This window comes from Oncorhynchus clarkii, chromosome 25 (assembly GCF_045791955.1).
Source record: "Oncorhynchus clarkii lewisi isolate Uvic-CL-2024 chromosome 25, UVic_Ocla_1.0, whole genome shotgun sequence".
Lineage (NCBI taxonomy): Eukaryota > Metazoa > Chordata > Actinopteri > Salmoniformes > Salmonidae > Oncorhynchus > Oncorhynchus clarkii.
Window position 1 is genome coordinate 26,240,033 of NC_092171.1, and position 72,089 is coordinate 26,312,121.

The 72,089-nt window shown below is 42.1% G+C and overlaps 3 protein-coding genes and 1 pseudogene across 3 annotated transcripts; all 4 read right to left on the reverse strand.

Annotated features, from left to right (window-relative positions):
- Nucleotides 1–4,058: 4,058 nt before the first annotated feature.
- LOC139383607 (uncharacterized) lies at nt 4,059–18,317 on the reverse strand. The gene is made up of 2 exons (XM_071128165.1): nt 17,378–18,317; nt 4,059–5,020 (listed from the first exon to the last, which is right to left on the reverse strand). The coding sequence occupies exons 1-2, from the start codon at nt 18,315–18,317 to the stop codon at nt 4,059–4,061; spliced, it is 1,902 nt and encodes a 633-aa protein (XP_070984266.1).
- Nucleotides 18,318–24,915: 6,598 nt separating this feature from the next.
- Nucleotides 24,916–26,083, reverse strand: LOC139384104 (B1 bradykinin receptor-like). Its single transcript, XM_071128750.1, has one exon. The coding sequence runs from the start codon at nt 26,081–26,083 to the stop codon at nt 24,989–24,991; it is 1,095 nt and encodes a 364-aa protein (XP_070984851.1). The 3' UTR covers nt 24,916–24,988.
- Nucleotides 26,084–27,816: 1,733 nt separating this feature from the next.
- On the reverse strand, nt 27,817–36,452 carry LOC139383609 (B2 bradykinin receptor-like; annotated as a pseudogene).
- A 2,191-nt stretch (nt 36,453–38,643) lies between these two features.
- LOC139383730 (B2 bradykinin receptor-like) lies at nt 38,644–41,267 on the reverse strand. Its single transcript, XM_071128289.1, has 2 exons — nt 41,160–41,267; nt 38,644–40,051 (listed from the first exon to the last, which is right to left on the reverse strand). The coding sequence occupies exon 2, from the start codon at nt 40,042–40,044 to the stop codon at nt 39,007–39,009; it is 1,038 nt and encodes a 345-aa protein (XP_070984390.1). The 5' UTR covers nt 40,045–40,051; nt 41,160–41,267; the 3' UTR covers nt 38,644–39,006.
- Between the last annotated feature and the right edge of the window lie 30,822 nt (nt 41,268–72,089).

Below are 72,089 nucleotides of genomic sequence, written 5' to 3' on the forward strand. Positions count from 1 at the left end.
AAATAAAAGTAATGGAGCTAAGCAGAGGAAAGGAAAACCTGCTTCAGTCTGCTTTTCACAAGACACTAGGAGATGAATCCACCTTTCAGCAGGACGGTAATCTAAAACACAAGGCCAAATCTACACTGGAGTTGCATACCAAGAAGACAGTGAATGTTAGTGGCCGAGTTACAGTTTTGACTTAAATCTGCTTGAAAATCTATGGTATGACCTGAAAATGGTTGTCTAGCAATAATCAACAACCAATTTGACAGAGCTTGAAGAATTTTGAAAATAATAATGTGCAAATGTTGCACACTCAAGGTGTGGAAAGCTCTTAGAGACTTGGCCAGAAAGACTTACAGCTGCAATCGCTGCCAAAGATGATTGGCTCAGATTGAATACTTAACTAATGAAGAGTGTTATTTTTCATGAATCTTTTTACAAAATGTTAGAATTTTTCTTCCACCAACATGAGTATTTTGTGTAGATCGTTGAGCAAAAAATGGACAATTCCACCCAGCTAATCAGTCCCCTTCTCACCCATCCATCTATTGTGTATCCCTTTATATCCCCCCCAATGGGCATGAAAACAGAGAAAGTATGTGTCAGGTTTTAGCTGAGATTGTTCTTTACAGAGTCAAGTACAGTGCCTTCGGAAAGTATTCAGACCTTTTGACTTTTTTCCTCATTTATGTTACAGCCTTATTCTAAAATTTATGAGGAAAAACCATTTAGTCAATCTACACACCATTCCCCATAATGACAAAGCAAAAACAGATTTTTCAAAATTTTGGTTCATTTATTAAAAATAAAAACCTGAAATATCACATTTACATAAGTATACAAACCCTTTACTCAGTACTTTGTTGTAGCACCTATGGCGGTGATTACAGCCTCGAGTCTTCTTGGGTATGATGCTGCAAGCTTGGCACACCTGTATTTGTAGAGTTTGTCCCATTCTTCTCTCAGGTTAGATGGGGAGAGTTGCTTCACAGTCTCTCCAGAGATGTTCGATCGGGTTCAAGTCCGGGCTCTGGCTGTGTTGTCTTGGCTGTGTGCTTAGAGTCGTTGTCCCGTTGGAAGGTAAACCTTCGCCCACAGTCTGAGGTCCTTTATTGCTCTGGAGCAGGTTTTAATCAAAGATCACTCTGTACTTTGCTGAGAGTCTTTAGGTGCCTTTTGGCAAACTCCAAGAGGAGTGGCTTCCATCTGGCTGCACTATCATAAAGGCCTGATTGGTGGAGTGCTGAACACAGAAACATCATCCTCTGCCAAACTTTACAGTAGGCTACTCCGAAGGCAGGAAACACAGACAGAAACAGACTGACAATTTTATTCAAATGTTTTTCCCCACCAAAATACTTCAAAGTAGTCTGCGGGATAGCTAAAGAATGGGAGGAAGAGGTGCAGTAAAAGTGCTGGGAACACAGGAAGGATGAATGATTAAGAGAGGTGAGAGGGAGTGTTCCTCTGAGCCTGAGCCTGGAGCAATGAGTAGCCTAGTGCTGAGGGACCTGCCTGTCACGCTGTCTGGCAGGCATGGAGAGGAAAGATACAAGCTGAACCCACATAAACCTGATTTTTATCAAATGAACAACAAATTATGTATTTTGGACAAATGTGGATGTGCAGAAAAGAGGCAGATAAGGATAGTGCAGTTTTTCTGCCCAAGGTAAATGCTTTTATTTTCATAATAAATAATAAATAGGTACTGAAAGCACTTGTAATATTTACAAAATAATAAACAGGACAAAGAGCAACATAGGTCAATGCTCTGACAGGCTAACAAATGCCTATAATTCCTGATAACAATTTGCATGCACAAGCATAGTATAGCCATGACCCCATGACTGGTCAATCACAACAGGGAATGAGGGGGTTTAAACACATTTTACCAACAATGCATTTCACCATGGAACATTCCATTCCTACACAAATGACCAATTAACTTCAAAATCAGCATTCTGACAATATAAATATATGTAGGCAGTAAATATAGGCTACATATTACCAATAGCAAACACTTCAGTCAAGCTCATAAACCATGCCTTAAGTTACACATTTTAATTTAATTTAGTTACTCAATTATCCTCCCCCGGGACAATCAATAGGTTGGCATGAACCACAACACAGTCATAACATGGCTCTCTCTTGTAGTGTATCTCACTTTGACTGACAAAATCTCCATCCAGGAGCAACCCCAATACAATTATGAGGATAAACAAAGTATGTATTTACATTTCTTTAGCTTAACTCTTAATCACGATCACCTTAATCACGATCATACTGTTAATCAACAAATGCATGAAGGAAAGGTAAAATAGCATGGATAAGTACGGCTTGAGCTGTAGACAAAATGTTTGGCGACAAAACGAGAAAAAAAGGAATTGGTGTGCACGACCAATGAATTATGGGTGTGTGTGTGTGTATTGGGAAAGTACATACAACTGTAGTCTACCAGACACTTTTATATACAAACCTATGAGATAACTTACACAAACAAAAAAGAACAGGAACTGCTTCTGCAATGACAAAGGACACTGTTAATAGGCTAAGTCAGCCAACCAATGCTAAAAGCAGTTCTGGCAGGTGGTAGACCTCTTCTTGGTGCACTTTCATTTCCCAACCCAATTTAAGAGGGCAAAGACAACTCCAAGGGCAACAACACAAATAGAGCTCTTACTATGATTTAATACAACTCAAGGAAAGTGAAGATAGCTAATGATTGCAGCTAATTAACTAAGTGATGGAAATTACCAAACAAATCCTTGTAAATATTCTGTTAATGTTCCATGTTTAATGTTCCATACCAAGTTCTTATTTAGAGCAAAACTAAGTTATCACTCTTATTTAAATGTTTATTAGTAGGAAATTATTTTAGTTTGGGCCTCTAGTTACTTCTCAAATAGAAACCAATGCACACTGTACAGAAGCCTGCCAATACAACTACACTATGGGTATTTTTATGTGTTTGTATTACAGAAACTTGAGAGAGAGGGGGAGTGACTGTTTTAGTCTGGCTCCAGTGTGTAGTGGCTGCACATATAGAACAGAAGAGGGTGCCAAATACATTGAAACAAAAATGAGATCCCACTGCTTTCTGATTGTGATTGACAAATATGGACTCATGCTTTGTCAAGAAGACACATACTGTGTTGCGGTTTCGATCATTGTGCCAGGAAATCATTACTAAGACATGATTTTCTGATAGCAATCACATTACCCTTGAACTAGTAATTTCATCCCTCCCCGTGACACTATAGAAGGATGAATTTAGTTCTTTACTTTCAGGTTTGTCTTGCCGTTTATTTACAGACTAGTGTTTCAGAGGTAACCAACTATACCAGGGGTCTTCAACCTTTTCTTGCCCAGGGACACCCTTTCAGGCAATTATATATCAACATTTTAAAATGAATAGATTTGGTAGACAGTTTTTTATTATTTTGATCTCCTCACATTATAAATTGGAAGAGGACGTGTAAACTCTAACATAGCCTATTAGATAGAAAAGTAACTCCAAAATACATTTTCGCTAATAGCAGCTGTTAGCCATGTGTACTTGCTGAGACTGGTACTAGCGGGTGCTTTTTCAAAGCCTATGTCAAATCCTTCAGTAAGTGTAATTAGCTTAAATTTGTGTAATTTGTTCAATATTAGGAGTTGTAAAATACAGCGGACAACATTAGAAAGATGTTCTCCTCTTTTCTACTGTAATTAAAAATGTATTTATTCTGTTGTTGCTAGCGATATTCATGTATATATTTCTATTTTCGCGCACCTGCTGCAGTACCTCAGGGGTCCGCAGATCCCCGGTTGAATACACCTGAAATATACCAATAGCACACAAAAATAGACCTTGACCACTTTACTACATCAGCATTGTTATTTGATAAAAATCGAATCAAATGAAAGTTTAACCGTCCACCTTCATGCAGTCCCAGTATTTGTGCTATATCATGTTAGAAATGTAACAATGACTGAACAGCAGCATGTAAACTGAGGTATCTGAGACCATCAACTGGGCAGTAATGGCATTGTCTCTCTCCAATGTTCTGGTTTGAGGTTACATTACTACATTACACCACCTCCTGACCATTCCCCTTTCTCTTCCGCTGGAGGTAGTGTACCACCTGTGTGACATTTGCCTTGCCCAGCCTGGTGATGAAACAGTAGAGGAAGGGGTCAGCCACGCTGTTGAGTGCTGATATCGCCATACTGACCTTATAGGGCAGGAAGAGCCAGGAGGGGCTCCCACAGTGCTCCAGCAGCCCCCGCAAGAGCATCATAATGTGGATGGGTCCAAAGCAGAGCCCCAGGGTGAGCAGCACCATCACCAGGAGTTGGGACACATGTCTCCTCTCCTGCTCCTCCGTGGCCTGGTTGGCACGTACTGCCAAACAGATCCCCCGACTGCAGAACGACACCAGCAGGACAGGAAACAGGAAACCCAGGACGAAACGAGCCACACTGACCTGTAGCAGACTGTCCCTCATGGGGAACACGTCTAAACACATGGCTCTCTGCTCATCTGAGTTGTACGAGTCGGTCCAGATGATGGTGGAGGTATTGAAGGAGACCACCAGCACCCAGATAGCCACATTGATCATCACGGCCGTGTCGAGCCTCCTCAGGATGGGGTACTTTAGCGGGTGGACCACAGCCAGGTAACGGTTCAGAGCAATACAGCAAAGCAGCCCATCGCTGGTGTAGAAGTTAGTAAAGAGGATTATGACGGAGAGAATGCATATTGCATCCCCGTGAAACCAGACACCATGCCACATAAAGTCCACCCAAAGAGACAGTCCCACAGTGAATAGGAGGTCAGACAGGGCCAGGTTAAACAGATAGATGCCCAGGGTGTTCCTCTTTCTGATGTGCTGCCAGGAAACATAGAGGAAAAAGGAGTTGGAGGGAATCCCGATGATAATGATGACCAGGTACATAAAGAGAAAGGGCCACCTCTCTTTGGGGTAGTCAGCTGGATTACACAGTTTGTCTGGGTCATATGTGGTGCTCAGGCTGAAATTCTCCAACCCAACTGTGGAGTTTATGGCCCCTCACCTTTCGGGAAACAAAGCAATACAACACAACATGACTCAATTTCTGAAGTATAGCAAAGATAATTTCAAGACTGCATCATTTAAACATGAAACATCCACTTATTAGTAAACATCCACTTATTGGATATCTTGCTAAAGTAACCCACAGTAAGTACCATATCAAGTACAGTCAGATACAAACTATTGGTACCCTTGATAAAGATGAGCAAAAAAGACTGTCTAAAGGTGGAATGGAGCCATTTTTATCTCAATACCAAATAATGTCTGGGTAAAAATGAAGTACCTTACTGTAATTATTTGAAATTAAAATGATCAACAAGAAACAAAAATGGCATCTTTACATAAAGATGAATTTCTCAAGCAAGAATTTTGCTAGGACCGTCCGAGAATGGTCTTAGCGGGGTGGGGAAAACTGAAAACTATCTGTTATTGGCAGAGATGTTTGGAACTCTTTCTTATTGGTCTGTTAACTAATTTCAGGCAGTCTTTTCCAATCTCATAATGTAGAAATATGTCTATAAAACACAGGAAGTGGCACAGCGGTTTAAGGCACTGCATCTCAGTGTCAGAGACGTCCCTACAGACCCTGGTTTGATTCCAGGTTGTATTACAACCGGCTGGGATTGGGAGTCCCATAGGGAGGCGCATAATTGGCCCAGCGTTGTCCGGGTTTGGGTTTGGCAAGGGTAGGCTGTCGTTGTAAGTAAGAATTTGTTCTTAACTGACTTGCCTAGTTAAATAAAGGATCAATTAAACAATCTTGACTGCGCTGAGCATTTTAAAATAAATAATATGAATACTGAGCTGTATTGAATGCTCAATTATACTTTTTTTTTTTAAAAAGGTTTGGCGTTTGGATCTTTGATGTTATGGGCTATTTTGCTTCCACTGGTCCTGGGGCTCTTGTTAAGGTCAACGGCGTCATGAACTTGGCTCAGTACTATAGCATTTTAGTCAAAAATCTGGTTGCCTCTGCCAGGAAGTTGAAACTTGGCCACATGTGGATCTTGCATCAAGACAATAACCCCAAGCACATATCAAAAGCTACAAAGAAAGGGTTAATTGACCACAAAATCAACATTTTGCAATGGCCATGTCAGAACTTGAACCCCATTGAAAACCTTTGGCTTGAATTACAAAGTGCAGTCCATAAGCACAGATGAAGGATATCAAGGATCTGGAAATATTCTGTATGGAGGAATGATCTAACATCTCTCCCAATGTTTTCTCCAATCTCCTAAAACATTTTTGAAAAAGTCTCAATACTGTTATCCTCGCAAGGTGAGGTATTGAAAGGGATTGAAAATGGGGGTGGTAATAATTTTGACCACTGTAGTTTTTTGAAAAATATATCTTACTTGTTAAACAAAATGTATTTTTCTGAGAAAATGTATTAGTATAATTGTCAATATTTTTCGAGCATACAACATAGCTTTAATTTTATAGTCTTTTTTGCTAATATTTTTCAAGGGTGACACTAATTTTCGACCTGACTCTATGACCGTACAGTAACACGTAAAAAGCAGTACTCACAGTTGACCGTATACAGGAGAACACTCAGTAGACTTTTTAGTTATTGATTATAGAAATCAAATTATTAGTTTGTTTCTCCCAAACGATAACCTTCTGGACAGACTCGGTACACACATGTAATGTCATTCATAGGCTTGGTCAACAAGCTCCAAAAAACAGGAAGAAAGAAACCACTGCTACATGAGACCTTTTCTTTACTACAATGAAGATGTGACAACCAATAACATGACAAATAAAGAGCGAGGGCTAGTGGACTACACTGTAGCTTTAGTTACAATCACCACTTGAGACATTAACATCAACTGTCTGTGTGCCTACAGTATTGGTTTTATAATTTAGACGGGTTATTATTTTAGCTTGTGTTGACTTTACTGTTTGGGTGTCATAAAGGAGTATGAATAAGCCATATTGAGAAAATCCTCATTATATTGATCTAATTGGACTTTTATATGAAAGTCAAACAACAGATAATGATCTATAGTGTGTACATATAGATACAGGGACTTATTCCACACAGGCTGAATTCAAAATGGATTAGATAGATTTTTTTTCTTCTCACCCATTTACACGCAATACCCCATAATGAAAACGTGTTTTTAGAAATGTTAGCTAATTTATTGAAAATTAAATTCAGAAAAATCAAATTTACGTAAGTATTCACACCCCTGAGTCAATGCATGTTAGAATCACCTTTGGCAGCTATTATACCTGTGAGTCTCTAAGAGCTTTGCACACCCGGAGGAAATGGCTGCCTTTTTACAATCCCCTAATCAATTGTGCTATTGTGTGTGTTTTTTTGCGTTATTTGCAACTTATTTTGTACCAAATGTTTCTGCCACTGTGTCTTATGATCGAAAGAGCTACTAGATATCAGGACAACGATTACTCACCCTGTACTGGAGATGGGAATAATTTACTTCAGACGCCCGACAAGGCCCTCATCACCGTCATTCGCAGGAGAAAGAGACAGAGATATCGAGGACAAAGGTCCTGGTGCCTTGTAAGGATTCTGCGGCAAGCGGGTAATCTCCCTTTACCATCGGTCCCATTAGCCAACATACAGTCAATGGAAAATGATCACATACAGTATATCCTACCAACCGGTCATTAAGAACTGTAATATCTTATGTTTCACCAAGTCGTGGCTGAACGACGACATGAATAACATACAGCTTGCAGGTTTTACGCTAGAACAGCAGCCTCTGGTAAGACAAGGGGTGGCGGTCATGTGTATATTTGTAAACAACATCTGGTGCACAAAATCTAAGGAAGTCTCAAGGTGTTGCTCGCCTGAGGTAGAGCATCTCATGATAAGCTGTAGACCACACTGTCATGATGTTGCCCTGTTGGTGAGGTTAATGACCCCCATAAATACCTTTCCCCCTTTTCTCTCTCTACTCAACAGAATGGACTCTTGGAAAGCCCTTTGTTAACATAGAGAGAGTATGGTAACATCAAAAGGTTGTGAACCGAACAATATTTCGGTAATCCAACCAGTTGAAAGTATCCGTTGGTACTTAAAGAATATGATGTCAGATCAGTTGTCATCTGAGACATTTTTACTGATGATAGGATGACAAACTGTATCTTGGCAAGTCTACACATTCTAGTTATCAGAGTCACATGGAATTGTTGTGCAATTTAAATGTTTAAATATGAAGCTATTTGTGAAAAGATGAAATGTCATTTTAGTTTTTAAAATGAGAGATTGTTTTGAATAAGTAAAATATGCTCAATCAGTGGCCACGCCCACGTGAATTGGTTGGAAATGATGAACCAACCACTTTTCTACATTTCTATAAGAGCCCCCGTTACCCAATACATGGCGAACTAAGCCAAACTCAGAATGAGCTCTGGTTGTGAATGGTTAAATGACTACAACCTAATGAAATTAATATTGTGTTCCCGATGATGTGAGGACTGATGTCCATACGTTTAGAAGGGCAAATTTCAAAGTGGAGGTGACGATCGCCATGCTGGAAGGATGAATTTGACTACACCAGGCAGAATATAGCATGAGCTTATAGTATGGCAACTTGGTATGAACTTTGAACTCTTATTCACTAAAGAAGTGATATCTCTTAGACGTCGAGTTATCAGCAGCAGCTGTAAACGTGCGTGGCCTAGGAAAGGACGGACAATCTCTTCAGGATGACAGGGTTCTACAACGTATCCGTTCTACCACACTACCGACTACAATGTATCCGGACAAGGGAGATCTCTGCTAGTCAACCCAACCTTCCATCCTCGACCAACCTATTGAAGCGCATCTCAGAGTAAATATATATATTTTTCCTTTTCCGAATGGGCGGTTATTTAGAATGCATAAGATTCTGTATTTACGATGGCATAGCTTCATAAGGTCCGATAGAAACCCAATCCTTTTGTTCCTCAGTCTTCCCGCGCTTTCATTCAAACCCAACCCCCTTTCTTTGTGTAACCAGCCGTCATATCAGTTTCGTCCGCAAGGAACGTTTTCTTTTATGACATAATTAGTAATCTATGTACTACCCATCCTGTGTATATGTAATTCTATGTGATTATTTAGTAAATAAATAATTAAACCAAATTTTGTATTGCTGATTCAACTTGTTGTGCATTGAAGTGCATTGAAAGGTTGGTCATGGCTCACATCAACAGCATCCTCCTGGACACCCTTGACCCACTCCAATTTGCATACCACCCCAACAGATTCACAGATGACGCAATCTCAATCGCACTCCACACTGCCCTTTCTCATCTAGACAAAGGAAACACCTATGTGAGATTGCTGTTCATCGACTACAGTTATGCGTTCAGCACCATAGTGCCCACAAAGCTCATTACTGGGGCTCTCTCATACCGTCTCTGGGAGGGGTGCGACACCTGAGTGGGTTGAGTCACTGATGTAATCATCCTGTCTGGGTTGTCGCGCCCCCCCTTGGGTTGTGCCGTGGCGGAAATCTTTGTGGGCTATACTCAGCATTGTCTCAGGATGGTAAGTTGGTGGTTGAAGATATCCCTCTAGTGGTGTGGGGGCTGTGCTTTGGCAAATTGGGTGGGGTTATATCCTTCCTGTTTGGCCCTGTCCGGGGGTGTCCTCAGATGGGGCCACAGTGTCTCCTGACCCCTCCTGTCTCAGCCTCCAGTATTTATGCTGCAGTAGTTTATGTGTCAGGGGCTAGGGTCAGTTTGTTATATCTGGAGTACTTCTCCTGTCCTATTCGGTGTCCTGTGTGAATTTAAGTGTGCTCTCTCTAATTCTCTCTTTCTTTCTCTCTCTCGGAGGACCTGAGCCCTAGGACCATGCCTCAGGACTACCTGACATGATGACTCCTTGCTGTCCCCAGTCCACCTGGCTGTGCTGCTGCTCCAGTATCAACTGTTCTGCCTTATTATTATTCGACCATGCTGGTCATTTATGAACATTTTAACATCTTGGCCATGTTCTGTTATAATCTCCACCCGGCACAGCCAGAAGAGGACTGGCCACCCCACATAGCCTGGTTCCTCTCTAGGTTTCTTCCTAGGTTTTGGCCTTTCTAGGGAGTTTTTCCTAGCCACCGTGCTTCTACACCTGCATTGCTTGCTGTTTGGGGTTTTAGGCTGGGTTTCTGTACAGCACTTTGAGATATCAGCTGATGAACGAAGGGCTATATAAATTATTTTATTTTATTTGATACTAAGATAAGGACTCTGGGAATAAACACCTCCCTCTGCAACTGGATCCTGGACTTCCTGACGGGCCGCCCCCAGGTGGTAAGAGTAGGCACACTGATCCTTAACACTGGGGCCCCTCAGGGGTGTGTACTTTGTCCCCTCCTGCATTCCCCTGTTCACCCACGACTGCATGGCCAAACACGATTCCAACACCATCATTAAGTTTGCTGACGACACAGTGGTAGGCCTGATCACCGACAACAATGAGAGAGCCTATAGGGAGGAGGTCAGAGAACTGGCAGTGTGGTGCCAGGACAACAACCTCTCCATCAATGTGAGCAAGACTAAGGAGCTGATCGGGGACTACAGGAAAAGGCAGTCCGAACAGGCCCCCATTAACATCGACAGGGCTGTAGTGGAGCGGGTCGAGAGTTTCAAGATCCCTGGTGTCCTCATCAACAACAAACTGTCATGGTCCAAACATACCAAGACAGTCATGAAGAGTCCACGACAAAACCTTTTCCCCATCAGGAGACTGAAAAGATTTGGCATGGGTCCCCAGATCCTCAAAAGGGTCTATAGCTGCACCATCGAGAGTATCCTGACCTGTTGCATCACCGCTTGGTATGGCAACTGCTTGGCATCTGACTGTAAGGTGCTACAGAGGGTAGTGTGAACAGCCCAGTACATCACTGGTGCCAAGCTTTCTGCCATCCAGGACCTATATAATTGGCGGTGTCAAAGGAAATCCCATAAAATAGTTTTCTCTGCTATCGCACGGCAAGCGGTTCTGGAGAGCCAAGTCTAGGACCAAAAGGCTCCTCAACAGCTTCTACCCCCAAGCCATAAGACTGCTGATCAACTAATAAAATCACCTCCGGACAATTTACAATGTACCCACGCCCTCTATTGTACTCTGCTGATACTCACTGTTTATTATCTATGCATAGTCACTTCACCCCCACCTACATGTAAAAATTACCTCAACTAACCTGTACACACTGACTCGGTACCGGTGCCACCTGTAATAGCCTCGTTATTCTTATTGTGTTACTTTTTTATTGTTACTTTATATTTTAGTCTACTTGGTAAATTTTTTCTTAACCAAGATTGCAGTTCAAGAAGAGTTAAGGGCTTGCAATCTACTGTAGAGAGAGCTTGCAGAGTTCTGTCATACTATCCAGGTCTATGCCCGAACAGTTTGAGCTTCTACTTTTAAAAATACATCTCTCCAGAAATAAGTCCCTTGCGGTTGCCGCTTGTTATAGACCCCCCCAGCACCCAGCTGTGACCTGGGCACCATATGTGAATTGATTGCCCCCCATCTATTGTCAGAATTGGTACTGTTAGGTGGCCTAAACTGGGATATGCTTAACACCCCGGCCATCCTACAATCTAAGCTAGATGCCCTCAATCTCACACAAATGATCAAGGAACCTACAAGGTACAACCCAAAATCTGTAAACATGAGCATCCTCATAGATATCATCCTGACCAACTTGTCCTCAAAATACACCTCTGCTGTCTTCAACCTGGATCTCAGTGATCACTACCTCATTACCTGCATCCGTTATGGGTCCGCGGTCAAACGACCACCCCTCATCACTGTCAAACGCTCCCTAAAACACTTCTGCAAGTAGGCCTTTCTAATCGACCTGGCCCGGGTATCCAGGAAGGATATTGACCTCATCCTGTCAGTAGAGGATGCCTGGTGTTCTTTTAAGTTCTTTCCTCAACATCATAAATAAGCATGCCCCATTCAGAAAATGTAGAACTAAGAACAGACATAGCCCTTGTTTCACTCCAGACTTGACTGCCCTTACCAGCACAAAAACATCCTGTGGTGTACTGCACTAGCATCGAATAGTCCCCGCGATATGCAACTTTTCAGGGAAGTCAGGAACCAATAGACTCAGTCAGTAAGGAAAGCAAAGGCAAGCTTTTTCTAACAGAAATTTGCACCCTGCAGCATTAATTCCTAAACATTTTGGGACACTGTGAAGTCCATGGAGAATAAGAGCACCTACTCACAGCTGCCCACAGCACTGAGGCTAGGAAACACTGTCACCACCGATAAATCTACAATAATTGAGAATTTCAATAAGCATTTCTTGTTTCAAATATTTTTATTGAACACACACAGGAATGGTATGTAGGAATAAAAGGCAGGTATACAATTCTTATCTAAACATAAAAGAGCAGACAGGAACAACAAGACCCAGAGTTCTGGGAACAAAACAAATATTAAAAAACAAGACATACAGAACAAAGACAGGTAGAAAAAAAGAGGGTAGGTGTCACCCCCCCTTTATCCCCCCCTTATTCCCCCTTATTCCCCTCCCGACTGCTCGGGTGGCGGGGCCAGCACATGCTGCCCAAAGGTAGATTAAAATATGACAATTGAGAGTACGTTAGAAACTACAAATTCACAGCGCCGACTGGTCCAAGTGGGAGAGGAAAGGCTGCCAGATTTGATCGAATGTTGATCATTTATTGTTCAGAATATATCTAATTCTTTCTAAGTGTACAGTGTTTGCCAATTCGCTGAGCCATAATTTGGTAGAGGGCGCTTCCCTCCTTTTCCAAAACAACAAGATTCGTTTTTTTGCCGAAATGAGACTGTAAGAGATGAGTTGTTTTTGGGAGTTGGTTAATCCGTTTAGGGAATCAGACACTCCCAGGATTATCAGAAGTGGGTCTGGGTCTATTGAAGTCCCCAGAACATCAGAGAGGATCCCAAAAATTCCACACCAATAACCATACAAGCTAGAGCATAGGGAAAAGCAGTGGAGTAGTGTACCTTGCGCAGCCTGATATTTATCACACATCGGGGATATATCAGGAAACATCCTATGCATTTTGGTTTTGGAATAGTGTAATCTGTGTAATACCTTGAATTGTATGAGACAATGTCTGGAGTTAATGGAGCATGTGTGTATATACTCCAAGCTATCTTCCCAGTCTGCCACCAAAATGTCAGTTCAATAAGCTTTTCTCTACGGCTGGCCATGCTTTCCATCTGGCTACACCGGCCAACAGCTCTGCACCCCCCGCAGCAACTGGCCCAAGCCCCCCCCTCCCCCCCGCTTCTCCATCACTCAAATCCAGACAGTGGATGTTTTGATAGAGCTGCAAAATCTGGATCCCTACAAAGCAGCTGGGCTAGACAATCTGGACCCTCTCTTCCTAAAATGATCCGTCGCCATGTTGCAACCCCTATTACTAGCCTGTTCAACCTCACTTTTATATCGTCTGAGATTACTAAAGATTGGAATGCAGCCGCGGTTATCCCCCTCTTCAAAGGGGGAGACACTCTATGCCAAAACTGTTACAGATTACATCCATCCTGCCCTGCCTTTCTAAATTCTTCGAAAGCCAAGTGAACAAACATCACCGACCATTTCGAATCCCACCGTACCTTCTCCGCTATGCAATCTGGTTTCCAAGCTGGTACCGGGTGCACCTAAGCCACGCTCAAGGTCCTAAACAATATCATAACTGCCATTGATAAAAGACAGTACTGTGCAGTCATCTTCATCGACCTGGCCAAGACTTTCGACTGTCAATCACCGCGTTCTTATAGGCAGACTCAACAGCCTTGGTTTCTCAAATGACTGCCTCGCCTGATTCACCAACTACTTATCAGACAGAGTTCAGTGTGTCAAATCGGAGGGCCTGTTGTCCGGACCTCTGGCAGTCTTTATGGGGGTGCCACAGGGTTCAATTCTCGGGCTGACTCTTTCTCTCTATGTATCAATGATGTCGCTCTTGCTGCTGGTGATTCTCTGATCCACCTCTATGCAGACGACACCATTCTGTAAACTTCTGGTCCTTCTTCCTTCCTTCCAAACGAGCTTCAATGCCATACTACACTCATTCATTGGTCTCTAACTGCTCTTAAATGCTAGTAAAACTAAATACATGCTCTTTAACCGATCGCTGCCACCTGCCCGACTAGCATCACTACTCTGGACGGTTCTGACTTAGAATATGTGGACAACTATAAATACCTAGGTGTCTGGCTGGATCGTAAACTCTCCTTCCAGACTCACAATAAGCATCTCCAATCCAAAATTAAATCTAGAATCAGCTTCCCATTTTGCAACAAAGCATCCTTCACTCATGCTGCCAAACATATCCTCGTAAAACGGACTATCCTACTGATCCTTGACTTCGGCGATGTCATTTAAAAAATAGCCTCCAACACTCTACTCAGCAAATGGGATGCAGTTTATCACAGTGCCATCCGTTTTGTCACCAAAGCCCCATATACTACCCACCACTGCGACATGTATGCTCTCGTTGGCTGGTCCTCGCTACATATTTGTTGCCAAACCCACTGGCTCCATATCATCTATAAGTCCTTGCTAGGTAAAGCTCTGCCTTATTTCAGTTCACTGGTCTCCATAGCAACACCCACCCGTAGCACTTGCTCCAGCAGGTATATTTCACTGGTCATTCCCAAAGCCAACACCCCCTTTGGCCACCTTTCCTTCCAGTTCTCTGCTGCCAATGACTGGAACGAATTGCAAAAATCACTGAAGTTGGAGACTTATATCTCACTCACTAACTTTAATCATCAGCTACCAGAGCAGCTTACCGATCACTCCACCTGCTACCTCATCCAGCTACCTCATCCCCATACTGTATTTATGTATATATCTTGCTTCTTTGCATCTCCCTCACTGGCTTTAAGCACCAGCTGTCAGAGCAGCTTACAGATCACTGCACCTGTACACAGCCCATCTGTAAATAGCCCATCCAACCAACTACCTACCTCATCCCCATATTTGTTTTTGTTTTTCGGTTCTTTTGCTCACCAGTATTTCTACTTGCACATCCTCATCTGCACATATATCACTCCAGTGTTAATTGCTAAATTGAAATTACTTTGCCACAATGGCCTATTTATTGCCTTACCTCCTTACTTCATTTGCACACACTGTATACAGATTTTTCTATTGTGTTATTGACTGTATGTTTGTTTATCCCATGTGTAACTTTGCTTTATCTTGGCCAGGTCGCAGTTGTAAATGAGTACTTGTTCTCAACTGGCCTTCCTGGTAAAATAAAGGTAAAATAAAAAATAAAAAAAATAAGCATTTCACGGTGAAGTCTAAACTAGTTGTATTCGGCGCATGTGACAAATAAAGTTTGATTTTATTAGCGCACGTTAGCAACAACCGTTCCGGTATAGGGACACCGATCACATAGAGGTTATGTACCTACATGTACATATTACCTCAATTACCTCGACTAACCTGTGCCCCCGCACATTGACTTCGTACTGGTACCCCTTGTATATAGCCTCTCTGCGGTTATTTTGCTGCTGCTCTTTAAATATTTGTTATTTAATAACCATTTTTTACTTAACACTTATTTTTCTTAACTGAATGGTTGGTTAAGGGCTTATAAGCATTTCACTGTACACCTGCTGTATTTGGCGCATGTGACAAATAACATTTGAATTTCATTTGTATTAATTTGTAAAAATTCCACGTTGACATTATAGGGCAGGGATCATCAACTGGATTCAGCTACTGGACATTTTTTTCTTCTTCAGTGGGTGGTTGGGGGGCCGTAACGGGCAGGTAGAATAGCAGTGAAAAGCATTGGGCCAGTAATCGAAAGGTCAATGATTCAAATCCCCGAGTCAACTACGTGAAAAATCTTTAGATGTGCCCTTGAACATGGCACTCTAATTGCTCATGTACGTTGCTCTGGATAAGACCGTTTACTAAATGACTGAAATGTATAATGTAAACATAATTACAAACCATATGTATATTGCAAATTGACCGCAAGAAGCCCAAACAGACACAGTATAATGTTTGACTAAAACATTTAAAACCTTGCTTACATTTGTATACGGTCACGTCTCGCTATTATGCGTGGGAATACTTGAACAGATTTCTTAAATTAATACTTGGAGCTGAATTCCTGGTGTTTTTACAGTCTATAATATCTAACAATAAAAAAAGTGAATCAATTATTATTTGGGGAACCCTGTTATGGGGTATTGTGTGTAGGCCAGTGACACAAACTCTCAATTGAATCCATTTTAAATTCAGGTTGTAACACAAAATTCAAAAGGCACTCGCACATCTAAGCAATCTCTTTGCAGGTGTATGGCAACAGTTCAACAAGATGAAGGAAAAAGGAAACCGCACACTGCTCTTGGTTGTAACACAACAAAATATAGAAAAAGTCCAGGAGTGTGAATACTTTCTGAAGGCACTGTACTTACAGGTAACTGCCAAAATAAAGGAAACGCTTGAGTAAATGAGGGATACAAAGGAAATTGAAAGCAGGTGCTTCCACACAGGTGTAGTTCCTGAGTTAATTAAGCAATTAACATCCCATCATGCTTAGGGTCAAGTATAAAAATGCCCAGTTGCTCCATATTTTGGCTAGAAGAGATCTATGACTTTGAAAGAGTGGTCTCAAAGAATCATAGGGGGTTTAAAGTGTGTGTGTGTGTGTGTGTGTGCGCGTGCGTGCGAAACCAGATCTCAACCCAATTGAACACTTTTAGGAGATTTTGCAGCGGCGCCTGAGACAGTGTTTTCCTCCATCATTAACAAAACACCAAATTATGGAGTTTGTCGTGGAAAAATACTTGCAGAATCTATGCCAAGGCACATTGAAGCTGTTCTGGCTGCTCGTGGTGGCCCAATGCCTTACAGGTTATGTTGTTTTTCTTTTCTTTTGGCAATTACCTGTTGGTTGTCCATATAAAATAGTTGTAGGATATAGGATACCATAACTTTATCAGATACTATTCAGGCATTGTACCTTCACAGAAATATGTGTTAGGGTCTGAATATAAATTTGCATAGAAAACATTTTAACAAGATGATACAGTAGTGGATTGTTAAACAGCAGTACTATACTAGCCTCACAAAGGCACCATTTGAATATATTGCAAATAAGGTTAGTTACAGTACTCTAATGGAGCCTACTGTCTACTAAGAATGTAACGTCACTCACACAAGAGCAGCTAGTTACAGGTCCCAATTCATATTTTTTTCTTCTAACAAGCATTGTAGCATAAAGCAAGTTTGACATGACATTTTCACAGTAAAATACTTTTAATGGATTTATCATGAATCATTTCTTAGCTTATGTAATTGTGTAAATAGTTTTGCACTTCTTTAACTGACTGCTGCATCTATTGCATCTTTGCAGCACTTTAGTCATCTCGTTCTTGGCACTCTGACTGATGAGACAGTAGAAAATAGGGTCCAGCATGCTGTTGAGTGTCGTCCAGGCAACCAGCACCATGTATGGGTCCCTGAGCTTCACTGCCATGCTACATTCCCCTGGCTCCAGCACCCCTCTGAGGAACATAACAGCCTGGAAGGGGGCGAAGGCCACCACATATGTCACCAGGAGGAGCAGCAACAGGAGGCTGACTTTCCTCCGCTCCCGGGCCAGCAAGGAGGCACTGTCGCGGAGTGCCAAAACAATCTGATGGAAGCAGAAGGTCATGATGAGAAGGGGGAGCAGGAACCCCAGAACCACCCTGGTCAGAGCAACGTGGGCGTCCGCCTGGGCCATGGGCATACCCTCCTTACACAGCCGCCTGGCAGAGAAGTCCTGCAGCGCCCCCTTTTGATGAAGAAGATAGATGTGGATAGACAGTTCTACACACCACAATGCAGCGCAAACTGCCACTGCAGTACGCACCTGCCGCACCCAGTTGAAGTAGAGAGGATAGACCACGGCCAGGTAGCGATCCACTGAGATGCAGCAGAGGAGACCAGACCCGATGTAGAAGCTGTTGTACATCACCACAGACACCAGGCTACAGAAGGTGTCCCCTACGGGCCGACCCAGGGCCAGCTCGATCCATACGGGCAGGGAGACCGTATAGAGGAGGTCTGAGATGGACAGATTCACCAGGTACACGGCCAAGTTGTTTCCTTTCCTCATTAGCACCCAGGCCACATACAGAGACAGGCAGTTAGCCGGGAAGCCCACGATGAAGAAGAGGGAGTAGGCTGCTAGGTACATGTGCCCGTCCACCCAGTCATTTTTAATGCAGGCAGAGTCAGACAGGTTAGAATTGGTCTGATTGAGTGGTACTGCAGTTGGGTCCATCTTTGCCCTCGCTGAGTTGGATGTCTCTGGGTGCTCTGCGTTGTTGTCACCTATTGTATTCCTATGGTTCAATGAGAAAAATGGATGTTGGGATGCCCTGGTTAAAAGCATTGGGCCAGTATCCGAAAGGTTGCTGATTAAAATCCTTGAGCTAGCAAGGTGGAAAAATGTGCTGTTCTTCCCAGTTAACCCCCTACAACAACTGCTCTCCTGGCACCGATTTAAATGGATGTCGATTCAGAGGGATTGGGTTAAATGTGGAAGGCACATTTCGGTTGAATGCATTTAGTTGTGCAGCTGACTAGGCGTACCCTTTTCCCTTTCTTGTATTCCATGCAAATTATACTCATGCAAATACATTTTCTGGAACTGATGGAGCTGTTGTGAGAATGGCTCTACTGGTGTTTTCAGGATTGTCACTAGTTAACACAGCCATATTGTTAAAATTGGCTATATTCAGTGTGGTTTAAGGTTAGGGTTAGGTTTCAAATCAGATTTTAAGAGGAGAAATTGTAGAAATAGACAGGGTTTATGACTTTGTGGCTATGGTAACTAGTGATGACCAGCATAGATATTTGGTTATCAATAACAATAAATATCAATAACAGACAATTCTAGGTCCAAGAGGCTTCTAAACAGCTTCTACCCCCAAGCCATAAGACTACTGAACATCTATTCAAATGGCTACCCAGACTATTCACATTGCCCCTCCCCTCCTCTCTCCACACCACTGCCACTCTCTGTTGTCATCTATGCATAGTCACTTTAATTAACACTACCTACATGTACATACTACCTCAACTAACCAGTGCCCCCGCACATTGACTCTGTGCCGGTACCCTCCTGTATATGTTGTTGTTTTCTTTACTGCTCCTCTTTAATTACTTGTTACTTTTATCTCTTTTTCCTTTACGTATTTTTTGGAACTGCACTGTCGGTTAGGGGCTCACAAGTAAGCATTTCACTGTAAGGTATTCTGTTGTATTCGGCGCATGTGACTAACAAGATTTGATTTGAATTGCTTTCATTTTTGCTGTAATTCTCATTTCTTGAAAAGGCTTAAAATAAAGTTTAAAATCTAGGTCATAGTCCAAAACGGGGCCCAAGTCATGAAGGTAGAGCTGACAAACAAACAGCCTGCTACACACAGCTGCATCGACCCCACTTTTATGTCTCCTCTGTCAACATTTGATCACGTAAATTGTTACGCTGAGACCTTTAACACAGACTCACAGCAAGAGATGTTCAGTCATTTTAGATACAAAATGGTATAACCACATGTGACCCTATTTGAATATATATAATCATAATCTGGAAGTTTTTGATGACATTTGCATCAAACATAATTTATTAGTTTACGTTGGAGCAACAAACACATTTTTCTCTATTGGTATAGTTGGACCATGAAGGAGGATACTACTACCTAATTTCCTTCCTATAGCATTGGATTAAAATAGAAACAGCTTTCATTATACATAATGGCATATGTCACAAAGTGATGGGTTTGAGGACTGTTAACAAGGTTAAACTATCCTAAACAGGGATATTGTAGCTGTTGGGGCCCCAGATGGCTAATTACCCATGATGGTCCAGATTGCGGATAACTGAAACTGAAGAACTGACAACTCAGGACATACACTGATCTAAATGTCTGACAGATCAGTTTTTTTTAGATGAACTGATATATGTTGTGGCTTATTTTCCACAAAATAAGAAACTAAAAGCCTGGAATATACAGTTTGGAAATGATGGTTAATTTTGGGTTGGTTGGGGATGCATTTGCTAGGAAGTTGACCTACTAGAGAGCCATAAAAATGCAAAGAACCAATGATTGGTGAATTGTGGGAGATGGAATTACATACAGAATCATTATAGAATAATTGAATAGGATCTCCGTGGGTGGTGTGGCATCTTGCTTAGCACCCTGTTGGGAATGGGGACTGAGACAACACTGATGATTGTAGAACTCATTTAGGGGTTGACATAATTGCTAACTTGATTTAAAATCCCACCTCAATGTCTTGTAAACTGAAGGGAAGAGACGTGTGAGTTTTCTTGTAGGCTATGTAAAGTATGTGGCAGATGTGGAGAGGACACATGCCTAATTATGCAAGTTCGTGTCAGACGTTATCAACAGTGGTCGACAGAGATTGAAATGATGATGATTTGGTGTATTTGGTAACATTGTTCTCCTGGATGTTTTTTTTACTTTTGCTCTCACACTAATTGTTTACCTGCCAACTTTCTGGCTCCGTCAACGAAAATATTTGCTTAATGGTTTTCCTCATAATTCCCTCGTTCTTGTGGTGAAAGGCCAACGGGGGTATTACTGTGAATAATGTTTTGATTAGTATTTTACTTTATTTACATATTAGTTACAAACATGCATATTACCTGTGGACAGTGCCGATTTTAGCATGTAAATCTTGGCGGGATGTATGCCAGCAAAGTACCTGCACAACACAACACTGAACAATACATTAATTGCACTACAACGGTGACAAACGGTGCCCACAAAAATGTCACGCCCTGACCATAGTTTGCTTTGTATGTTTATGTGTTTTGTTTGGTCAGGGTGTGATCTGAGTGGGCATTCTATGTTGTATGTCTAGTTTGTCTGTTTTTGTGTTTGGTCTGATATGGTTCTCAATCAGAGGCAGGTGTTAGTCATTGTCTCTGATTGGGAACCATATTTAGGGAACCTTTTTGGCATTGTGGATTGTGGGTGATTGTCTATGTTAGTTGCTTGTGTCAGCACAGTTCGTATATAGCTTCACGGTCGTTGTTCATTTATTGTTTTGTTCAGTTTACTTTGTGTTTTCGTCATCCATTAAAATTATGCATTCACACCACGCTGCGCTTTGGTCCGCTTCTTACGACGATCGTGACAATGAAGCTGTTCCAACATCTTACCATTACTACAACTGGCTATCAGCAGAGCCTTGTCTGGCAGCGAAACAGTTCATTCAGCCTCATTTACTGCCTTTAAAAAAAACATAGCTGATATGGCTGACTTGCTTAAACAAATGTGGTTTCTAATGATAATTGAGATGTACAAACTGGCATAAGGGGACGACAAGCGCATAAGAGGCAATCTGTAGTTTTGATTAAGACGATGAGCGAGCTAGGATGGACGTAGTCAATATACCTATTTGTTTAGCACGTTTGAAATGGATTGCGACGTAATTCAGAACATGGGCTGTTCATATAGTGTTCTCCCTGTACACCAAGTCAGAACCGTAGGATAAATAAAGGGGGCATATAAGCAGACAATGAAAGCGCTTACAATATTCGATGTTGATATTTCTCTAAAATAGATTATAGGCTACTTGTGCACCACCAAGTTAGAACAGTAGGCTAAATTATGACAGGAAAAGGGACCAAATTATTAGGGTGAGGCTCATGTGCTACTAACAGCTTACTACACAACATACACTTAGTATTACCTTCTTAGCTACAGTATACATATCTCCCTGGCATATTACATAATTTATGCAGCAGCATACAATACATTTTTGTGGTCACTTGAACAGGAAGGTGGTGCAGCGGTTTTTCGTGGTCAAATTGTGTCATCAAAGTCTGGCATTCTCTGAATTTATGGTACTTTCAAGACAACTGGAAACTCAGGAGAAAAAAAACAAGGTCGAATCATGATGACATCATTGATCTTCAGGTGGTAGCACTAGAATGAGGCCAGATTTACAATTCCGAGTTCAAAATGTATTTTGCCAGTAAGGGGCTCGTTTATTCCCGACTTCCCAGTTGTCTTGAACTCACTGAAGCCAAGTTAACAGTTGTTTTTGAGTGCGGCACAAATCATGCTTCATTGCCAGTATGGCCAATGTTGAATGTTTATCATTTTAAACTGGGAAAGAGCCCCCTAATCCCAAATTAATTTGGGACCACACAGCCACTCCACTGAATAGAAGGCTAGTGATTGCTTTGCAAAGCTTGCAGTTAGCCACTGTCACTGATTCCTTCCAAACCACTCATTGTTGAATTTGTGATTTCCAACTTGTTGTGTAATGTTTATGTCCAATGGCCGATACGTTTTATCTATTATTTCTCTTCATTATTTCTCTTAATTTGACAAGGATTAAAAAGGATTTGCCAGTAGATTGTCGACTTGAATCATGATGATGACTGCTAGCGAAGATTTTGAAAGTATGATGTTGACATGATCAGTCCAATCAAAGCTACTGTACATAAAATGACTTCAAATCATGTTATATCTGTGGCCAATGACCTTGATCCTTCTTGGGTTGGCACTTCTAATGTACTGTAACTCTATGGTAGCACCCAAGGGGCTAGAATTTTCTAGCTCTACCCTTAGACTTGGCGGTGGCGTAGTGTCTCCATGAGTGACAGAACACTGAGCCAATCACAGCTCAACGCTCCGTATTTTTTGTTGGCTTTCCCCGCCACCACAGAAAGCACTGAGCTAGGCTGAAAGAGCTGTATTTTGGAGCTGCCTTACTCAAGATAACAAAAAAGAGACCATGTTTGTATGTGGCTTTATTAACTCAATGTGTATATAAATACAGTATATATATATATATATGACATGGTTTTATGCCAAAATAACATGCAAAACAGGCTCAAAACAGTTGGGGCAGAGCCTTGAATGACGGGTCACCACTGCCTGTGCACAATGACAAATGGCACAGCTCCTCTCAAAAAATGCAAGAAACACTCCATAAATGATTTTATAAGCCAAGATTTCACTAGGAATTTCATGGTTTTTGCTCTAGAACCTGCATTCTCTCATGGTCAAAGGTGTGACTGTTGAGCTAAGTATCCTGAAGTGAATGTCAAACAATGTTAGTCTCTAGCATTTAGTCTTCTCTGTTAAATTCCCTCTGAGCTATCACATGAGAGCAGCACTGCAGATGAGAGAACTGTGTGCTGGGCAGATGAGTGAATGGTGAACTCAACAATTATACATGGGTGATTTGCAGTTCATAAATCGTGTATATATGTTTAAGCACACAAACAAGGAGAGTTGGTTTTCCAAGAGGTGACTTTTGGGTAACATTTTATTTGGATAGTCTGTAGAGCATCTACAAATAGACTAACTATCTACTAATACTAATCCTAATCCTAACCTTAACCCTGATCCTTATTCTTATTCTAACCCTAACCGTAATCTTAGCAAGCAGTTGCTTATCAACAAATTGTTGATAGTATGATTATCCAGACTATACAAATAAAGTGTGACCTGAAACAGTACTTTTGTTACTGTAAAGATGTTTTCATAGGCTATGGTGTAAACTTCACTGTGGTGCAGAAACCACAACTATTATGAATAGCAACAAACATGATGTTGGCTCATCTGCAGTTTATAGCTTGGAACTTCTCTCCGTTGGGTCTCCTGGGTGTGAACAATGACTTGACATCTCAAAATGGACTACTAGACCTACACATGCAAATAGTTATAGAATGTGGGTGGTCATACACTCAAGTTAACAAACTATGTAAACAAACATGAGCAACCAGAACCAGTCTAGAAAGCAAAAGAGCACAGCTAGGCAGACACCTCTCCTGACTTTGGTCTTGTAAAATTATCATTAAATGACTATACATTTATTCCTATAGGTGTCTTTGGAATCATTGATATTTGTGTCAAGATACAAATAGTATTCTCTCCAATGTCACACAGGAGACATTTCCTCATATGTATTAAATAACTTTATTGAAAAGAATGGTAGATGTACAGTAAATGTGGGTACTGGCGAGAAAAATGTCATACAATGTTTAGGCGTTAACATAGATGTGTTTGGCATTTTAAAGGCCATAATTTATTGTGACAAGACAAGGTTTTTGGGGAAATCTAGAAGTGTGTAGCACACACACACACAGGAGACATTAAAAGATCATCTCGTGATCTTCACTGCTAGAACATACAATTTTGTTAAATTTGACATTGTGACAGGTGACATTGAGATTTTTGGGGTATTTTATTAGGATCCCCATTAGCTGTTGCAAAAGCACCAGCTACACTTCCTGGGGTCCACACAAAACATGAAACATAATACAGAATGACCTAATACAGAACATCATCAGACAAGAACAGCTCAAGGACAGCTCAACTACATATATTTTTGTTAAAGGCACACGTAGCCTACATATCTATGTATACACACAAACTATCTAGGTCAAATAGGGGAGAGGTGTTGTGCCGCGAGGTGTTGCTTTATCTGTTTTTTTAAACCAGATTTGCTGTTTATTTGAGTAATATGAGATGGAAGTAAGTTCCACGCAATAAGGGCTCTATATAATACTATACACTTTCTTGAATTCGTTCTGGATTTGGGGACTGTAAAAAGACCCCTGGTGGCATGTCTGGTGGGATAAGTGTTTGTCAGAGCTGTGTGTAAATTGACTATGCAAACCATTTGTGATTTTCAACACAACGTTTCTTATAAAAATAAGTGATGCAGTCAGTCTCTCCTCAACTCCAAGAGAGACTGGCATGCATAGTATTTATATCACATATTTTTCCGTGCCCGTAAACATATCTCCTACACAATCTAAACCTTATAGACCTACATAATGTAGTTCAAGATTGCACACATTTTATGTGGCTACATTGTGTAATTCAACATTGATAATGCAATTTAGTGTGCAATAACTACATGATGTCAAACAAATGTGCAGGAAAATGCAGAAACTCATGTCTGTATTACAACAGGTTTGATTTGATCAGTCCTGTGGAGGTAGGTTGATACAATTGAAAGCTGAAATGCCATTGTATCAGATCTCCTGCGATTCTTCGTTCTCTTGTAGATGGTGCTAACTTTCCTCCTAAAATACTGACCAGAAAATACATACAACAGAGGATTTAGGCTACTGTTCAGAATTGCTAGGTAGGTTGAAAACTGGGTACCAATGTCCAGTGTATAATGCCATGTTTCATCCAAGACCTCTGCATCACACAGCATATCGAGTAAGGTGAAGAGTTGGAAGGGACTCCAACATACAAAAAACAGCAGCGTCACGGCGTAAACAAGGACTGTGGCCTTCCTGTCATTTCCACCCTCTATGTAAACACTCTGCCTCCTCTTCCTCAGGGCTCTGATAATGTTACAACTGCAGGAAAAAATCCCCACAACAGGCACAACAAAGCCAACTATGTTCAACAGGAGGTTGTGGGCCAGCTTCCAAGACTCCCCAGAGTGGTCAGGATACTCCAGAATACACGCCATTGTCCGATATTCCTCAATGAACGTCACCTTTCTGTGAAGCGAAGCTAGACCCCCTATCAGCAGCCCAAACAGCCACAGTATGAGGCATATCGCCCGTGCGTAGCGCTTCCTCCTCAGCCACCTGGCCCTCATGGTCCTCACCAGCGCTAAGTAGCGGTCCACGCTCACCATCACCAACAGGTAGATGCTGGTGTAGAAGTTGACAGTGATAGACAGATTGACTACGTAGCACAAGAAGTCTCCATAAGGCCAGTTGTAGTCATTAAGGATGTTCATGGCCCAGAAGGGCAGGCAGGCCAGGAGAAGCAGGTCAGCCAGGGCCAGGTTTCCCAGGTAGATCTCTGGGACGGAGCACTGCTCCCTCTGGAGAAGGAAGACCAGCAGGACAAAGCCATTACCCAGCAGCCCTGTCACACATAGGGTGAAGATGTAGGGAGGAATGATGCTCTGGACCAGGATCCATTCTGTGGCATTGTGGAGAGGAGTCTTGGTGGTGGGAAGGAAAGACCTGTTGTTTTCTGACAGGAGCATAGCCATGGAGACCACCAGCTCTGTTGTCATAAGAAAATGTCAAAATGTAATATCTGAGCGTATTATCCACTAATCAACAATATTCATCTTAATATTGTGACACTGAAGTTTAATATTTTATGTGTGAGTAACTATTCTGTAATCAATCTCCAGACCGTCTTCATCAAAGCCAGATCTCTATCAAAACTTAACGCTAAAGAGTCCAAACTCTCTTGAAAGGTCATCAACCAATTAGCTGTGGTTGCATAAATATGCTGAATCCAACAACAACTTATGTATTTCTGGTGTTGTGTGAGAAAAGTGGGATTTAAGCAGGAGGTTTTGATAAAGACTTGACTTGAACTAATTGATTACTTTTTTTCAAATGTGATTTAGTAACTCATAACAGCCAATTGGTTTTTTTGCTTCTCCATTTATTAGTTGCAACTCTGAGCAGAACGTCCTTAACATACATATATGACTGATCAAATAAATAAAGCTTTTTTTTTGTCAAGTTGAATAACCTCAAAAGTGTCTGTCTCAGTGTTTTTGGTCTATCAGTATTCATATGTACTAAATTACTTTGTCTCTGTACCATTACTTTATTCAGAAGCCTGACTCACGAATGTCATCCCAAGGAACATTTGTTAAAATATGCATTTGTAAGAAATCGCTTACCTTGTGCCAATCGTGTGAAAATATATTTTAGTAAGGAGAAGAAAACACTGCAGTTTATCACACACACCAACCCAGTAGACCATGTAGTGTTGTTTGTCTTTAAGCTTCTCACTGAGTTAGGGAGAGATGTGCTGGAAAGTTTGGTTCTGTATACAACATTCTTCCACACCCTTGTCCGACCGTGTATTTCAATTTGTTTATAAGCCAGTTTCAGTTCGCCTGAAGGTCAGGTGAGAATGTAGGAATACTCAAAGAGAGAAAACATGTATTTTGTGAAGCGAACGGCTTCTTCTCCAATGGTACAAACACTTATTTTAGAATTTTGGCACTGTGTAAAAACACATACACATAACCACAGGCCCAGGGCCAAGTAGCTAGCTTAATCCATTTTTTTTTCTCCAGTAGATTTAAGGATAATAATTTAATACCCTCTGTTTATATTTCATTATGAGTCATCTTAATTTGATCACTCTTTTGTTGCTGAATAATGTTCCTGCACTGCAGATGAGCTTTGTGATTGACATAAATTCACTGAAAACCCACACAAACACAAGGTTACATTAAAAACAGTTTTTCACTGTTCATGTAGCCTACTTTTGGCCAGCTAACAGCCTAACCACCGATCAAGCAACACTATGGACTAAACGTTCAAATCATCTTGCTGAAGGATTATTCTGTGACGATATAGGTCAAATTAAGATGCTACATCTGTAGGTCCCATGCTATAGGTCAGGGGCATTCAATTCTTACCCTATGAGGTCCAGAGCCTGCTGGCTTTCTGTTCAACCTGATAATTAATTGCACCATCCTGGTGTACCAGGTCTAAATCAGTCCTTGACTATAGGGGAATAATAAAAAAATGAAGTGACATCGAGCCTCCCAAGTAGCTCAGCGGTCTAAAGTCATCACAGTATTGCGGCATCATTACAGCCTGTAGTTTGATCCGGGTGTTAAGAAGCGCAGTTAGGCGGGAGGACGCATGACTCGACTTTCGCCTATTCCAAGCCAGTTGGGGAGTTGCAGCGATGAGACAAGATCGTAATCATGAAAATGGGGATAAAAAAGGGGGTGGCACTTGCTTCAAGGTCCAGAGATGAGTTTGAGGGCTATAGGTAATAATGTGTCTTTCTTACAATCACATACAGGAAAGGGTTCAGTGAGCTGTTGCTGTAGCCCAAGTAGGTAGCCAGTTGAGTGCTGATGTCTAATGCATCCACCAAGCCAGAACCAGAGATGACTTCGTAGTGATAAAGGGTCTCGAGGAAGATAACCTCCTGGTAAGGCAGCCAGCAGAGGATGAATACGGCCAAGGCGCTGAGTACTAGGTGGGCAGCCTTCCTCTCCGTTCCAGCCTGCCGCCGTGCTCCTCATCCTGCTCGTCTTGTTGTCCCGGAGCACCCTGATGATGTGGTAGCTGCAGAAGGACACAATAGGTACAGGAACCAGGAAGCCCACTATGTTGACAGTCAGGTTGTAGCGCATCCTGCAGACATTGTGGGGGTACGCCACGTTGCACGCCTCCACCCCCAGATGAGGGGAAAAAGTGGACAGAGTGGAAGAACTGAGCGGGGAGGCTGAGGAGGCAACTCACCATCCACACACCCAGGTAGATTTCGCTGGCCCAGGCTGGTCTTCTCCCCTTGCCCTGGGACGACAGGGGCTGAGCCAGCACGAGGTACCGGTCCACACTGACCAGCGTGAGGAACAGGACGCTGCAGTAGTAGTTCCTCCCAATGACAATGTTCACCAGCTGAAACATGGGCTCGCCGAACAGCCAGTGAAACTCTTGTAAGACGGCCACCACCCAGAACAGCAGGCAGGACACCATGAGGAGGTCTGCAGCGGCCAGGTCACCCAGATAGATGTCTGCCATGGTGGCGTGTCTACTCTGGAAGCAGAACACACACAGGACGAAGGAGTTACCCAGCATGCCCAGCAGGCAGATGATGGACATGTAGGCTAGCTGCATGCAGTACACCCACTCCCAGGCTTCTGTGTGGTTACACTCCTTCTTGGCAATGAGCACACCCTCTATGAGAGGGTCCCTTGACCAGTTTGAGACCATTCGGGGAGCTGTCCTAAGACAGATTATGTGTGTCAATGTTAAAGTGAAATGTTATATTGTAAAACATTAAAAAAAGCTTTTGATGTCAAAAGTACTAAAAATGTGTACCACTACTTCTCTAATTTCTCTCAAACCGCTACTACCTGGTTCAAACTAAAGTGGATGGCGAGCTAATAGACTGGGGATAAGAGAATGGAATGGCTAATATTGTTATCAGTGAGAGTGCACAGGCTGTGCGTGTTGTTGCCTTGTGAAGCACGCCTCAGCTCTTTACATAAATCACTGTGATGTACAGTCATGTAAACAGAGCTGCAGGTAACAGATGGTCTCTGATCTGGATGAGATGGAGCACTCACTAGAGGTCGACCGATTATGATTTTTCAACACCGATACCAATTATTGGAGGACCAAAAAAGCCGATACCGATTAATCTGCCGATTTTTTTTTTATGTGTGTGTGTTTTTGTGTTTAATAATGACAATTACAACAATACTGAATGAACACTTATTTTAACTGAATATAATACATAAATAAAATCAATTTAGCCTCAAATAATGAAACATGTTCAATTTGGTTTTAATAATGCAAAAACAGAGTGCTGGAGAAGGAAGTAAAAGTGCAATATGTGCTACGTAAGAAAGCTAACGTTTCAGTTCCTTGCTCAGAACATGAGAACATATGAAAGCTGGTGGTTCCTTTTAACATGAGTCTTCAATATTCCCAGGTAAGAAGTTTTAGGTTATAGTTATTATAGGACTATTTCCCTCTATACCATTTGTATTTCATTAACATTTGACTATTGGATGTTCTTATAGGCACTTTAGTATTGCCAGTGAAACAGTATAGCTTCCGTCCCTCGAGTTAGTGCGCGCTAACTAGCTAGCCATTTCACTTCGGTTACACCTGCCCCATCTCGGAAGTTGATAGGTTTGAAGACATAAACAGCGCAATGCTTGACGCACAACGAAGAGCTGCTGGCAAACCGCTTCTGCCTACCACCGCTCAGTCAGATACTTGTATGCTCAGTCAGATTATATGCAACGCAGGACACGCTAGATAATATCTAGTAATATCATCAACCATGTGTAGTTAACTAGTGATTATGATTGATTGTTTTTTATAAGATAAGTTTAATGCTAGCTAGCAACTTACCTTGGCTTACTGCATTCGCGTAACAGGCAGTCAGTCTCCTTGTGGAGTGCAACGAGAGAGAGGCAGGTCGTTATTGCGTTGGACTAGTTAACTGTTAGGTTGCAAGATTGGATCCCCCGAGCTGACAAGGTGAAAATCTGTCGTTCTGCCCCTGAACAAGGCAGTTAACCCACCGTTCCTGGGCCATCATTGAAAATAAGAATGTGTTCTTAACTGACTTGCCTAATTAAATAAAGGTATAACATTTTTTTTTTTAAATCGGCGCCCAAAAATACCGATTTCCGATTGTTATGAAAACTTGAAATCGGCCCTAATTAATCGGCCATTCCGATTAATCGGTCAACCTCTAGAGCACACTCTCTGTGGACTCTGTCTACATCTCCCTCCTCACAGTACTACAAGTCAGCACAGCCTCAGTGGAATGCAAAAATTTATGTTTTCAGTCTATCAAAAGGAGAGTAAATGTAGGGTACCTGTGGGAAACAGGGGAGCATATTATTGGCGCTGACTAGTTACACTCTGTTTTTTTTTAAACTAGGAGTGCCACTCAGTTTTTGAACCGGAAGCAAATCCGACCACAACTCTATCCTCCTGATTCCTGCTTAAAAGGTAAAATTAAAGCAGGAAGCACCAGTGACTCGGTCTATAAAAAAATGGTCAGATGAAGCAGATGCTAAACTACAGGACTGCTTTGCTATCACAGACTGGAACATGTTCCGGGATTCTTCCAATGACATTGAGGAATACACCACGTCAGTCACTGGCTTTATCAATAAGTGCATTGAGGACATCGTCCCCACAGTGACTGTACATACATACCCCAACTAGAAGCCATGGATTACAGGCAACATTCGCACTGAGCTAAATGGTAGAGCTGCCGCTTTCAAGGTGCGGGACTCTAACCCGGAAGCTTACAAGAAATCCTGCGATGAAACATCAAACAGGCAAAGCGTCAATACAGGGCTAAGATTGAATCATACTACACCAGCTCCGACGCTCGTCAGATGTGGCAGGGCTTGCAAACTATTACAGACTACAATGGGAAGCACAGCCGCGAGCTGCCCAGTGACACGAGCCTACCAGACGAGCTAAATCACGTCTATGCTTGCTTCGAGGCAAGCAACACTGAGGTATGCATGAGAGCATCAGCTGTTTCGGACGACTGTGTGATCACGCTCTCCGTAGCCAACGTGAGCAAGAACTTTAAACAGGTCAACATACACAGGGCAGCGGGGCCAGATGGATTACCAGGACGTGTGCTCAAACACCACCCAAACAGATCCACAGATGATGCAATCTCTATTGCACTCCTCACTGCCCTTTCCAACCTAGACAAAAGAAACACCTATGTGAGAATGCTGTTCATTGACTACAGCTCAGCGTTTAACACCATAGTACCCTCAAAGCTCATCACCAAGCTAAGGATCCTGGGACTAAACACCTCCCTCTGCAACTGGATCCTGGACTTCCTGATGGGCCGCTCCAAGGTGGTGAGGGTAGGTAGCAACACATCTGCCATGCTGATCCTCAACACTGGAGCTCCCCAAGGGTGCGTGCTCAGTCCCCTCCTGTACTCCTTGTTCACCCACGACTGCATGGCCAGGCACGACTCCAACACCATCATTAAGTTTGCTGACGACACAACAGTGGTAGGCCTGATCACCGACAACGACAAGACAGCCTATAGGGAGGAGGTCAGAGACCTGTCCAGGTGGTGCCAGAATAACAACCTCTACCTCAACGTAACCAAGGCTAAGGAGATGATTGTGGACTACGGGAAAAGGAGCACCAAGCACGTCCCCATTCTCATTCTCATAGTGGAGCAGGTTGAGAGCTTCAAATTCCTTGGTGTCTACATCAACAACAAACTAGATTGGTCCAAACACACCAAGGCAGCCGTGAAGAGGGCACGACAAAGCCTATTCCCCCTCAGTAAACTAAAAAGATTTGGCATGGATCCTGAGATCCTCAAAAGGTTCTATAGCTACAACATCTAGAGCATCCTGAACAGTTGCATCATTGCCTGGTATGGAAATTGCTCGGCCTCCTACTGCAAGGCACTACAGAGGGTAGTGCGAACGGCCCAGTACATCACTGGGGCAAAGCTGCCTGCCATCCAGGACCTCTACACCAGGCGGTGTCAGAGGAAGGCCCTAAAAATTGTCAAAGACCCTAGCCACCCCAGTCATAGTCTGTTCTCTCTTCTACCGCATGGCAAGCAGTACCGGAGTGCCAGGTCTAGATGTACGTGTAAAAAAGGCTTCTCAACAGTTTTTATCCCCAAGCCATAAGACTCCTGAACAGGTAACTAAATGGTTACCCGGAATATTTGCATTGTGTGCCTCCCCCAACCCCTCTTTTACTCTGCTGCTACTCTCTGTTTATCTTACAGTGGGGCAAAAAAGTATTTAGTCAGCCACCAAATACTTATTTTCCACCATAATTTGCAAATAAATTCATTAAAAATCCTACAATGTGATTTTCTGGATTTTGTCTGTCATAGTTGAAGTGTACCTATGATGAAAATTACAGGCCTCTCTCATCTTTTTAAGTGGGAGAACTTGCACAATTGGTGGCTGACTAATTATTTTTTTGCCCCACTGTATATGCATAGCCACTTTAACTATACATTCATGTACATACTACCTAAATTGGCCTGACCAACCAATGCTCCCGCACATTGGCTAACCGGGCTATCTGCATTGTGTCCCACCACCCGCCAACCCCTCTCTTCTGCTACTCTCTGTTCATCATATATGCGTAGTCAATTGAACGATACCTACATGTACATAGGACCTCAATAAGCCTGACTGTATATAACCTTGCTACTCTTTTTTCCAATGTCTTTTTACTGTTGTTTTATTTCTTTACCTATCTACACACACACACACACACCCACACACACACACACACACACACACACACACACACACACACACACACACACACACACACACACACACACACACACACATACCTTTTTTTCCCGCACCATTGGTTAGAGCCTGTAAGTAAGCATTTCACTGTAAGGTTGTACTCGGCGCATGTGACAAGTAAACTTTGATTTGATTTGAAATGCTTTCCTCTCTGCTCCTCATCAATTACTTCACCGACACAATGGTAAAAACACACAGCAAAAAAGCCAATTTAACCAATGGCTTAATTAGGATTATTCTGTGAGTTGGGTGTACTTCAGAAGCACAAGAAATTGAGCTACAGTAATGTGTGAATGTTTTTTCATTCAACAAACAATGTAAAAAAACTTGTTGAGTGGTTTAGCTATATGTCCAAACGTTGAGCAAGCTGACAATTCTATTGTAGCTTGTTGCCTTAGAATTGAACGTGGAATCAACAAACTCTGCTGGAAGTTAGCTGAATTTGAACAAGGTTTTTGAGTAAAATTACAAATGTATGTTTGCTCAAAACCACTCAAAACCACACCACTTGTTAACATATCTCCCAGAATGCTCTATTCTATGATGATTTTCAGAATTTTTTATTTCAATACCTGTGTTCTTGCATGTACATTCATTGGGTTGATTAATCTTGTGCTACACAAACATAGATAACATACATTTTTCTAAACTAATCCAATCTACTAGTAGTTTGACTTTCTGTACCCGTTAATGAAATGACTGTTCCAGTTATATAATTTAGGTAGTCTCAAAAATGCATTCACCCTACCTTGGCAGTAATCAATGTAAGTTGCAGGTAATTTAAATGTTCCAATTGTTAGATGTTGTCACTCTGGATTCCAATTTGCAATCAAGCATAATGTGATTTGTAGACTTTGATGTGGCCTGAAAATCAGGAATTTCAGACCACTGAGTTAGGGTGTGACTAGACCCCCAAAGAAAGGCGTAATGATATACAGTACCAGTCAAATGTTTGGACACACCTACTAATTTCAGGGTTTTTCTTTATTTTGTCCATTTTCTACATTGCAGAATAATAGTGAAGACATCAAAACTGTGAAATAACGCATATGGAATCATGTAGTAACCAAAGCGTTTAACAAATCTAAATATATTTTATATTTTAGATCCTTCAAAGTAGCCACCCAAATAAATGTTATTTGTCACATGTGCCAAATACAACAGGTACCGTAAAATGCTTACTTACAAGCCCTTAACCAACAATGCAGTTCAAGAATAGAGTGGCCATTTGATTAGTTTAGTTGTTCAGCAGTCTTATGGCTTGGGGGTAGAAGATGTTGAGGAGCCTTTTGGTCCTGGACTTGGCGCTCTGGTACCTCTTGCCGTGCGGTAGCAGAGAGAACAGTTTATAACATGGGGGACTGGGATATTTAAATTTTTTGGGGGCCTTACTCTGATAACACTTAGTGAATAGGTCCTGGATGTCAGGAAGCCCCAGTGACTGGGGATTCCTGACATCCTGTACACACTACCCTCTGTAGCGCCTTACGGTCAGATGCTGAGCAGTTGCCATACCAGGAGGTGAGGCAACTGGTCAGGACGCTCTCGATGGTGCAGCTGTAGAACTTTTTGAGGATCTGGGGACCCATGCCAAATCTTTTCAGTCTCCTGAGGGGAAAAAGGTGTTGGTCGTGCCTTCTTCACAACTGTCTTGGTGTGTTTGGACCATGATAGTTTGTGGGTGATGTGGACACCAAAGAACTTGAAACTCTCAACCCGCTCCACTACAGCTCCGTCGATGTTAATGGGGGCCTGTTCGGCCCTCCTTTTCCCATAGTCCACGATCAGCTCCTTTGTCTTGCTCACATTGAGAGAGAGGTTGTTGTCCTGGCACCATACTGCCAGGTCTGACCTCCCTATAGGGTCTCTCATCGTTGTCGGTGATCAGGCCAATGTTGTGTCATCAGCAAACCTAATGATGGTGTTGGAGTTGTGCTTGGCCACGCAGTCTTGGGTGAACAAGGAGTACAGGAGGGGCTATGCACACACACCTGAGGGGCCCCCAGTGTTGAGGATCAGCATGGCAGATGTGTTGTTGCCTACCCTTACCACCTGGGGGCGGCCCGTCAGGAAGTCCAGGATCCAGTTGCAGAGGGAGATGTTTAGTCATAGACTCCTTAGCTTAGTGATGAGCTTTGTGGGCACTATGGTGTTGAGCGCTGAGCTATAGTCAATGAACAGCATTCTCACATAGGTGTTAATTTTGTGCAGGTGTGAAAGGGCAGTTTGAAGTGCGATTGAGATTGCGTTATCTGTTGGGGCGGTAGGTGAGTTGGAGTGGGTTTAGGGATTCTGGCATGATGGTGTTGATGTGAGCCATGGCCAGCCTTTCAAAGCACTTCATGGCTACCGAGGTGAATTCTACGGGGCGATAATCATTTAGGCAGGTTACCGTAGCTTTATTGGGCACAGGGACTATGGTGGTCTGTTTGAAACATGTAGGTATTACAGAATCGGCCAGGGAGAGGTTGAAAATGAGGTTGAAAATACACTTGCCAGTTGGTTAATTTGAGTACATGTCCTGGTAATCCATCTGGCCCCGCGGCTTTGTGAAAGTTGACCTGTGAGCAATACCTTTAAACATCTGCTACGGAGAGCATCATCACACAGTCATCCGGAACAGCTGGTGCTCTCATGCATTCAGTGTTGCTTGCCTCAAAGTGAGCATGAAAGGCATATTAGCTTTTCTGGTAGGCTCGTGCCACTGGGCAGCTTGTGGCTGGGTTTCCCTTTGTAGTCCGTAACAGTTTTCAAGCCCTGCCACATCCAAGAAGCGTCAGAGCCGGTGTAGTAGGATTCAATCTTAGTCCTGTATTGACGCTTTGCCTGTTTGATGGTTCATCTGAGGGCATAGCAGGATTTCTTATAAGCTTCCGGGTTAGTGTCCCGCTCCTTGATAGCTGAAGCTCTAGCCATTTGCTCGGTGTGGATGTTGCCTTTAATCCATGGCTTCTGGTTGGGATATGTACGTACGGTCACTGTGGGGATGACGTCGTCAATGCATTTATTGATGAAGCCAGTGACTGAGGTGATATTCTCCTTAATGCCCTTGGATGAATCCTGGAATATTTTCGTATCTGTGCTAGCAAAACAGTCTTGTAACGTAGCATCTGTGTCATCTGACCACTTCTGTATTGAGCAAGTTACTGGTACTTCCTGCTTTAGTTTTTGCTTGTAAGCAGGAATCAGGAGGATATAATTATGGTCAGATTTGCAAAATGGAGGGTGAGGGAGAGCTTTGTATGCGTCTCTGTGTGTGGAGTAAAGGTGGTCTAGAATGTCTTTTTCCCTCTGGTTGCACATGCTGCTAGAAATGAAATCAAACAGATTTAAGTTTGCCTGCATTAAAGTCCCCGGCCACTAGGAGCTCCACTTCTGGATGAGCAGTTTCTTGTTTGCTTATGGACTTTTACAGCTTGTTGAGTAAGGTCTTAGTGCCAGCATCGGTTTGTGTTGGTAAATGGACGACTACGAATAATATAGATGGTAGATTGGTAGATTGGTAGATTGGTAGATTGTGTAGGGTACAGCTGATCATGAGCTATTCTACCTCAGGCGAGCAATACCTTGAGACTTTAATGTTAGACATCGTGCACCAGCAGTTAATGACAAATAGACACACACCCCTGCCCCTCGTCTTACCAGACGTAGCTGCTCTGTCCTGCCGAAACACAGAGAAGCCAGCCAGCACTATATTATCCGTGTCGTCGTTCAGCCAAGTCTCGGCGAAACACAAAATATGAAGTTTCTTAATTTCCCATTGGTAGGATAGTCTTAATCGTAGATCGTCCAGTTTGTTTTCCAATGATTCCGGGTTGCCAATAATACAGAGGGTAGTGGTGGTTTGTTCACTCGCCGGATAATTCTCAGAAGGCACGCGGATGATGGTGATTTGGGTCTGGTCAGTATATCCTTTGCGTCAGACTCATTAAAGAAAATATCTTCCTCCAGTTCGAGGTGAACAATCACTGTTCTGATGTCCAGAAGTTGTTTCGGTCATAAGAGACGGTAGCAGCAACATTATGTACAAAATTAGTTACAAACAATGCGATAAAAAAAAACTAACAAAATTGCACAATCGGTTCGGAGCCCGTAAAACTGCAGCTATCACCTCCGTGTGCCATTTTTCCACCCTTTGCCCTGATGACAGCTTTGCACAGTCTTGACATTCTCTCAACCAGCTTCACCTGGAATGCTTTTCCAACAGTCTTGAAGGAGTTCCCACGTATGCTGAGCACTTGTTGGCTGCTTTTCCTTCACTCTGCGGTCCAACTCATCCCAAACCATCTCAATTGGGTTGAGGTCGGGTGATTGTGGAGCCCAGGTCATCTGATGCAGCCATGCACCACTCTCCTTTTTGGTCAAATAGCCCTTACACAGCCTGGAGGTTTGTTGGGTCATTGTCCTGTTGAAAACAAATGATAGTCCCACTAAGCACAAACCAGATGGGATGGCATATCGCTGCAGAATGCTGTGGTAGTCATGCTGGTTAAGTGTGCCTTGAATTCTAAATGAATCACAGACATTGTCACCAGCAAAGCACCACCACCCATCACACCTCTATGCTTCACGGTAGGAACCACACATGCGGAGATCACCTACCAAATTTGAACTCATCAAACCAAAGGACAGATTTCTTGGCCCAAGCAAGTCTCTTCTTCTTATTGGTGTCCTTTTAGTAGTGTTTTCTTTGCAGCAATTCAATAATGAAGGCCTGATTCAGGCAGTCTCCTCTGAACAGTTGATGTTGAGATGTGTCTGTTACTTGAACTCTGTAAAGCATTTATTTAGGCTGCAATTTCTAAGGCCGGTAACTCTAATGAACTTATCCTCTGCAGTAAAGGTAACTCTGGGTCTTCCTTTCCTGTGACGGTCCTCATGTGAGCCAGTTTTATCATAGCGCTTGATGTTTTTTTGCGACTGCACTTGAAGAAACTTTCAAAGTTCTTGAAGGTCAGTCAATCCGGAAAATGTTGTGTCTTAAAGTTGGACTGTCGTTTCTCTATGCTTATTTGAGCTGTTTTTGCCCTAATATGGACTTGTTCTTTTACCAAACAGGGTTATCTTCTGTATACCACCCCTACCTTGTCACAACACAACTGCTCAAATTATTTAAGAAGGAAAGAAATTCCACAAATTAACTTTTAACAAGGCACACCTGTTAATTGAATGCATTCCAGGTGACTACCTCATGAAGCTGGTTAAGAGAATGCCAAGAGTGTGCAAGGCTGTCATCAAGGCAAAGGGTGGCTACTTTGAAGAATCTCAAATATAACATATATTTTGATTTGTTTAACACTTTTTAGTTACTTCATTATTCTATATGTGTTGTTTCATAGTTTGGATGTCTTCACTATTATTCTACAATGTAGAAAACAGAAAAAATAAAGAAAACACCTTTAATGGGTACTGGTATATATATATTTTTTTTTACAGTGCACTCAAAACATTGATTTCCTGTTTGGCACGACCAACTATACTTTGGGGACAAACTGGGGGTGTGCCCCTTACCACAGTCACTCCTGACAACATGTCTAGCCAATGAAGTTGTGGTTTGGAAAAAACATAATAAGAGAGAGTAACGTTCTCCTCCCACACAAAGGAACACAACTTGTGTCACCACTGGAAAGTCTGTGACACATTCACTAATGTAGCCATCCAGACATTTAGTCAGAGAAAACATCATAAATCACTTACCCAGGGTTCACCGGGAGTCTCTGGGTCTTGTTTTAGGTTGTCTGACATTGACATGTATTTCAAATGATTCCACAAGACAGCCATGGTTAGTTTTTTACTTCAATAATGTTCTCAAAAGTAACACAAAGTTGACAACTGTTCTATATACATTTCTAGTCAATTCTGACTCGTTTCTAGAACACAATCGGTAGATTCTATTTACACAGCTTATTTCACAGAAAACAATATTCATATATATTGCACTGAATTAGAAGAAACAGCCCTCCTAAAAAACACATTACTGATAAATACATTCTAAACTTAAGCATGGCTTTTAAGTGAAAGCACATTGAATCTATTAAGGTTATTAGTGTAAAATGCAGTCAACTGAGGGCGGGGTGCTGAAGTGTCAAATTCTGTAATAGAGATAAAAGTAATATAACTAGTTCCCTTTTAGTTCCTCAAACTCAAGCCAGCGTTTTGAGCGTGGAAGACAGCTGTGACCGTTGTGACCCAGAGGCCATTTTCTTCCTCATAGACAACTGTTCGAACACCTCCATTACTTTCTTCCTGAAGTTCTTCCCCACAATCACGTAGAGGACTGGGTTGAGCACGCTGTTGAAGAAGGCCAGGTAGGTAAACACCTGGTTGCAGATATCCAGACTGTTGCTGAGGTTGCAGCCTGAGATGTCCGCTGCACTCAGGAGGACATCCAGAGCAGTGACCAGGTGGAATGGCACCCAGCAGAGTAGGAAGGCCAGGAGAACAGACAGCACCAGCAAAGTGGCCTTCCTCTCTGTGTGCTCCGTGTTGAATCTCTCCATGGCCTGGTTCTTCAGGGCTTGGATGATCTGACAGGTGCAGTAGGAGATCACCGACACAGGGATGGCAAACCCAAACACGATGAGCGTCACATTGAACACCAGCTCCATCTTGGGACTGGGGTAGTCCAGAAAGCAGGCGGTCACCTCGAAGTCTGGAACCCACTTCACCGCTCTGAAGAGCATGGTCGGGGTGCCCAGGAGCAGCCCGAAGCCCCACACTAACAAACAGCCCAGCTTGGCGTAGGAGGGCCTCCTCATCCTCCCGTGGCTCATCGTATGCACTAGCGCCACATAGCGGTCCACACTGACTAGAACCAGGAAGTAGATACTGCAGTAGGCATTCATCTTGATGCCCACATTGACCAGGCGACACAGCAGGGGGCCGAAGGGCCAGTTGAAGCCGTTGGCCACGTTGACGGCCCAGAAGGGGAGGCAGGAGACCAGGAGCAGGTCAGCGGCAGCCAGGTTACTCAGGTAGATCTCTGCTACGGTGCAGGCCTTCTTATGCAGGCAGAAGACCAACAGGACAAAGACGTTACCTAGAATCCCCAGGACACTGATGGCCAGGATGTAGCCCGGTTGCATGGTGTGGAGCCAGTCCCACTCCTCAGCGAATGGGCAGTGGCTGGTATTGGTACTGTTCCTTCCTGTCATGTCTGTAGAGTTGGTGATCATGTCCATTTTGGAGCTGTAGAGAAATATGTTGTGTAAATGTAACTGGGGTTGTTCAAGGAGGGGGAGGGGGGTACATGGCAGATACCGTTCCTGGACAGGTGACTCTCAGTAGGCATTAATTGATAAAGTTTACTGTATAATCTAGTACGTTAGTCACATGGTCATGCTGACTGTGTCATAACCAGTCCTCATGCCCTTGTGGTGATGGGAGCTGCGACTCATGTGGTTTATAACTCAACAGAATACGGAACTTCCCTGCTCCACAATGTGACTTTTTTGTATTATTTCTTCAGAGACACTGTGTCTGCAAGTCATCATAAGGAAGTTGTCTTATTAAAGTACTGTACAAGTGGCTAAGTGGTTGTTTCAGTGTGCTATTCATTATGCATATCTTTATATGCATTTCTTGTAAATATCATATACTTAGACCGGAAATAAAAAACGCTCAGATAGAGAAAGATAAAATATTCATGAAAGTTAAAGTGAGGATCAATATCTCCTGTCATGAAAATATTTGGGAGCCACATTGCCCCATAATTATTCTCAGCATTATGATTGCAATACTTATCTTTTTACTGTTGTACATCAGTATCATAATTGGCTGCGACTTATGACAAAAACAGCCCCAACATTCTTTGAAAAGGCGTGCAATAAAATCTTATACATTTGTGCTGCTGGAGGAGTGGTACACACATTATTTGCTCAAAAATAAACATAAATCTGTATCTGTGCACCGAATGCTAATATACTTTTTTTTATAGAGAAGAAATCCATTCAATATGAGGTATTAAGAGATTATTGAAAAAACTGCCTCTCTCCCCATGTTGTCAACCACATATTATTGTTCACATCCCTCAATCTGTTTGAGGAGTTTTAGAGTTTAGCCACAGAAAGTGCTCTCCTTTTTGTCTGTTAAAAAGTCTGACAACACAAACAATCTTCTTGTTTCTAAGTTGGATTCGAAAATGAGAGGAGAGGCAGCAATTCAATCCAGTTTACCCTAAATATGATCTGAACAGCAAATCTACTGTGATATAACTCTCCATTCATTTATCATTTTCTTGCATTAGTGACAAATCTATGTTAAACATGTTAACGATACAGTACTTCATTTTACAAACCTTGTTGACTGGAGCAGGAGTCCTCTGGTCTAAGTGTAAATCCAGATGTGCCGTGCGTCTGGTCAGCCCAGTCTAGACGTTTCCCCGCAGTGTTCCAGGCTCCTCTACCCTGGGGTTGGCTCTGACTTATTCTCTTAAAGGAGGGAGTCCATCATGGAAGTGATGTCACTCAAAATCGGTGCATTTTTTTGTTCCATTTTCCCCCAATTAACTTAAATTGTGTTTGGTTTATCTTGTGTATAATTTCTGCCCTATCTCATACTCCAATTTTTATAGAACTTTGATGGAATTCCCCTCGATATAAGTGTGTTTGGATATCTACTGACATCCCAGCTGTTGTTTTGGTCATCCTACCACAACCTAGCATTACTGAGAAAGAAAACAAACTCTGAACTTGAGTTGCTTAAAACAATAAATCTTTACTAATTCATTACTAATGCCGAGAAGGACAAATTAAACATTTGCCACACACAATGAATTACACTAGAGTTAAGCCTACATACCAAGCTCTTATTTAGTGTCAATGTAGACCTAAACCACTTGATTGTTTTCTGTACATTCATGGCTGGATTGCGTTTTAGGCATGTTGTAAATCTAACATCCCTCTGTGAACAACCTTGAATACAAACAGGGTGGGGTATCATCAGAGGGGAACAGCAAGGCCGTGAAACAATAAGGCATCAAGTGTTTCTAATTAGTATCAGGAAGATCACAATCAAGGGTCAAGGTCAGAGCACAAAACAATGATCCATTACAAGTGTGTGTGTGTGGTCGGTCGGTCGGTCAGTTCACATACTCCAAGATAATCAGAGGTAACTGGAATAGCACTTTTCTAATTTATTGGGTGTTTGAACTTTAATGTTGTTGTTGAAAGATATGCATATGAGATATGAGAAGAAGTGCATATTGCAGTGTTTACATTCAACATGATTTGTGATCCCAACACAGTAATGATGCCATCACTATTTTAAATACATTAGGCTCCTTCAATTAAACAGATGAAAAAGTACCTCTGTGGAAGAGGTCATGTTGGTAATCTGTTTTATAGTCATGTCACAGCACGAGGCAAGGTTCAAGGTGCAAAGTGAAGTGTAGGTTTATTCAAATGATAAGGTGATAGAGTCCAAATCCCAAGGCCTAAGCCTAAACAGGCATTCCTGCACAGAAAGTCAATTGGAGATGCACTGCTGTAAATGAAGTAAGTCACCGCTGTAAATAATTCTGTTTATGTCATTCGCATGCCTGGCCTCTTGTCCTGCATTGTCAAGTATTTGCATTTATCTTGGCATTTATCTAATACTAAGAGCTTTTCCACAGTTAGGATCCAACTTGCACTGTTCTGTAATGGACAAACATATAACAAATATATCAAGAGCAGCCTTTTTCCATCTTTGTAACATTGAAAAAAATCTGAAACTTTTTGTCCCAAAATTATGCAAAAAAGCTAATCCGTGCTTTTGTCACTTCAAGATTAGACTACAGCAATGCTCTACTGTCTGGCTACTCGGATAAGGCACTAAATAAAATTCAGCTAAATATGGCTGCTAGAATCTTGACTAGAACCAAAAAAATGATCATATTACTCCAGTGCAAGCCTCTCTACACTGGCTTACTTTTAAGGATGAGGCTGATTTCAAGGTTTTACTGCTAACCTGCAAAGCATTACATGGACTTGCTCCTATCTATCTCTCTGATTTGGTCCTGCCGTACATACCTACACGTACGCTACTGTCACAAGACGCAGGCCTCCTTATTGTCCTAGAATTGCTGAGCAAACAGCTGGAGGCAGTGCTTTCTCCTATAGAGCAACATTTTTATGTGGTCTGCAGATCCATGTGAGAGACGCAGACTTTGTCTCAACCTTTAACTCTTTACTGAAGACTCATCTCTTCAGTAGGTCCTATGATTGAGCGCAGTCTGGCCCAGGGGTGCGAAGGTGAATGGAGTGACGAACCAACCTTGCTGTCTCTGCCTGGCCGGCTCCCCTCTCTCCACAGGGATTCTCCGCCTCTGACCCTATTATGGGGGCTGAGCCACTGGCTGACTCGCACTCTCCCATCCTTCCTGTCCTCGGCCTAGGGCTATACGTAAGCAAGGCACGAGGGGGTCTGGTATATGGCCAATATACCACAACTAAGGGCTGTTCTTAGGCACGATGCATCGCAGAGCGCCTGGATACAGCCCTTAGCCATGGTATGTTGGCCATATACCACAAACCCCCGAGGTGCCTTATTGCTATTATAATCTGATTACCAACCTAATTAGAGCAGTAAAAATAAATGTTTTGTTATACCCGTGATATACGGTCAGATATACCACGGCTGTCAGCCAATCAGCATTCAGGGCTCGAACTATCCAGTTTATAATCGGCCTTGTCTCAGGGTAGTAAGTTAGTGGTCTGTTAATATCCCTTTGGTGGTGTGGGAGCTGTGCTTTGGCAAAGTGGGTGGGGTAATATCCTGCCTGGTTGGCCCTTTACGCGGGTAACTTTGGACGGGGCCACAGTGTTATCCCCCCCTTCTCAGTCTCCACTGTCTGTGCTGCAGTAGTACAGTAACATTCATAAGTTTGGACACACCTACTCATTCAAGGGTTTTTCTTAATTTTTACTATTTTCTACATTGTAGAATAATAGTGAGGAGATCAAAACTATGAAATAACATATATCGAATCATGTAGTAACCAAAAAGGTTTTAAACAAATACAAATATATTTTATATTTTGATTCTTTAAAGTAGCTACCCTTTGACCTGATGACAGCTTTGCACACCCTTGGCATTCTCTCAACCAGCTTCACGAGGAATGCATTTTCCTACAGTCTTGAAGGAGTTCCCACATATGCTGAGCACTTGTTGGCTGCTTTTCCTTCACACTGCGGTCCAACTCATCCCAAACCATCTCAATTGGGTAGAGGTCAGGTGATTGTGGAGGCCAGGTCATCAAATGCAGCAGTCCATCATTCTGCTTCTTTGTCAAATAGCCCTTACACAGCCTTACACATTGTCCTGTTGAAAAACAAATGATAGTTCCACTATGCGCAAACCAGACGGGATGGCGTATTGCTGCAGAATGCTGTGGTAGCCATGCTTTTTAATTCTTGATCCTACTTGAGACGCAGACGTCTCAAGTAGGCACCTGGAAATGCAAATGCGCTACGCTAAATGCTAAATGTACTCGTTAAAACTCAAACGTTCATTAAAATGCACATGCAGGGTATTGAATTAAAGCTACACTCGTTGTGAATCTAGCCAACAAGTCAGATTTTTAAAATGCTTTTCGGCGAAAGCATGAGAAGCTATTATCTGATAGCATGCAACACCCCAAAATGCCTGAAGGCGACGTAAACAAAAGAATTAGCGTAGCCGGCGCTACACAAAAACGCAGAAATAAAATATAAAACATTCATTACCTTTGATGATATTCTTTGTTGGCACTCCTATATGTCCCATAAACATCACAAATTGGTCTTTTTCCCGATTAAATCCGTCCATGAATGCCCAAAATATCCATTTGTATAGCCTGTCTGCTTCACGAAAAAAGCTCTCTTCCAACACGCAACGTCATTTTTAAAAATGATATAAGTTGCCTATATTCTTTGACAAAACACTTCAACCTACTTTTGTAACCCAACTTCAGGTATTTGTAAACGTTAATAAGCGATCAAATTGATCACTGGGCGATCTGTATTCAATAGCAGCTACTCAAGAAAACAATGTCCATTTTTCAATCTTCCAAAATCGATTGAGGTAGGCTGGATGGAATGACGGATCTATTGGTAATGTCTCAAAGGATTTTTGTCAATGAAAATGACGTTTTTGTGTGGAAGCTGTAGGAATTGCATCCATGTCCATATTAAATTTGGTTTCCTTTAAACAATCCATGAAAGGCGAGCATGGATACTTTTTTCAGCTTTCAGTGACCAGTTTTTCTTGCGCTTTTCGATGAAACACACGCTCTGTTATAGTCACAGCCGTGATTTAACCAGTTTTAGAAACTTCAGAGTGTTTTCTATCCACACATACTAATCATATGCATATACTATATTCCTGGCATGAGTAGCAGGACGCTGAAATGTTGCGTGATTTTTAACAGAATGTTCGAAAAAGGAGGGTGTAGGATGAAGAGGTTTTAAGTGTGCCTTCAATTCTAAACAAATCACTGACAGTGTCACCAGCAAAGCACCAGCACACCATCAAACCTCCTACTCCATGCTTCACGGTGGGAACCAAACGTGCCTAGATCATCTGTTCACCTAGTCTGCATCTCACAAAGACACAGCGGTTGCAACCAAAAATCTCTAATTTGTACTCATCAGACCAAAGGACAGATTTCCACCGGTCTAATGTCAATTTCTCGTGTTTCTTGGCCCAAGCAAGTCTCTTATTCTTATTGGTGTCCTTTAGTAGTGGTTTCTTTGCAGCAATTCGACCATGAAGGCCTGATTCACGGAGTCTCCTCTGAACAGTTTATGTTGAGATGTGTCTGTCACTTGAACTCTGTGAAGCATTTATTTAGGCTGCAATTTCTGAGGCTGGTAATTCTATTGAACTTATCATCTGCAGTAGAGGTAACTGGATCTTCCTTTCCTGTGGCTGTCCTCATGAGAGCCAGTTTCATCATAGCTTTTAATGGTTTTTGTGACTGCACTTGAAGAAAGTTTCAAAGTTCTGGGGCGGGTACTTTCAAAAATGTAACATATTTTGATTTGTTTAACTTTTTTGGTTATTACTTGACAAGCATTTCGTTACACTCGCATTAACATCTGCTAACCATGTGCATGTGACCAATACAATTTGATTTGATTTCATGTGTTATTTCATAGTTTTGATGCCTTCAAAATTATTCTACAATATAGAAAATAGTAAAAATAAAGAAAAACCCTTCAATTAATAGGTGTGTCCAAACTTTTGACTGGTACTATATATGTGCCGGGGGGCTAGGGTCGGCCTGACCTATCTGGTGTAATTCTCCTGTCTTATCTGGTGTGATCTTATTCTGTGTGATCTTAGGTATGCTCCCTCTAATTCTCCCATCTCTCTCTCTCTCTCTCTCTCTCTCTCTCTCTCTCTCTCTCTCTCTCTCTCTCTCCCTCTCTACCTTTTCCCAGACTTGCTGTTTCGACTCCCTCTCTCTGTCTAAGCTCTTCTGTATAAGCATTTTCTGACATCTGCAGATGTAAAAAGACCATGCATTAGCATCAACTAAATAGGTTTTATATTGACCCAAAACAGAGTGCTCTTGGTGTTTCTCCATCTGAATGATGCTGCTGCACTTACTGCAAATATATCCAGCAATTAGCATTACCACACATTGTCTGGTAGTGGCTGTCCTCCTCATGTAGGGGTCGACTCAGAGGTCAATGACCACTCTCTTTTGGCAGTGACCATTACTCACACGGACTACCAGCTCAGACAAGGGCATTCTTGTTCACGGTCATGTTTGTTGTTTTATGCCAAATTTGTAGTGTGCAAGGGGTATTTTTCAACCCGTGTTCTTCAGCCGGTGATTTAATGGACTGTACAGTATGTGACTTGTATTGGGTCTCGTAAATGGAGTCCGCTGTAAAAAAACAAACATATTTTTTTCTTAGAGACCATGTGGCCAATGGTGCTAACACAATAACAGGCTCATCTGTCACACTACCAAAGGTCTTGGCGCCACCTTATTCCCCCCACTGTCTGTCTCATATGACAGGTCATACATGTGGTGGGGGCCCATAGTAGGCCTCAACACACCACCATACAATCTAATATTCCACTGGTGTCATACCAGACTTCCTGGTCTAGCAAAAATGGCCTCCACGTTTCTCTGCCCTTTCCTCTTAAAAATAGTTCATCTCAAAAGTTGGCGAAAACCTGGAAGTCAGATATCCTCTTAGATGGATTGTCTCATCAGATTTAATGGTTTAACAGTGCCATTCACGTATTGCCCCATCTGGTGTTTATGACTGATATTTGTCTCTCCTCTAAGCCATGTCAACAGATATGGAGTTGAGAGGGATACTCTAAAATAAAAACGTATATGGCTTGCTATAGCAAGATATGATCATGCTTCATATTAGAAATCAATGGTTTATAAATAGAATATGGCTTGGGAATTGTTTACAAATGAACACTAACATTTTTATCCAGCAACTGAACTGAATTGATTGGAAATCCACTTAAGACACTGATCATAGTTTCAGATCTGGAAATTCTATTCATGAATGTAAATTGCCAATCATTATATAATGGGTTTCTTAAATTGTTAATTTCCATCAGTTCATTCATTGACTTTCAGAATGACCCCAATACCTAACACTCTTCATCATTGTCAGTCAACTCTGTGTAACGGATGTGAAACGGCTAGCTTAGTTAGCGTGGGCGCTAAATAGCGTTTCAATCAGTGACGTCACTTGCTCTGAGACCTTGAAGTAGTTGTTCCCCTTGCTCTGCAAGGGCCGCAGATTTTGTGGAGCGATGGGTAACGATGCTTCGAGGGTGACTGTTGATGTGTGCAGAAGGTCCCTGGTTCGCGCCCGGGTATGGGCGAGGGGACGGTCTAAAATTATACTGTTACATCTGGTTAATGTATGCTCTCAGTGCATCAAATACATCCTATGGCATACCGTTCTTTATGGGTCATCAATAAATGCTCAGCCTTGCAAGAGAATGGACACTCTCATTTCCCTACAACATTGGCCTGTCTATCTCTTCTGAGATTCTTACTACTCGAATGTAGCAAACAAATTGCACTTCCCTTAATTAGTCCCACTTAAAAAACTGATTATCAGTCTTTGTTGAGACCAACCGGCTACTTTTTTTCAGCCACCTTATGTTATGTTGTTTAAGAGCACCTCTTAAATTGGTTGACAACTGCTCCATGCGCAATATGATACATGGATATTTGCAGTCCGCAGGTGACCATAACAAAGTAACACAACAGCACACATATGGTATGTGGTGAATAAAACACTTCAACACTGCATATTTCAACTGGGGAAAAAATTGTGTCTGAATAACAATGTCCTAGAAAATGCATGCCTCAAACATCACACTGCACTGTGGCACTAAAATGTCACACACCCTGTTCCTTTGAAGTGCTAGCCCTCTATTATAAGGTAGTATTTGATACAGATGCCAGAAACAACTAGATAAATGGTGCACTTCCATTGTCAGTGTACTGTACTCTATGCACTGCCTGTGACGCTGCTATAGAGATGCTGTACTTTCATCCAGAATTTGCAAGCTGTTACACAAATAGAAACATTATCTAGTTATGTCCCTCTCGATGACGATGGCTTCTATAAGTGGAACTTGGTTTGTCGTTATGTCTGTAAAATATCAGATGGTCCACCATGAACTCACTGCTTTAGCGGATAATGGGGGTAGCAGAGAATTGGAGATCTTTAGACGTGGCGCGGTTGAGAGTTTGAGTTGAGAGAAGTGTTTTCAGAGTTTATATGTCCAGACTTATTTTTTTCTGTGAGTCATTTCCCTCTAAACAGTGAATCACAAGATGTTGATGCACAGGATTATGGAAGTGTGACCATAGTTACACAGACATACTTGACTAGATCTAAACAAACAATTTGTCTAGATTTTTTAAATTAACATGGAAAGTCAGTTCAGAACAAATTCTTATTTACAATGACGGCTATAGGGACAGTGGGTTAACTGCCTTGTTCAAGGGCAGATGACAGATTTTTACCTTGTCAGCTCAGGGATTCAATCTAGCAACCTTTCGGGTTACTGGCCCAGTGCTCTAACCACTAGGCTACCTGCCACCCCAAATAATGGATGATGGTGGATTTTTGTCATTGGTGGATTTATTGTAATCTAAACCTGACTCTTGGTTTTATTCATTATCACTTGACATCGACTGTATTTCTGACAGTTTTATCATAGCAACATTGCAAGGTAAACTTTAAGACTAGACTAGAAGTTAGGTTAGTTACATTGGGAGGTATCTTACCGGAACTTCAAAGACAGTGTGACATTTACACTTACTGTTGTCAGCAATGTCAAGTAGCTTTTAACTAGCATTGTGGGTAGACTGTTTGGGAAAACTGTGTGTAGCTGGGGGAACATGGGTAACATCATCTTGACGAGATGGCAAATTTCTCTGTCTGTTTCTCAAACATGCTAATTTCTGTCTCTTCCTGTCTCTTGCTCTGCCCCCGCATGACGTACTGCCGTCACCACCAGGGCTCCATGCAGTGTTTAACACCAGGAGGAACTGTGGGCCTTATAACCTCTGTGACCACTAATGTAGCTGGGATATTATGCCACTTCTCCCATAGGCAGAGAAGATTCTGTACTCCAGACTTATGCTGAGTAGATTGGCTGAACCCCAATGCTAAAAACCACATACTTTGCCCACCCATAATAATAAAAAACCTTGTAACAGCACCAAAGTCGGGTGGTTGCAATGATCAGTCTGTTTATGATTAAAAATGAGAAGTGTTTTAGGGAAGTAGAGTCAAAGTTAGAGGAGGCGTTGAATCTCCTGGCATTGGAATGAGAGAATGATAGTGCACTTTCCTTTCTACTCAATTGGCCAAATAAATGACCTCAAAACTCAAAAAACATCACTGAATCAATGTACGTGTGTAACCTACTTATAAGTGGTCTCTCCCACATCTTATTGACTCATGCTTCTCTCTACTCAGATTTAGATATCATTACCCGTCTCCTCCACCTCCGCTATCAAAACTGTTTTCTCAAAGCTGCATACCAGTAGCTGAAGAACTCTTATTTATTCCACTGGGTGGAGGAATTTATGTTTATGGTAACAGCTGCAGTATTGAGCAAGGCTTCTATATCTCTGGCAGCCAGCCATACATAGTGTTTACATTATCACGGTGGGAGCAGGGTAAACTATTGAAGAGAAGACACACAGAACACTTTGGAAGGTCTATTTCACCACTCAGGCATTTCCAGTTGCAGGTTCATCTTATCACTGGAACTTCCAGAACATAACGGAACATAATAATATAATTCAAAAAAAAAAAATTCTTAACATTGTTAAATAAATCTTAGAGAAATCTAAGCTTGAGTTAAGCTTGATTGTCCTTCCACCTAATATACAGACAGTGAATCAGCTCATTGAGTATGGCGGCAGTCTCCTGTGAGGTGGAAACCAGGCTAATTTGACACATTTCTGTAACCTTTTTACTGCATGTCTGACTGGCCATGCAAAGTAAAGTATATAGGCTATTGTGGGTCCATATAGAGCTATTCCAATATATACACATGAACATTGATTACATTATTTGTCTTTTGAACCTAAATCATGTGTTAAATGTCCTCTCCTGGACAGACACTTGGCACTAAACAGCAAGCCTGCATTTGGCCAGCATCATAGACCTAATAACATGGATTTCCATGTCAGTATTTTTTTTGCAACATTGTATTATGGGAGGAATTACAGAAAGAAATAGTTGGCTTTACCTGGACATTTTTCCTTCACATACAAGATATTTAGAGACCATCTCTATCTCCAGCCACCTGCCTGTTAAAGGATAAAGCATGGGCCTGTCTGACAGAGGTTTAGATCGGTTTACACGCTGAGCTACAGCATAGATGGCCTGTTATCATCATCATCATCATCACCATCATCATCATGGTCTTTCTGTACATTGCTCAGGCAGACTAACAGCATTGGTTTCAAAGTCACAGCCTTTTGTTTTCACCATGGACACAGAGAATGACAGGAAAATAAGTAACGTGGAATTTTGACTTTTTGCAGAGATTATCAGCCTATAAACACCACACCCTCAAACACATCAAAGAGCACTGACTGAAAATGTTTGTTAAAGCATCCAGAGTTGAAATGAGGAAATACAACCCAAACAGCCGAAAGAGAGACAGAAACAGAGACAGAGAGAGAAAGATAAATCGTTTTTATGAATGTCCTACAGATCTGCATCACCTCTGAGTTATGACAGACTGACAGACCTATGTAAGCAAAACAGGGACATCCAGTAAACAGTTTGTTTTGCAGGTCTTCCCTGTCAGAATGTTTTTTTTAGGTCTGTGTTGGTCTATTCTGCTAGAATGGCTAAAGAAAATTCTTACAATATATCATGTAAATAGTCCTCTAAATGTTTTTCTCACTGTAAATTAGCCTACATTCCATATAATTCAGTGCCCTCTACTGGTCAAAATAGTCGCTTGCGTACAAATCCTCATATGAGTCCGTCTATACATATGTTTAAACCAGACTGGTCTCATATACTAGACGTAACACGGTGAACTTAAATCCTGGACACTTAAATTAGTCTGATATTTTATGTTTGGTATGGTTACATAAGACAGAAGGTTACTTATGGCAGGGTGGGTAGATGCATAACATGAATGTCTAGCAACCTAAAGGTTGTGTGTTCGAATCTCATCATGGACAACATTAGCAACTTTTCAACTACTTACTATTTTTTTTAAACACTTCCCCTAACCCTAACTTGAACTCTTTTAGTTAACACTTGCCCTAACCCTAACTTTAACCCTTTTAGCGAACACTTGCCCTAACCCTGACTTGAACCCTTTTAGCTAACACTTGCCCTAACCCTGGCTTTAACCATTTTAGCTAACACTTCCCCTAACCCTGACTTTAACCCTTTTAGCTAACACTTGCCCTAACCCTAACTTTAACCCTTTTAGCTAACACTTGCCCTAACCCTGACTTTAACCCTTTTAGCTAACACTTGCCCTAACCCTGACTTTAACCTTTTTAGCTAACACTTGCCCTAACCCTGACTTTAACCCTTTTAGCTAACACTTCCCCTAACCCTGGCTTTAACCCTTTTAGCTAACACTTCCCCTAACCCTGGCTTTAACTCTTTTAGCTTACACTTCCCCTAACCCTGACTTTAACCCTTTTAGCTAACACTTCCCCTAACCCTGGCTTTAACCCTTTTAGCTAACACTTCCCCTAACCCTGGCTTTAACCCTTTTAGCTAACACTTCACCTAACCCTGGCTTTAACCCTTTTAGCTAACACTTCCCCTAACCCTGACTTTAACCCTTTTAGCTAACACTTCCCCTAACCCTGGCTTTAACCCTTTTAGCTAACACTTCCCCTAACCCTGGCTTTAACCCTTTTAGCTAACACTTCCCCTAACCCTGGCTTTAACCCTTTTAGCTAACACTTCCCCTAACCCTGGCTTTAACCCTTTTAGCAAACATTTCCCCTAACACTTCAGAAATGATTCACGCCCCCTTTCCACATTTTGCTATGATACCGCCTGAATTTAACATGTATTAATGTAGTTTTTCTTGTCACTGGCCTACACACAGTACCCCATAATGTCAAAATGGAGTTTTGCTTTTTGACATTTTTACAAAATAATAAAATATGAAAAGCAAAAATAAATTGTCTTGAGTCTATAAGTATTCATTACCTTTGTTATGGCAATCCTAAATAAGTTCAGGAGTAAAAATGTGCTTAACAAGTCACATAATAATTTGAATGGACTCACTCTGTGTGCAATAAGTGTCTAACATGATTTTTGAATGATTACCTCATCTCTGTACCCAACACATACAATTAACTGTAATGTCCCTCAGTCGAGCAGTGAGTTTCAAACAGATTCAAACGCAAAGAACAGGGAGGTTTTCCAATGCCTGGCAAAGGAGGGTAAAAATACAATTAAAAACAGAAATTGAATATCCCTTTGAGCATGGTGAAGTTATTAATCACACTTTGGTGTATTAATACACTCTGTCACTACAAAGATACAGGCCTCCTTACTAACTCAGTTGCTGTAGAGGAAGGAAACCGCACAGAGATTTCACAGTGAGGCCAGTGTTAATTTAAACCAGTTACAGAGTTTAATGGCTGTGATAGGAGAAAACTGAGGATGGCACAACAACTTAGTTGTTGCTCCACAATACTAACCTAATTGACAGAGTAAAAAAAATATTCCAAAACATGCATCCTGTTTGCAACAAGGAATTAAACTTTTTGTCCTGAATACAAAGTGTTACATTTAGGGCAAATCCAATACAAAACATTACAGAGTACCACTCTCCATAATTTCAAACATAGTGGTGGCTATATCATGTTATGGGTATGAGTAAGGGAGCGCGTAACTGGCGGCAGGGAAGTCAGGTGCAGGAGAGCAAAACTGGGTAATCAACGGAGCAGTTTAATTCATAAAACCCACCGGAATCCAGAACAACAAACAAATGGGTACAAAACCCGTCGGGCACCAGAGAAAACGTGCACATGCACTTACAATAAACAATTACGCACAAAGACATGGGGGGAACAGAGGGTTAAATACACAACATGTAATGAGGGAAATTGAGACCAAAACAAATGGAAAATGAAAAGTGGATCGATGATGGCTAGAAGACCTGCGACGCATACAGCTGAGCGCCGCCCGAACAAGGAGAGGAACCGACTTCGGCGCAAGTCGTGACAGTTTGCTTGTAATCCTTAAGGACTGGGTAGTTTTTCAGGATAAAAAAAAAAACGGAATGGAGCTAACCACAGGCAAAACCCATGAGGAAAACTTATTTCAGTCTGCTTTCCACCAGATACTGGGAGATGAATTCACCTTTCAGCAGTACAATAATCTAAAACACAAGACCAATCTGGTTGCTTACCATGAAGACAGTGAATGTTCCTGAGTGGCCAAGTTACAGTTTGGACTTAAATCTACTTGAAAAACATATTGTATGTTTTGCAAATTCATAACATATTGTACAAATTGCAATTTGTAACATATTGTACAAATTGCAATATGTAACATATCATACGAAATGGATGATGGGCATGCACAAATGAATACATACCATACCAGCCATAACATATTATTACGTAAAAAATAATTTGAAATGCTCTGAGACTACGCTGTTTAAACACACATCCACATGCACGTACAAAGCAGACACACACAATGCATGCATGCACACACGCACACACACAAATTACCTGGTCAACTGTCGGCAGTAATTTAAGTTATTTCAAGCCTAAGGTGGTCAACTAAGTGAACAGATTAGATTTGATCTGCGGTTTGTGTCAACCAACTGTGACAAACTTACCAACTTTAACGCTCCATTTAGAAATTTGATGCATTACATCCATGACACGTGAGCTGTGCTTATTTATTTATTTATTTATTGAACGATGTCTGTGAGTATAACAGAACTCATACGGCAGGCAAAAACCTGAGAAAAAATCCAACCAGGAAGTGGGAAATCTTGAGGTTTGTAGTTTTTCTTAATTTAACTAGGCAAGTCAGTTAAGAACAAATTCTTATTTATGATGATGGACTACCCCAGCAAAACCCTAATGTGAGCGACGCTGGGCCAATTGTGCACCTCCCTGTGGGACTCCCAATCACAGCTGGTTGTGATACAGCCTGGAATTGAACCAGGGTCTACTATAGTGATGCCTCTAGCACTGAGATGCAGTGCCTTAGACCGCTGCACCACTCGGGAGACCAAACCTGGTTCAGTCTGCTTATATTGTAAAACAAAAACTTCTTATGGCTTGGGGGCAGTATTGAGTAGCTTGGATGAATAAGGTGCCCAGAGTAAACTGCCTGCTACTCAGGCCCAGAAGCTAAGATATGCATATTAGTATATTTGGATAGAAAACACTCTGAAGTTTCTAAAACAGTTTGAATGATGTCTGTGAGTATAACAGAACTCATACGGCAGGCAAAAACCTGACAAAAAATCCAACCAGGAAGTGGGAAATCTTGAGGTTTGTAGTTTTTCAACTATTTGCCTATCCAAGATAAAGTGTAAATTTGGTCCGATTGCACTTCCTAAGACTTCCACTAGATGTCAACAGTCTTTAGAACCTTGTTTGAGTCTTCTACTGTGAGAGGTAGCTGCATTTCTAAAGACAAAGGAATTCTCCGGTTGAAAAATTATTGAAGATTTATGTTAAAAACATCATAAAGATTGATTCTATACTTTGTTTGACATGTTTCTACGAACTGTAATGGAATTGTTTGACTTTTCGTCTGGCCTGCGCGTCGTGAATTTGGATTTGTGAACTAAAGGCGCGAACATAAAGGAGGTATTTGGACATAAATTATGGACTTTATCGAACAAAAACATTTATTGTGGAACTGGGATTCCTGGGAGCGCATTCTGTAGAAGATCATCACATGTAAGTGAATATTTATAATGCTATTTCTGACTTCTGTTGACTCCACAACATGGCGGATATCTGTATGGCTTGTTGTTGTGTCTGAGTGCCGTACTCAGATTATTGCATGGTGTGCTTTCTTGGTAAAGCTTTTTTGAAATCTGACACAGTGGTTGTATTAAGGAGAAGTTTATCTAAAGTTCCATGCGTAACACTTGTATTTTCATCAACATTTATGATGAGTATTTCTGTAAATTGATGTGGCTCTCTGCAAAATCACCGGATGTTTTGGAAGCAAAACATTACTGCGCCAATGTAAACTGAGATGTTTGGATATAAATATGAACTTTATCGAACAAAACATGCATGTATTGTGTAACATGAAGTCCTATGAGTGTCATCTGATGAAGATCATCAAAGGTTAGTGATTCATTTTATCTCTATTTCTGCTTTTTGTGACTCCTATCTTTGGCTGGAAAAATGGCTGTGTTTTTCTGTGACTAGGTACTGACCTAACATAATCGTTTGATGTGCTTTCGTCGTTTAAGCCTTTTTGAAACCGGACACTGTGGTGGGATTAACAACAAGTTTATCTTTAAAATGGTGTAAAATACTTGTATGTTTGAGGAATTCTAATTATGAGATTTCTGTTATTTGAATTTGGCGCCCTGCACTTTCACTGGCTGTTGACATATCGATCCCTTTAGTGGGATCTAAGCCATAAGGCGTTTTTAACTTACACTCTAATACATCAAAAGTGTGAGATAGGAACGGAAAACACCAGAAAACACAAAACAGCTGATATCACAAACAATCAATCTCACCTGCTCTCTGTGTGAGTATCAGCTCGACATTAATCACAGAGGATAGAAATGGACAGAGCATTATTGTCATTCTGCCAATTTGTTGCCTTTTGAGAAGAGTATTTTGGGCAAAACAAACGTTTGATTTCACCTAATTGAAACATTCTGTCATAAAGAGCACATGTTCAACTTAATAAAAAATGTTTTCCCATCTCAAGAGGTTAAATTAAAAAAAGACTATAGTAAGTGCCAAACAAAGTTACAGGGTTGACCGTAATAGGGTTGACGATTTAATCTTAAATCAGTCATTAATTCCCTTGTGACTGGGGGAATAGAATGTGCAACAGGGTGTGGTAATTATATGCAACCTTCACAAAAACATTTAATTGCTAAAACATGTCCAGCTTGTCTCATGTGCCGAATACAACAGTAGACCTTACAGTGAAATGCTTACTTTCAGGCTCTAACCATGTTATGTTCAACCTGCTCAGTGTTCCACCTCAAAACACCCGAAAATTTCCAAAATGAGTAGAACCAGCTCACCTGCTTTTACTCTATGATTTGACTATTAGATATTCAATGTGTCTTTTGATAAATATATTTAACTAGGCAAGTCAGTTAATTAAGAACAAATTCTTATTTCCAATGATGGCCCACTATGATGATGAAACTTAGAGACATTTTGGATTAAGTGCGTTGAAATCTTCCTAGAAATGACACAGGATTGACAAGCCTTTATTCATAGAAACAAATCTGTGGTAGTTATTTTGTTTCCCGTCTGTGCTCTCTGTAGAGGTGCAGCTGCGGGCTGAGGTGCTGGAGAGGTCAGATGAATATTTTCTGAAAGGGCTGCCTCGTCATAAATCCACCTTTCTTTTGAAGGACATTTTCTGTTTGGGTTGACTGACAGAGATAGATACTGTACCTTCTCAACCCTGAGAGCAGAGAGCTGCAGCCAGCGACTTTTACCAGGTGCATATTCACATTCACATTCTAAGAATATGGCCCAGGCTTTTTGAGTGACATACAGACATTGCTGAGCTCATACACTATATATACAAAAGTATGTGGACACCCCTTCAAGTGAGTGGATTCGGCTATTTCAGCCACATCCCATTTCTGACAGGTGTATAAAATCGAGCACACAGCCAAGCAAACTCCATAGACAAACATTGGCAGTGGAATGGCCTTACTGACGAGCTCAGTGACTTTCAACCTGACACCTTCATAGGATATCACCTTTCCATCAACTCAGTTTGTAAAATTTCTGCCTTGCTAGAGCTGCCCTGGTCAGCTGTAAGTCCTATTGTGAAGTGGAAAAATCTAGGAGCAACAATGGCTCAGCCACAAAGTGGTAGGCCAGACAAGCTCACAAAACGGGGCAGCCGAATGCCAAACTGCTTCTGGAAGTAACGTCAGCACACAAACTGTTCGTCGGGAGCTTCATGAAATGGGTTTTCATGGCCGAGCAGCTGTACACAAGTCTAAGATCACCATGTGCAATGCCAAGCGTAATGCTCGCCGGACTGGAGTGGCGTAAAGCTCGCCGGACTCTGGAGCAGTGTAAATGCGTTCTCTGGAGTGATGAATCACTCTTCACCATCTGACAGTCCAACGGACTAATCTGGGCCTGGCAGATGCCAGGATAATGCTACCGGCCCCAATGCATAGTGCTAACTGTAAAGTTTGGTGGATGAGGAATAATGGTCTGGGGCTGTTTTTCGTGGTTTGGGCTAGGCCCCTTAGTTCCAGGCGAAATCTTAACTCTCCAGCATACAATGACATTTTGGACGATTCTGTGCTTCAAACTTTGTGTCAACAGTTTGGGGAAGGCCATTTCCTGTTTCAGCATGACAATTCCTCTGTGCAAAAAGTGAAGTCCATAAAGAAATGTTTTGTTGAGATTGATGTTGAAGAACTTGACTGGCCTGCACAGAGCCCTGGCCTCAACCCCATCGAACACCTTTGGGATGAAAAGGGTACGCCGACCGCGAGCCAGGCCTAATCACCCAACATCAGTGCCCAACCTCACTAATGCTCTTGTGGCTGAATGGAAGCAAGTCCCCGCAGCAATTTCCCAACATCTAGTGGAAAGCCTTCCCACAGCCAGGAGGCTGTTAATGCAGCAAAGGAGATACCAACTCCATATTAATGGCCATGCTTTTGGAATGATATGTTTGATGAGCAGGTATCCACATACTTTTGATCATGTAGTGTATCAATGACCAATTTAAATGATGCAGTCTCAATGGGCATGGGGGAAGGAAATGGCTAGAGTGGCAGTGGGATACACAAACAAAGAATCCCATTCCATTCCCTCTTTCACCCTCTCTCTGTTGTAGCTGGCACATCATTTACCATTACTTGAGTTTGGGAGAAAATAAGCAGAGCTTAATGTAGAAATGGATTAGAATCCCTCTTGTGTTTTTTTTACCCACCCCTTTTCTCCCCAATTTCGATCTTGTCTCAACTCCCCAATGGGCTCAGGAGAGGCGAAGATGGAGTCATGCATCCTCCGAAACATGACCCGCCTAACTGTGCTCCTTAACACCAGCCAGCTTAACCCAGAAGCCAATGTGTCGGAAACACAGTTCAACTGACGACCAGAGTAAGCCTGCAGGCACCTGGACAACCACAAGGAGTCGCTAGGGCGCGATAAGCCAAGTAAAGTCCCCCCGGCCAAACCCTCCCCTAACCCGGACGCTGGGCCAATTGTATGCCGTCCTATGCGACTCCCGGCTATGGCTGTTTATGGCACAGCCCGGGAATGAATCCGGCGGGTCTGTAGTGTTTTTAATGACAGTACAAAATCTGTCCCCAGACAAATTCATCATGAGAGAATCTTTCAATTAATGTAGGCCAAATCTGTCTCAGAGGGATAAATGACCTAATTGGATCTATTTGAAAACACATCTTCAGTTGACTTCTCCATGTCCAACTTTGCAAAGCATGTAATTAATCATGAATAATTCTGTTTAGCACCATTATAATTCAACATTTTCAACGCGCAGTGGAGGCTTCAGCTCTTTATCTATAACACGTTCATAAGATTTGACATGAGCCAGCAATCTGGTAATGATGAGGGCCATTTTTCTGGGTGAAAATATGGAGCCTCGGAAATGACAGCCAAGGGCTAAAGGTCTAACTCTAGTACTGTACCTCTCACTGTTGCTTTGCACCACACCTGAAAGTAATCCAGTTTTGCCATCCATCCATCCATCCATCCATCCACCCACTCACCCAAACCCCTCCTCTCAATTCCCTGACACACTTCATCATCAAGTATGGCTCCATTCCGGTCCAACTCTCGATTAAAAAACTGACAGGCAGCTGTCAGTAAAACACCAAGCCATCGTACCGAACAATGACTTTATCACTTCTGCCTATTCAAGCAGTTAACTGTAATAACATTTATCATACGCACGTCAAGGCGGATTATAGATTATGCAACTGTCAACACAATTACAACTCCTCTGGCACACTGTGAAACATTTCCTGTTGCTTTTAATCATTCTGACTATTCAACACGATGGCATTAAGATTCAGATTTCCAGTCAATGCAGCACAATGCTAGTTATAATTCTGGCTGGGCGAAAGGAGGGAGGGGTTGACAGGTGAAACCCCTCTGTGGATGATGATGGTGACAGGTCCTGTGGGATCAGGATCCAGTAATGGGATTCAGTTGTTACCCCAACTCAGGGAGGTTAAGGGTCAGAGAGAGAGAGAGAGAGAAAAGGCTGTGACCCAAATCGTACTCTATTCCCTATTTAGTGCACTACTTTTGACCAGGGTCTTTAGGCTGGTAAAAAGTAGTGCACTATATAGGGAATAGGGTGTCATTTGGGACACAGACAAACTCAGGCCATTAATCCAGAGCCACTTACCTCATTCACTTGTCCCAGTGTTTTAATGGTGAAGGCATGAGGTGAACTCATGCCCTCCTCCACTCACCTGGGGCTGCCATTCAATCAGGAGCTCCGGTCAGAGCTCTCCACCAACACTGCCAGGTCAGGTCAATGTTGTACTACTGCCTGATTGCACGTAATGAGTCTGGGGAGCCCTGAATGGGAGTCAGTGTCAAGTGTTTGAATTCAGCCTCCTGATATTCAAATCAAAGTTTATTTGTCTCGTGCCGAATACAACAGTAGACCTTACAGTGAAATGCTTACTTTCAGGCTCTAACCAATAGTGCAAAAAAATGTATTAGGTGAACAATAGGTAAGTAAAGAAATAAAACAACAGTAAAAAAGACAGGCTATATACAGTAGAGAGGCTACATACAGACACTGGTTAGTCAGGCTGATTTGAGGTAGTATGTACATGTAGATATGGTTAAAGTGACTATGCATATATGATGAACAGAGAGTAGCAGTAGTGTAAAAGAGGGATGGTGGGTGGCGGGTGGTGGGACACAATGCAGATAGCCCGGTTAGCCAATGTGCGGGAGCACTGGGTGGTCGGCACAATTGAGGTAGTATGTACATGAATGTATAGTTAAAGTTACTATGCATATATGATAAACAGAGAGTAGCAGCAGCGTTAAAAGAGGGGTTGGGGGGAGGGACACAATGCAAATAGTCCGGGTAGCCATTTGATTACCTGTTTAGGAGTCTTATGGCTTGGGGGTAAAAACTGTTGAGAAGCCTTTTTGTCCTAGACTTTGCATATTTTTTAGGGCCTTCCTCTGACACCGCCTGGTTTAGAGGTCCTGGATGGCAGGCAGCTTGTACTGGGTGATGTACTGGGCTGTACGCACTGCCCTCTGTAGTGCCTTGCGGTCAGATGCCGAGCAATTGCCGTACAAGGCAGTGATGCAACCAGTCAGGATGCTCGCAAGTTGCAGCTGTAGAACCTTTTGAGGATCTCAGAACCCATGCCAAATCTTTTTAGTTTCCTGAGGGGGAATAGGCTTTGTCATGCCCTCTTCATGACTGTCTTGGTGTGTTTGGACCAATCTAGTTTGTTGTTGATGTGGACACCAAGGAACTTGAATCTCTCAACCTGCTCCACTACAGACCCATCAATGAGAATGGGGAAGGGCTTGGTCCTCCATTTCCTGTAGTCCACAATCATCTCTTTAGTCTTGGTTACTTTGAGGGATAGTTTGTTATTCTGGCACCACCCGGCCAGGTCTCTGACCCCCCTCCCTATAGGCTGTCTTGTTGTTGCCGGTGATCAGGCCTACCACTGTTGTGTCATCTGCAAACTTAATGATGGTGTTGGAGTCGTGCCTGGCCTTGCAGTCGTGGGTGAACAGGGAGTAAGTATCCTTCTTGTTTGGCCCTGTCCGGGGGTATCATCAGATGGGGCCACAGTGTCTCCTGACCCCTCCTGTCTCAGCCTACAGTATTTATGCTGCAGTAGTTTGTGTCGGGGGGCTAGGGTCAGTTTGTTATATCTGGAGTACTTCTCCTGTCTTATCCGGTGTCCTGTGTGAATTTAAGTATGCTCTCTCTAATTCTCTTTCTTTCTCTCTCTCGGAGGACCTGAGCCTCCTCAGGACTACCTGGCATGATGACTCCGTGCTATCCCCAGTCCACCTCGCCGTTCTGCTGCTCCAGTTTCAACTGTTTTGCCTGTGGCTATGGAATCCTGACCTGTTCACCGGACGTGCTACCTGTCCCAGACCTATTATTTGACCATGCTGGTCATTTATGAACATTTGAACATCTTGGCCATGTTCTGTTATAATCCGGCACAGCCAGAAGAGGACTGGCCACCCCTCATAGCCTGGTTCCTCTCTAGGTTTCTTCCTAGGTTTTGGCCTTTCTAGGGAGTTTTTCCTAGCCAACGTGCTTCAACACCTGCATTGCTTGCTGTTTGGGGTTTTAGGCTGGGTTTCTGTACAGCACTTTGAGATATCAGCTGATGTACGAAGGGCTATATAAATACATTTGATTTGAGTACAGGAGGGGACTGAGCACACACTCTTGGGGAGCTCTAGTGTTGAGTATCAGATGTGTTGCAACCTACCTTCACCACCTGGGGGCGGCCCGTCAGGAAGTCCAGGATCCAGTTGCAGATGGAGGTGTTTAGTCCCAGGATCCTTAGCTTAGTGATGAGCTTTGAGGGTACTATGGTGTTGAACGCTGAGTTGTAGTCATTGATTAGCATTCTCACATAAGTGTTCCTTTTGTCCAGGTGGGAAAGGGCAGTGTGGAGTGCAATAGAGAATGCATCATCTGTGGATCTGGATAAATTAGTAGCAGATACTGTGCCTGTGTACAGTATGCTGTCTACTATACAGTATACTATACCTGTCTACTATACAGTATACTATACCTGTCTCTACATTTGAGATCTAGAATAGAGGGAGTGTATTGACTATGCTGTAAAAAAAGTATGTGGAGACTGAGATTGATTTGCGGTGTGTCCGTGCCTTTTCCCCCAGTTTCCCTGACAGAGTGGGTTTGAGAAGGAGGCCTGGAAATGGGATCCAGAGACAACAAGGGTGAGTAACGCCTCATTATGATGGGAGCTAAATAATACTGTAAGCCTCCTCATGCCCACTTTACAACCCACTCACAACCTCAGCAACAAGAAACACATTGATGATAATGATCTGAAAATACATGAATCACTTCTTCCTGGGAGCAGAGTTGTATGGTAGGGCATATGTATGTAACATAGCATACACATGTTAATATATGATTATGTTATGTCACTTGTAGCTTCAGCAGTGCGGCTGTGGGGAGGAAAGGGAAAATACCCCTGTGCTTCTGAACTATCTCTGAGCTGACACAGTTTGACAAGATGTGTCCGAGGCATTTGGCACACATTAGCATATTCAACACCTCACTGCTGAGCTGTCAGCCGGGATTGGACAGGAGAGAGCTGGAGTGGTGCACCCTGGGACAACAAGGGGGGTTTCCTGGCAGCATGCACTCAGACCTCCTCCACTACTATACCTTCAGACAGATTCATCTAACCCAAGGCTCAAATTAACCCACATTATTATCTACTATTAATTCACTATAGGAGCACTGTGGTGAGCAGCCTCATCAGCAACAAACACACTGTGGTGGATGAAGTAGAGTAGACAAAGCTGAATGCCATGCACGTACACCTGCAAGCACCATCATTATCATCTATTAACATAGATTAGCATTCGCCAGGTCAATGGTTATTGTCTTCATCTGACTGGTTCTAAAGGGGCTTTTGAGGGAATGGAACTGGCGAGTATGGCTAGCCTTCTGGGTGTTTCTCCACACTGTGTGGGTAGATTTATACAGTGCAGTGTGAGGACCAGCAACGGGTTAAAACGACTTTACTCCTCCACTTCCTTTCCTTATGATGTGGATTTTGAAAAGCCCGTGGCTGTGTGAGGCTAAAGCAGATTCTGATATTAAGTAGACTGACTGACTGTAGCGGTCGGGGGAGGACATTCAGATTACCCAGGCATGGAGGGGTCTTAGGAATGAAGTTGCAGGGCATTGTGGGGGTGATCTCTTAATACTCTTCATCTGTGCTAATTTCTGACCTGGCATCAAATGGATTTTCTACAGCACCTTGAGCATAAAGGTCTCTCTACCTGAGTCAGAGGGACTCAAATCGTACAGCCTTATAACAATATGTAATGTACTTGAGTAGTTAGTGATATGACAATGTTATTTTTGCATAGCTGTAAACAATTTCATGTAAACACAATTTACAATTATGTTCCTATTCCTAATTATATGAATGACTACTACTCAGCCTAGCCAATATCCAGAGTCTACTATAAAGACATCTATTACAACAAAGTAAAACAAGGCAACTTCTCCAATTTTCAGTGAAGGAATGACAGTGGATCTCATCTAGACATAGATATATACAACCTGTGCCTTTGTAAGAGTGAGTGATGGTGCAATGCTTGTCTTGCATCAATCTCACCTGGGGGCACAGTATCCACTAGTAATCAGTGCCAGTGCGTATACCTTCAGTAGGGAGCAGTTTCAGTGCATATACCTTCAGTAGGAAGCAGGGCCAGTGCATATACCTTCAGTAGGGAGCAGTTTCAGTGCATAGACCTTCAGTAGGGAGCAGTACCAGTGCATATACCTTCAGTAGGAAGCAGTTTCAGTGCATAGACCTTCAGTAGGGAGCAGTACCAGTGCATAGACCTTCAGTAGGGAGCAGTGCCAGTGCATATACCTTCAGTAGGAAGCAGTGCCAGAAGTTTGTCTCTGAGAACAAATGCATCATCTGTCAGGCTTGTGTCCCACAAACACACTGAAAAGCCTATCTCTACTAATGTGATATATTGTGTTATGCATAGGGTATGGGTTTCATTCAATCCGTATCGCAGAAGTTCAGTGCAATAGTGCGCTTGACATTTTAAGGTAATTTCCAATTGAGTCGACATACCGTATGCAGCGTTTACCGTGATTGCGGTCTCCGTGAACACAGGAACATTGCCTTTAAATGTCAATCGTGATTGCCACTGTACAGTGTTAAAGTAAAACTTCTGTTGATGCGTTTCCCTGTTGGATTGAATGGGACATTTTTCATGCAATAAGGAGTTATGTAGACATATACAGCAATCCTGAAACTTTAATAGTAATAGATGTTCTTACAAAAAATAATATTGTGTAATTTATGTGAATTACAACATTGCTAAACACTCACACATTCACCTCTTATTAGAAAATAAAGTAACGGTCTTTGGAAGACCTTATCTCAACATTATATTATTACCTCCTAATTTGGGGATTTAAATATTACAATTTGTTGGAAGTTCTATCATAGTTGGGTAATGTAAGTAAGTTATTTGCGTATGTTGTAGAAATACCAATATGTACAGTGTATACCATGACATGAGAAACCCTCTACAACCTTTTACAGTAGATAGTCTTACTACAAAGTCTTCTTTTATCAAGATCACATAAGAAATATAATTGAATACTAACAGCCCCTACCCAGATCCTTAAATAGGTTATCGATAACACTATGTGATGCCCTGTAGCTTAAAATAATATATCATGTTACATAAAGATGTCAAAAAGGTCGATGGAATACATTTTCCCACTGGGCACACACTGGTTGAATCAACGTTGTTTTAGTTTCAATGACGTCTGTGCACAGTGGGTTGACATTCTGCATCAGCTCAAGAGTGGGAGTTGTATACACAAGAAAATGGCTATTCACTTCAGCATCCGAATGTTATTCATAATTCATTACATAATGTGGCTGATATAACTCACTGGCTATAATAGAGAACTTGGCTCAAATAGATGTTTATTACTCTCGCTCAGATAATTACACTTACAGCTTATGAGGCAAGCCAGACAACATTCAAGAACAACCGTCTCCTTGAAAGAAGACAAAAGAAAATCAAGAAAGGAGCGACTCTTTCCTGTATCAGCTCTTCTCGGCGGAACAGAAAGCTTAGAGGCTGAGATTGAGCATGTTTTTATCAAACCATCACATTTACCAAGCAATCTCCATCATCATTTCGTGGGTATTGTATGCTCTTTTCAGTTCCGTTCTAGACAGAAATCAGTCAATCATTTTGATACAAACTCATAGAACTGTCACTGTGATAACCTAAATAAATGATCTCCCTGACATCCATGTACACTAGAATGTGTGTTGTGGTGACACCAGGGGCCTCGCTCGCGTCTTGAAAAGAGCCTGTTAATATTCTCAATTAAGGGACGCACAAAGCTATTTCACTGAACAGTTCTGAATGTAAAGAACCCAGCTTGAAGGAAACAGATAGAAAAACGCCCAGCCTTTCTATTACCCCACTTATTTAGATCATACAGCACGTAAAGACTCCAAAGAAGGTAGCTAAATAACAATTAAGATTTGACAAAATAAAGCTGTACAGTATTTTTTCTGCTCATGTAAACTGTGCTTATATCTTTCAAGTCTGCCTCGGTTGTATACCGAGAGGTTTGTTGTAAAAAAGTGAAATGGCATTGATAGATGTATTGTTTAGTGTAATAAATAATGTTTTCAGAATAAGAATTTTCTGTTGTGATCAGAGTAAATTAGACGGTGAGTGATTGTCTTTATTGGACCATAAACTGGTGTGGCATTGCTAAAGAAACTGAGAAGCAATAACAGTTGGTGGATCCAAAAGGATGATGCAGGAATGTTTCATTAAAGCCAGTGTCCGTTGGTCCATTTTCTGTCGATATTACAAAGGAAAGCTAATACTTTGAGCCTTCCTTTGGCAGAACAGATAACAAACAGGCTGTAAGAAGCTGAGCACATGGCTAATGCAGAAGTAATCCCAGAGTCCCATAAATGTTTTAAGAGTCACGTCTCTGTTCATCCCAATAATTAAGCAGCACTCCTCTTAATTGCCTCTCTTCTATCTGGGGGACATTTTAAGATGGTCCAGTTCACCTTGTATGTATCTGTAAGCCCCTTCAGCCCCACAATGCAACACAACAACATTCAGGAGCATGATGTCCACTGAAAATTAGGCAACTAAAGTTGAAAATACCCTTCTGCCTCCAGTTGAACTTGCGTACTGTGTGTACTGTTCGTGTCCTGAAACTTTAGGATTTTTCTATTGAAAGTGAATGATGCTAAAGCTTCAACTATAGAACCCCCACACTATACCCAGCATCCGCATCCCAGAGCCCTTTGATAATTCAGTATGTGATATTTGTCCTTTGTCTTTTATCACGCTCCCCCATGGGGAGGCTCTCTAATTTTTGGCTAGGTAGGCATCAAGGAGAGATGGATCAGAAGGTGAATGCGTAGACCACTCCCACCACCACAATGTTGCCGATAGTAGCGATGATGGCAATCCAGAGCCAGATGGCATCACTGGACGAGGACTGGTCATCCTGCTGGGCCTGGGCTGAGGCAGCCGCAGAGGCAGCGTGGACGCTGGCCGAGGAGTTGAAGAGCGAGTGGTCGGCACTGTAGTTGTCATTGGGTGAGGAGTCCATGAAGGCCCCTGTCATGACTGGGATCTGGAGGAGAGGGAGGAAGCGAGGGAGAGAAGGAGAGAGATAGAGAATTAGAGAAGATTGAAAGGTGTTATTTTATTTCATATACAGTGTAGAGCTCTTTGCCAATAGGTACTGCACATCGATCTAACATTACAATAAAGTCCCTTATCCTGTGAGTAGGATTTGTTCTTGAGCCCTACATTAGCAAGTTAAAGCAGAACAGTATATTAAAATAAATAGTGAACATGATATCACTGCATATTGTTGCAAATGGGAACAAGGTTTCTCACTTGTTCGGGTGGATCCCTCCTGAGCACACACAGGCGAGTTTCTACCCTGGGAAATAGGGCTTAATTAACATCAAATTAATATTTAATCTGTGGGAAGTGAGAATTTTTTATTTATTTAACCTTTATTTAACTAGGCAAGTCAGTTAAGAACAAATTCTTACTTACAATGACAGCCAGTGGGTTAACTGCCTTGTTCAGGGGCAGAACGACAGATTTTTACCTTGTCAGCTCGGGGATTCGATCTAGCAACCTTTCTGGCCCAACGCTCTAACCTCTAGGCTACCTGCCGCCACTGATTTATTGCTTGGGACAATTAGAAGCCCTAAGAAGGCTGCTGGTTGGCAGAAAGATGGAGAGTATCTGTACTGCATGTAGTGTAGGAAGCTGAGGTGTGCCTGAGAACATAATAGCTCTCAAACTAGAAAACAGACTCTTCCTCTCCTCGGAGGGCTGTCGAAATAACCATGCTAAAAATACATTTGGATGAGATGATGTGGAGCAGTTGCACTATATACACCAAAACACTCTCACCCTCTCTCCGCTGGTGCTCAAACGAACACACACACACAATAATTAATTGAAACAAAAACACACACACGCTCCTTTGAGGTCTTTCCTTACACACAGGGAAATGTATTTTTGAAAAGCATCCCAGCCATTGACCTCGGTAGTGAATAATGACATGACACATCCAATTATGTGCCAGTTAGTCCTCGTGAGCATGATGGGAGCGGACATCCATGTATGGGGGAAGTAGCCCGGGAGTCCCTAACCCCACTTAGTGATCACTCAGCCAGAAGTAAATACTGAGGTTGGCTGATGGATGGATGGAATACTGATCTACAGCGGTTTGATCCCATCAGAATGTGTGATGGGATGTCTGTTTGATGTGTATGCTATGTACACTACCGTTCAAAAGTTTGGGGTCACTTAGAAATGTCCTTGTATTTGAAAGAAAAGCAAATTTTTTGCACATTAAAATAACATCAAATTGAACAGAAATACAGTGTAGACATTGTTAATGTTGTAAATGACTATTGTAGCTGGAAACGGCTGATTCTACATAGGGGCCCATTATCAGCAACCATAAAAACACAAGTCTCAATGTCAACACTCTGCCTAGAAGGCCAGCATCCCGGAGTCGCCTGTTCACTGACGTTGAGACTGGTGTTTTGCGGGTACTATTTAATGAAGCTGCCAGTTGAGGACTTGTGTGGCGTCTGTTTCTCAAACTAGACACTCTAATGTACTTGTCCTCTTGCTCAGTTGTGCACCGGGGCCTCCCACTCCTCTTTCCATTCTGGTTAGTGCCAGTTTGCAATGGCACGTTGTGTTAGCTACCTTCTGTGAAGGTACACAGCGTTGTACAAGATCTTCAGTTTCTTGGCAATTTCTTTGCATGGAATAGCCTTCAGAACAATAATAGACTGACAATTTAGACTGACAATTTTCGGAACAAAGTTCTTTGTTTCTGTCCATTTTGAGTCTGTAATCAAACCCACAAATGCTGACGCTCCAGATACTCAACTAGTCTAAAGAAGGCAATTTTTATTGATTCTTTAATCAGGACAACAGTTTTCAACTGTGCTAACATAATTGCAAAAGAGTTTTCTAATGATCAATTAGCCTTTTAAAATGATAAACTTGGATTAGCTAACACAACGTGTCATTGGAACACTGGAGTGATGGTGGCTGATAATGGACCTCTGTACGCCTATGTATATAATCCATAAAAAATCTGCCGTTTCCAGCTACAATAGTCATTTACAACATTGACAATGTCTACACTGTATTTCTGATCAATTTGATGTTATTATAATGGACAAAAAAAAGATTTTCTTTCAAAACAAGGGCATTTCTAAGTGACCTCAAACTTTTGAACGGTAGTGTATGTATTTTCCACATGCACCTAAGCGTTTCTCCGTAGTGGTAGTAGTAGGTTTCACTGAGCCTAACGAGGAGTGACAAAAATCTAATCGCATAGAGACACATCAAACCCACACACCCCGATCATGTCTCATTTCAACATAGCATTGCTTAACATGCAAGAATTGTCAAGGTTTGAAGTAAACACTGGTCCTCTCGTATCACTACTTACCCGAGCCTTATCCAAACCCGCTATTCCCCAATGCACAGGAACACCAGGCCAGCACAGAGAGTGGGAAGCATTAATGGAATGGAAAGAGAGAAACCCTGGTATGGGGCATCCCCAAGTGGGCAATGAGGGCCATATCCAATCAATTTAATGTCAGGAAACCGATACCAGTAAACCTGCATGGGCGAGAGGCTGCGTAATAGAGCTAGTCCTCTAGTCGCTGACCAGGGCCAGGCTCAGAGGAACCAAACACTGGGCAGAACTTTCCTGACCCTGCTTAAGGGTAACGGAACTGCTGGCTAAATGGCCATAGCTGGATCTATTTTAACATTGCGAGCAGTTTATTAGTGCTATATCGGATAATACCAAACATGCCCATTTTGCATGGTCAATGTAATATCTACAATACATTATAGAGTACAAACTATTGCTAGGTCTATAGCTAGGTAGTGTAGCGCTATAGGAAACCATACCAGTGCCGTACACCTGCTATTACACCCTGATAAATGCGTCCCATCTGTTCCTGGGATCATGCCATGATGAGGGCCCAATTAAAGTAAGCGTTATGTAGAATGTTCTGTAATTGCGTCCCATTAGGATATAACCACCAGGAAGTGCTCTTTATAATGGCCGACCCCCCCCCAAAAAAAACAAAACAAAAACCACTCAACTGTTGAGGAGCAATAAATACATCATTTCTGCTGTACTTTATCATCTGGTCATCTGGAATCGACTTCAGGTAGACAACAAATGGATAGCATGAGCAAATTATGTCACCTCCAATTATGTCACAGAACAATAGATTTGGCCTCTTCCATTGTGTATTGACTAAGACCAGGTGGCATTTTACCTCAGTCCACCACGGTTCTGTTCTGCCGTCCAGATTTACAACTCGAGTCTCTTTGATGTTATTTTTCTCTGCGGCCCAGCAGCATTTCATAGTAAATCTTTAACTCAATAGAATGCGTGTAGCACAGTGATCCAGCCCAGCCACCTACATCATGTTCACAGTCAATCTTGCATTTCAATCAGTGGAGACTGCAGAGTGGAGGATATACATATATATAAAAAAATATATATAAAAAAATATATATACCATAATAATGGCCGGAATGGAGGAAATGGAATGGCATGTGTTTGATGTATTTGATACCAATCCACCAATCCAGCCTTTACCAAGAGCATGTCCTCCCCAAGTAATGTGCCACTAACCTCCTGTGTCAATATATAGTGTTTCTGCAGCTTCGTACACATGGTTAGCTAACACTTTACTGCAGGGTACACAACTACTATTTGAGTATATGCGGTCACACAAATTTCCTAGATTGCAAAGGTCCGGATGGATATTGTCATTTATCGGCATAGTAACAAACCCCCACCTCGCAACCCATGCGACCCCAAATTGTTCAAACCCCTCTTGTTGGCAGAGATCAACTTTTGCCATTTTAAAGCTAATTTCCTGCAATTCTACAAATTCTGCCATGTGATCTGTGTTCATATGAAACCTGAGTGACTGAACAAAACAATGAGGGTCAAGGCAACTGGGGATGTAATCTGACCATGATAACTACAAGATTTAGATAGCTGGTTAGCCTAATTGACCTATTTAGCTAACATCGCCAGTAGTTGATCAACTGGAAATTTCTGACTGGTTTTAAATAGCCCTAGTGAATGACTGCCAATGCACTACCACATTTTGAAATTGCACCTTGTGCATTCTACTATTACAACTCTCAACAGCAGTACGTTGAAAGCCCGACTGAGTTCTTTTTTAGCCGACACTAATGGCGACAGCTAGTCTTCCTGGTGTCCGACATAATATATTAACCCTGTTCTGGGTCTGGATCCTCACCTGTTGAGTATGGCTGCTTTACTATGTAGTATTGTACTGTATTTTTTCTCTTGACCCATAAGATTCGGCCAGACTGTGTAATTTAATTATATGTAATTCAATGCCTCTAATCTTAGTGTGACATTTTAAACTATCTCTGCACTCTTCTTGTATAGCCCTTTGAGATTAGAATTAAATTCCCTTCACTTCTTTTAGAAGTATGTTTCATTTAAATCACATACAAATATAAAATAAACATTAAATCACGTAACACAGTTATCAGGAAACCCCGATCATCAATCAAGTTGAAAGTAATTTACTTTCACAGCTGGGATTCCAGTGATGGTGATGAGTGGAACCTTCTATTTACAAAATACCAGTCCCTCGTTGGTGATAAGCATTGGTAATTGTCAGTTGCATGATCAACTCAATGAAAAATGTAAATGCACAAACAACAAAAGGTGATTTCCCATTCTAGCCAGCTGAGAGGGAAGCCAATGCCTGACTCTTAGCACACACAGAAGATCATTTTTGATTAAGACTTCACTGTTATATGGGTGCAGTGTGTTTGGTGTGTGTGTGCGTGCGAGTGTGACATCTGGACAGTTATCCTTGTTCCAGTGTCTAACTCCTGACACGTGTTACTCTGTGTCTGATTTTGTGTCTGAAGTGCTCTGGTCCATGACTCCCTTGGCTGCACCACGCACTCTGTCAACAGGCAAACCAACTTAACACCCACATTTCTGACACCCGAGAAGGACACTGCTTTAAAGACAGGCTGAGGCAGAGGTACAAGAGAATTGGAGGTTTTAGAGCGTAAACATTTTTCATGAGTCAGAATTTAATCTTTAATCTCTCCCAAAAAATATTCCCTCACTTCAAAATTAGGATTTAGAGAGGAGCTCAGAAAGGCAGACGAGGAGAAAGTGTG

Coding starts and splice junctions, on each gene's coding strand:
- LOC139383607 (XM_071128165.1), bottom strand. CDS start 18,317: ATGGACCCAACTGCAGTACCACTCAATCAGACCAATTCTAACCTGTCT. Junction 5,021..17,377: donor AAGATGCAATAGATGCAGCA/GTCAGTTAAAGA, acceptor TAAACTCCACAG/TTGGGTTGGAGAATTTCAGC.
- LOC139384104 (XM_071128750.1), bottom strand. CDS start 26,083: ATGACAACAGAGCTGGTGGTCTCCATGGCTATGCTCCTGTCAGAAAAC.
- LOC139383730 (XM_071128289.1), bottom strand. CDS start 40,044: ATGGACATGATCACCAACTCTACAGACATGACAGGAAGGAACAGTACC.